Here is a 62,092-nt window from a genome sequence, read left to right on the forward strand (position 1 = left end):
ATATCCTTTCCAAATTTACTACATCTAGGCCGTCGAAAGGTTTCAATGAGACCCTCCCTCATCCTTCTGAATTCCAGTGAGTACAGACACAGAGTCATCAAATGTTCCTCGTCTGATAACCCTTTCATTCCTAGAATCATCCTTGTGAACCTCCTCTGGACCCTCTCCAATTCCAACACATCTCTTCTAAGATGAGGAGCCCAAAACTGTTCACAATACTCAAGATAAGGCCTTACCAGTGCTTTATAAAGCCTCAGCATCACATCCTTGCTCTTGTATTCCAGACCTGTTGAAATAAATGCTAACATGGCATTTGCCTTCCTCACCACCGACTCAACCTGCAAGTTAACCTTTAAGGTGTTCTGCACAAGGATTCCCAAGTCCCTTTATATCTCAGAGTTTGGATTTTCTCCCCATTTAGAAAGTAGTCTGCACATTTATTTCTATTACCAAAGTACATGACCATGCATTTCCCAACATTGCATTTCATTTGCCACTTTGTGCCCACTCTTCTAATCTAATAAGTCCTTCTGAATCCTACCTGTTTCCTCAACACTACCTGCCCCTCCACCAATCTTCGTATCATCTGCAATCTTGGCAACAAAGCCATCTATTCCATCATCTAAATCATTTATATACAGCATAAAAAGAAGCAGTCCCCTGTGGAATACCACTAGTCACTGGCAGCTAATCAGATAAGGATCCTTTTAGATAGATAGATAGATAGATACTGTATTCATCCCCATGGGGAAATTCAACTTTTTTTCCAATGTCCCATACACTTGTTGTAGCAAAACTAATTACATACAATACTTAACTCAGTAAAAAAATATGATATGCATCTAAATCACTATCTCAAAAAGCATTAATAATAGCTTTTACAAAGTTCTTAAGTCCTCTTGCTTCCCTCTTGCTGCCTCCTACCAATCAGCCAATGCTCAACAATGTTAGTAACTTTCCTGTCATACCATGGGCTCTGTGTGGCACCTTGTCAAAGGCCTTCTGAAAGTCCAAATAAACAACATCCACTTCATCCCCTTTATCTATATTACTTGTAATCTCAACATTTGTTCCTCTCCATGGTGATGCCTGACCTGTTGAGTTCCTCCAGCATTTTGTGAATGTAATCTCTGCCTGTGCATGGAACTCAGAAACCAAAATGATACTGATCTACCTCCTATAACCTTGTCAAAATTGATACTAGTTTGCATGTAAAATTGTTACTGGGCAGAGAGAGAGGGTGGCAGTTCTAAACTCCGTTCAGTCTTCATGTAGTACATTCAGATTGGGACAAACTCATGGTTAGTGAAGCTGGCAGATGCATTGAGGTCCTAATCTTGTGACTTTTCAATAGAGCACAAGGAAGAAGCAATTGATGTGACACTAGTACTGGGGAACTTTAAATTTCTTGGTGTTAACATTTCAGAGCACATGTCCCAGGCCTAGCACATAAGTGCAAGTACAAAGAAAGCACAGCAGCTCCTCTACTTCCTTAGGAGTTTGAGGAGATTCGGCATGGCATCTAAAACTTCGATGAACCTCTCTAGAATGAGTAGTGGAGAGTATATTGACTGGCTGTATCACAGCCTGGTATGGAAACTCCAATGCCCTTTAATGGAAATCCTTCAAAAAGTAGTGGATCTGGCCCAGCCCATCATGGGTAAAGCCCTTCCAACCATTGAGCACACCTACATGAAACTCTGCCCCAGTAAAGCAGTGTCCATCATCAAGGACCCCCACCACCCAGGACATGTTCTCTTCCTACTGCTGCCATCAGGAAGGTGGTACAAGACCCTTGTGACTTGCACCACCAGTTTCAGGAACAGTTACTACCCCTCAACCATTAGGATCTTGAACCAAAGGGGTAACTTCACTTGCTCCATTATAGAAATGTTCTCACAACCAATGAACTCACTTTCAAGGACTCCTCATCTCATGTTCTCAATATTCATTGCTTATTTATTTATTATTATTGTTTCTTCTTTTTGTATTTGCACAGTTTGTTGTCCTCAGCACTCTGGTTGAATGCCCCAGTTGGACGATCTTTCATTGTTTCTGTTATAGTTACTATTCTATAGATTTGTTTTGCCCACACAAAAATTATCTCACGGTTGTAAATGTTGACATATATGTACTTCGATAATAAAATTTACTTTTGAACTTTGAAACCAAAGTTTGATGTGGTGATAGAAGATAATGCTGAGCTATTGGAAGATGGAAAGGAAGCAAAGGAGGATCAGAAAATAGTTACACTGCCTAAGGGTAGGAACAAGGCAGTCATGATATTTGTTGGAAACTACTGTAACCCTCAGGCTCACCCAACTCGTGTTCATCTAGGGAAAGAGCCTTCAGCCCCACCAAGCTGGGGAATCGCATTTGTGTGGATGCTGTGTAATATACCCCCAGTTACAAACCCACAACATAAAATATCAGACAGTACACCATATGCAATTAAATGATTGAACTTTATGAATCTTAATTTGAATATAGGGTTAGTAATGAAAATAAAAAAGCGCCCAAGTCAACTCAAAGTCACATTGGAGTTCACTCAGTAGTCATTCTTCCATCATCAGTCTCCTCTGAGCGTCGCTGACCTTCGGACCCTCAGATCCCAGTCCACTTCGTCCGGTGGTCTATCAGCTCTCATCACACACGTCCTCCCTCTTCCTCTGTCCTCGACAAAAGACTGCGAAAACAACATCCTTCCAGATACACAAAACAAAACAACAATCTCCATTTGGCTAACATGTATACTACAGTCCTGTTATCTCCAGCCATAACCCAAACTTTGCTGCTGCAGAGAAACCATTACCTCAGCAGTGAACATTTCAGAGAAGCCATTACACTATCCTTTGGAAAAATACCTGAAGAAGAAACGTAAAGCTATATTCATTGGAAAGGATCAATTGGCTGTTGATGTCTGAATGGGACTAACAAGCGATTGGTCATGCAGACTTGGATACCAAACAACAACTTGTAGGTTCACTGGAGTTCAATAGGAACAAACTGTTGGGTACATAGTGGAAATGAGCAAAGGTTGCAGCAATCTTAAACCTGAGAGAGTGTCTAAAAAACAAGGTTTTGAAGATGTTACTGTGGCTTGGGTTTAAAGGAAAGGCAGGATAGGCTGGGGTATTTTTTTCCGGGAATGTTGGAAGCCAAGGGATGACCTTATAGAGGTTTATAAAATTATGAGGGGCATGATTAGGGTGACTAGCCAATTCCTTTCCTCCTCAGTAGTAGATTCAAAACTAAGCAACATCAATTTAAGATGGGGAGGGGCAGTTTTAAAAGGAACCTGAGGGGCAACTTTTACCTCACCAGGTGGTGGCAAAATGGAATGACTTGCTGGAAGAAGTCTACAGGTTAGTACAATAATGACATTTAAAAGGCGTTTAGACAGTTACATAGATAGGAAAAGTTAGAGAACAGTGAGCTAAATGAAAATGGGAGAAGTTTAGTTGGGCAGTGTAGTTGGCAGGGATGAGTTCAGGTGAAGGGCCTGTGTTTGTGCACTATAGCACTCTGACTCCATAACACGATTGTGGAAGCTAGTTCATTGGAAGTATTTAAGACAGAGGTAGATAAATCTTTGAAAGACTGAGGAATTGAGGATTATGTGAAATGAAGCAGAAGAATAGTTGAGGGCAGAGTAGATCAGCCATAAATGGTGAGGCAAACCTGAGGGGTCAGGTGACCTATTCTTGCTCCAGTTGTCTTGTGATCAAAGGAAGCAAATGGAGTTGGAGAGGAATATGCAACTACAGATGCCAGGCGGACAATCTCAGAAGAGCATTGATAATGAAAGGACCATGATTGCCCACACCATGCAACATGGCACATAATGACGATGAAGATGCTGGGACCTGGAAAATGCTGCCAGGGGAAGTTGTGGAAGTAGATACAACAGTAACGTTTACATCATTTTGATATACTGTAGGTCAGGCATGGAGGGTACAAATCAACTACAGGTAGATGTGTAATTTATGTTGGCATCATGGTCAACAAGGACAATGTGGACTGAACAACTTGTGTTGGTGTTGTACTGCTCTATGTTCAGCTTGAGGACCTGTCTTCAAAACTGGAAAAGTGAGAAAATGAGCGTTTGATGTTGCTGAGAATGGGCTAAATGACAAGAACAAAGGGAATGCTTGCAATGAGAGAATAATTTCTAAATGGTACAAAAAGATTCAAAACTAATTTGCTAAAAGGGATTAATGTAGATGAACAAAAAATAGGTCAGCATGCATGTGATCGGACAAAAGGCTCTTTCTGTCTGCACAACTCTTTGATTATGACTCTAATTAAAGTTGGTGTCATCTAAAGGAGGGAAATGAATACCTTTTCATCATAAACAAGAGAAAATCTGCCGATGCTGGAAATCAAAGCAACACACACAAAATGCTGGAGGAACTCAGCAAGTCTGGCAGCATCTATGGAAAAGTCAACAGTTGACATTTCAGGCCGAGACCCTTCGTCAGGACTGGCGAAGAACAATGAGAACTCAGAGTGAGAACTTACAGTCCTTTAACATCTTGGACTATTTTTACTGTGCCCATAGTCTTTTTTTTAATCAATTATGCTATTGTTTACACTGTTGTAACTATATGTTGTAATTATGTGGTTTTGTGCAGGTCTTATAGCTTTAGTTTTTGGTCTTGTTTTTGTCTGGTGGATTTGCAGCTCCTTTACGGGGAACGCACTAGCCGGTAGCGCGATATTAATACGCAGCTGCCTGTCCGGACTCTGGATTGGGGATTGCCAAACGTTACGTGGATTTCCTGGTGTAGTCTGTTTTGTCATATGCTGTTGTGATATCATTCTGGGGGAATGTTGTCTCATTTTTTAACTGCATTGCATTTGTGATTTCTAAATGACAATAAACTGAATCTGAATCTGAGAAGGTGGGAGGAGGAGAGGAGGAAGTAGAAGGTGGTAGGTGACAGGTGAAACTGGGAAGGGGGAGGGGTGAAGTAAAGAGCTGGGAAGTTGATTGGTGAAAGAGATGCAGGGCTGAAGAAGGGGGAATCTGATAGGAGAGGACAGAAGGCCATGGAAGAAAGAAAAGGGGGAGAAGCACCAAGGGAGGTGATGGGCAGGTAAGAAGATAATTTGAGAGCAGGAAATGGGAAAGGGGAATGGTGAAAGAGTTGGGCAGTTACTGGAAGTTCAAGAAATCGATGTTCATGCCTTCAGGTTGGAGGCTACCCATTTGGAATATAATGTATTGCTCCTCTAATCTGACTGTGGCCTCACCATGCAGTAGAGGAAGCCATGGACCAACATGTTGGAATGGGAATGGGAAGTAGAATTAAAATGGGTGGCCACCAGGAGATCCTACTTTTTCTGGTGGACAAAGCAAAGGTGCTCAATGAATCAGTCTCCCAATCTACGTCAGGTATCACACTGGGAGGTCCAGATACCGTAGATAACCCCTACAGATTTGCAGGTGAAGTGTCGCCTCCCCTGGAAGGATGGTTTGGGGCCTGAATGATAGTGAGGTAGGGGGTGTAGGGGCACTTGTTCCTCTTGCAAGAATAAGTATGGTGTGCCTCAGGGATCTGTACTGGGTCCAATGTTGTTTGTCATATACATTAATGATCTGGATGATGGGGTGGTAAATTGGATTAGTAAGTATACAGATGATACTAAGGTAGGTGGCGTTGTGGATAATGAAGTAGGTTTTCAAGCTTGCAGAGAGATTTAGGCCAGTTAGAAGAGTGGACTGAACAATGGCAGATGGAGTTTAATGCTGATAAGTGCTGATAATTCCTACATTTTGGCAGGAGTAATCCAAATAGGACATACATGGTAAATGGTAGGGCATTGAAGAATGCAGTAGAACAGAGTGATCTAGGAATAATGGTGCATGGTTCCCTGAAGGTAGAATCTCATGTGGATAGGGTGGTGAAGAAAGCTTTTATAAATCAGAGCATTGAGTATAGGAGTTGGGATGTAATGTTAAAATTGTACAAGGCATTGGTAAGGGCGAATTTGGAGTATTGTGTACAGTTCTGGTCACGGAATTATAGGAAAGATGTCAACAAGATAGAGAGAGTACAGAGAAGATTTACTAGAATGTTACCTGGGAGCACCTAAGTTACAGGGAAAGGTTGAACAAGTTAGGTCTTTATTCTTTGGAGCGTAGAAATTTGAGGGGGGACTTGATATTTAAAATTATGAGGGGGATAGATAGAGTTGAAAATAGGCTTTTTCCATTTTGAGAGTAGGGGAGATTCAAACAAGAGGACATGAGTTGAGTGTTAAAGGGCAAAAGTTTAGGGGTAACACGAGGGGGAACTTCTTTACTCAGAGAGTAGTAGCTGTGTGGAACGAGCTTCCAGTAGAAGTGGTAGAGGCAGGTTCAGTATTGTCATTTAAAGTAAAATCGGATAAGTATATGGACAGGAAAGGAATGGAGGGTTATGGGCTGAGTGCGGGCCAGTGGGACTAGGTGAGAGTAAGCGTTTGGCACGGACTAGAAGGGCCGAGATGGCCTGTTTCTGTGCTATAATTGTTATGTGGTTATAAGTACCAGGAGGGAAATCAGTGGGAAGGGATGGAATGGACAAGGGAGTTATGTAGGAAAGTGAAAACTGGGGGAAAAGGGAAAGATGTGCTTGGTGGTGGGAGTCTGTTGGAGATGGTGGAAGTTATGGGGAATTATTGCTGATCTATTTGAAGGAGTCTTAACAGAGGAAGATGAATATGATCAGACAAGAGAGAAAAAAATCATGCTGGACCTAAGATGTAGAACACACTAGTTACCTGAAAATAAAATAAAGGTACTGGTTATGTAAAATTGTTAAATTCAGTGTTAAGCATTGCAATGTGACAAAACTGAAGATGGATTGCTGCTTTAAACGGACTTGTATTAGGATGCTTTTATTTTACTTTGAGGAAGAGTGTTAGAGGCAGATGTAATAGTAGAAAAGGATGGACAGGTTACTGGATCCCTTTGATGATGGCTTTTAATTTGAAAATCGAAAGTTTGAGATCTGGAATAAAAACAAAATAGTGGAAAAGGTCTGCAAGTCAGCCTGCATCTGTGGAAAGAGGAACATTCAATCTTTCAGGTCTGGGGTACTTCATCTGAAATGAGAAAAGGGGAAACATGTTAGTGTCATGTGAGAGGTTGTCAAAAGCTGCTTCCGCTGTGTGGGTCATTGATTGGCCCATTCAAAGGATGCAGCAGCTCCTTTCCATTTGTTTCCTTTCATGCCACCGCACCGGTTTCCAGTTCTGGGTAGCACCGAGGCATAAGAATAGTATGCGCTCAAGACTTGGTCTCTTTTTATTTGTTTCCAGGGCTTCCTTCAAGCTGAATATGCGACCAGCACTGAAGGACCATTGGGAAAGAGCATTGCAGACCTAGACAGGCCCCCATGTTTGTTTAGTTAAGTATTTGTTTGTAGCGTGCTTAAATCTGCAATTTTGTAACCTGGTGAGAGTTAATGGATTGCCTGTTAAGTTTAAAGGGTTACTGAATGTTTAGTATTGTAGTTCTATGTAGTTTAGGATAGCTTAGATGAGCACTTGTTTAGCTAGATGCCTGGTTTAGTGTTTCACTGTTCATTTATAAATAAATAGTTAATGTAGGGGACGTCATGTGATGACGTAGGATCGAGACATGGAAATCCAGCTCTCCCGTAAAAAAACCAGTAAAATAATATTTAAGTGAAGAAAAGTTAGTAAATACTTTTTAAAAATTACTTATAAACTACTCAGGATTGTCTTAAGATATGTCTCCTAAACAGAAGCAGAAGAAAACTACTACTTTGAAGACAACACAAGTTGGAAAAGAAACAAGGCCGGCAGCCATGAAAGAGCCTTGGGCTCAAGTGCATTTTACCTCTGGCGATACAGAACAGGAAACTGCGGCAACATCAACCGTTTCCAAAAAAAAAGAGCAACAGGAATTGCGCATGCATGAAGGAAGGGGCATGCGCAAACACGAGCAACCCAAACTACAAATCCCAGCTATGATCGGAACTGAAAGTGAAAGTGAATATGAGGTGGAATCAGATTCTCTGGATAAATCAGACGAAGATGAAGAGACAAACAAAGAAGAGCCACAGGAAGAGGTTGGAGGTGGTATTGGAGACATAAAAAAATCTTTGGTGCAAATAATGCATGAATTAAAAGCATTAAAAGTAATAAAAAAGATATTAAAACATGAAGATTATGTTTGATAAAATGATGAAAAGACAGGACAAAATGGACAAGAAAATTAAAAACGGAAGAAATAACAGGAGACACCATTGATAGAGTGAATAAAATGGAAGATAATATTTCTGCTTGGACATCAGAAAGAAAATGGTTGTTGGAAAAAGTGGATGTACTTGAAAATTTTGACAGACGAAATAATATTAAGATTGTTGGACTTAAAGAAGGTATAGAGGGAGAGGATCCAATAATTTTTTTTCAAAAATGGATTCTGGAAATTTTGGAAATGGAAGAAGGAACCCAGTTAATTGAAATTGAAAGGGCTCACAGAGCCTTAAGATTAAGACCTCAAGTTGATCAAAACCCACAATCAATCTTGATAAAATGCTTAAGATATCAAGATAAAGAAAAGATCCTGAAGGCGGCTGCCCAATGTGCCAGAAAGAGAAATGAGCCATTGATGATAGAAGGGAAAACAGATTTTTTCTATCCTGATAAAAGTTATGACCTTTTGAAGAGAAAGAAGCAATTTAACCCAGCGAAAAAAGTTTTATGGGAAAAGGGTTATAAATTTATATTGCGCCACCCGGCAACCCTGATAATTTTTTTGGATGACGGAAAAAGAAGATCTTTTACTGATTATCGGGATGCGGAAGAATTTGCACAAGAACTCCCAAATATTCGCTAACCACAGTCAAAGATTTAAAAGTGAAATGGATTAAAGATGAAGACAGGGACAGTGAATGGAGTTGATGGATGTTTAAGGACAGAAGAATATTTAAATATATTCTTAACTATATGATACAGGGGGAGAAAGGTAAAAATTTGAGAAATATTAATCGAGAGTAGTGATATTATTTTTTCTTCTCTTATATATACTTTTTTATGTTACGGGGGAGCTGGGGGAACTTCGGATCGATTGCTACAGGATTCACATATGTAATCATGGCGATTGCCATGACCGGGTAATGTTGTGTTTTTTCTTTATTCACAACATTAGTAGGGGGGTATTTTGTTTTTTTTTCCTTTATAATCTATTTTTCTTTAATCTTTCTTTCTTTGCCTGGACAATCGGGGGGGGGGGGGGGGGGAGACACATAGCAACACGGAGAATTTTAAAAAGATTCCCCAAGGTACTACGAAAGTTGAAAAGTTAGGTATTGCTATAGACTGGAGTAACCCTGTTAAAAATAATGACTAATTTACTGAATTTTTGAAGTTTTAATGTTAATGGGCTTAATGGACTGGTGAAAAGAAAAAGAATTTTAACATATATTAAGAAAATGAAAATAGATATAGCTTTTAGCTGCATTCCATTTGAAAAAAATTACTTATAATTTAAGAGATAAATACGAAATATTTCTGAAAATTTGGCGCCCTTATTTACAAAAGATAGGATTAAATATATAGGTGCTCCGAAGATAAAAGTATTGGTTATTTGGGGAAAGAAATAAATATGTATACTAAAGCTATTATGAACTCCGTGGAGCATGTGGGGATCTTCCGATATCTAGGCACTCTTTCTTTCTTTCTTTTTTTTTCTCTTTTTTTCCTCTTTCTACAGGGATATGTTAGGGGAGGGGTTAAGGGGAGGGGGGAAGGGTTGATAATTTTTTTTTCTTTCTGTAACCGTTTGAAAATTCAATTAAAAAAAAGTTAATGTGCTTACTCGCAATCTGTGTCTTCTGTTTCATTTACTGGATCCTCGAATCTGTCTCCACATTACAGTGCGTGTAGGCAGCAGAGAAGATGAGGGAGAGAATGGGTGGAAGGAGAAAGGATTAAATAAGATGGCTGTTTAAAATCAGATTACGCTTCTTGGTCTGTGTAATATGTTGCTAATGTATAGTCCATAGGCTACTCTATACAAAATGAGGAAAAGGAGGACAACATACAGAAAATGCTGCAGGAACTGAGCAGGTCAGGCAGCATCTATGGAGAGGGATAAATAGATGTGGGCTGCTGGTGTAGTGGCATCAGCACCGGACTTTGAGGCCAGTAATCCTGGGTGTGAATCCGGCCGGCTCCTTGCACACTTTCTATTCCTGCTGGGTTGAGCGCTGAGCTAGCAACTTGGCCTTGTAAAAAACTGACAAATGCTAAGGAAATGGCAAAAAAATGCCGCCCGGTGCGTCACAAGGCATAAAAAGGAGCAACAATTTTGGGCTAAGACTCTTCATCAGGATTGGAGAATCATCAAGGATAGACAAAAATGAAGAATCCTGATACAAACCAAGAATTCTCCATAACTGGAGAATTCAATATAAAGTTCTGCAGATTCAACATGTCTTAATGAAAGAAATAATCTTCCTGCCCACTAGGAATCAAACAATAACACAGTACTTCACCTGAAATACTTTGGATTTAGTGTCTCCTATTCAACTCTCACAATATTATGATCTCTACATTGGGAAAACTAAACACAAATTGGGTTGACTGCTTAGCAGAACACTTTGTTTCCACTGGTCTCCCTAAGGAGCTGCGTGGAGAATGTTGAATCCACCAGTGCAGCACACAAAGCAACAGCCCGGCAACGTGCACACTGGGGAATTTAGATTCAGGTGAAACAAATGGCACCAGTGTTGCTGAATTTGTGCAGGTGGCAACCAAGCTGCAGGAATGAGAGGGGAAGAGAACACGTCTGAGGCCTTTAAAGCTATGGGGCCTGAGCACTGAAGAATGCCGCTGTTTAAATACTAGCCCAGAACTTACCCCCACAGTAAGGGCTTGAGCACTTGTATTTCCCAACACAGAAATCCTAAATCTCCTGAAGAAGGCTTAAAGCAGGATCCGGACCATCTGGAAAAATGGGCTGAGAGGTGGCAGATGGTATTTAATGTAGGCAAATGTGAGGCATTTTACACTTTGGGAGGACAAACCAGGGTGGGTCTTACATGGTGAAGAGTAGAACATTGAGGAATGTGTTAGTATAGAGGGATCTGGAAATGGAGATCCATAATTCCTTGAAAATGCTGTTACAGGTACAAAGGGTTGTGAAGAGAGCTTTTGGCACATTCATTTCATAAATCAAAATCTTGAGTACAGGAGTTGGGATGTTATGTTGATGTTCTCTAAGATGTTGGTGAACAAAGTAATTTGGAGCATTGTGTGCAGCGCAGATCACCTATCTACAAGAAAGGTATCAATTCGATTGGATGCCATGGCACAGCAGAGGTTAGCATGGCACTATTACAGCTTGGGCATTGGAGATCAGGATTCAGTTCTGATGTCACTTGTAAGGAGTCTGTATATCCTCCCCGTGGAATGCATGGGTTTTCTTTGGGTGATTCAGTATCCTCCCACAGTACAAAGACGTATCAGTCAGTACGTCATTGTAACTTGTCCCGTGATTAGGCTAGGGTTAAATTGGGGGTTGCTAGGTGGCACAGCTTGATGGGCCTATTCTGCACTGTATCTCAATCAATCAATCAATCAATCAATCAATCAATCAATCAATAAAACCTTATCTCTGGGGCCTTGCTCTTTAGCCTTTGCCTGTATGCAAGCAGGAGTGGGTCAGCTAAGTGATCAGATTTCCAGAAATCTAGGCATGGAAGGGTAGGCATTCCTTATCATAGTATAACAGTGTTCAGGTATGTTGGAACTCCTGGTGCTGCAGGTTGCATGCTAATGATAATTGGGCAGAGATTTCTTCAAACAAGCCTTATTGAAGTCCCCGACTATGATTCGAAATGAATGTTTTTTTATTGTTTGGTGACGGCAGCATTCAATATCTAGAGTGCCTGAATAACGTCAACTTTTGGTGGTATGTACAGTAAATTGTGGTCAGGATCATGGAGGAGGAATCTTTTGGTAAATTGAATGGTTGGCATTTAATCATTAAATGTTCCAAATTGGGGGAACAGAATGTGACAAGTAGCCATGTCCAAGCATCACAAAGAGTTTATCATGAAACACAAATCCCCACCTTCTGCCTTCTGCAAATCAGCAGTGCAGTCCATCCTGTGTATTGAGAAGCTTTCAGGACTTACCCATGTATATGGCATGTCCAGAGTGAGCCATCTCTCTGTGAAACACAGAACACAGCAATCGCTCATTTCCCTCTAATAAAGCAATCTTGCATTTATATCCTCAATTTTATTCTCCAGCAACTGTATGTTTGCTAACATGATGGTGGGTAGAGGGACTTCCATTGCTTGGCATTTCAGCCTGGCTTGGAGTCTTCCCCACATCCCTCTGTTCCTGCCTTGGTGTGTACCATTGTCTGCTTTAAAGTGCTGTAGCTACATGCTTGAGAATTAAGTCCATGGAGTCCTTCAAAAGATTGTGAAATCACTAGTTCATTAGAATGGTTCAGAATTACATTGAAGAGCCAATGATCTGCAATGCTAGAGAGCTGGAATACAGGCTTAAGCTATGCTGTTCTTTTTGACTGATATAAACATGATAAAACGATGGTCACCTCCTGGGTTGCGAAGTTGTTATATTCTAACGGTGAATCCAAAGAAGGCCGTGTAATTGTGAGAAGCGAAACTTAGATTCTATTGCTGCCACTGCAGATATGGTCTTATTGTCTTTAAGAAGATTGGATGTGGGTGAACCTAGTCCATCTCAGCTACAGACCAAAGACAAGTTAATGGAAAGAACTTATGGCTTTAAAAAGGACTGGCTCGCGGTTGTGCCAAGGCCAAAACCTGAATGGAAAGACTCAAAGATTAATTCAGTGTAAAGACTTGGGAGATGACAAAATTTTCTAGGCCTCAATAGGGATTAGGAAGTTCGTAAATGATTGTAAGTTTTCTTGAAGTCTTGAAAGTAGATTGTAAGGATTGAGGAAAGGAAAATGAGGGATAATAATTATAACAAACTTGAAGCAAAGGTAGTCGATTCTAAAGGAGAAAGAAATATGATCAAAACCAGCAGAATGAAGGCAGTGAGCTCCAGGAAGTGGATGTGACAGACATGATGACTGCAAAAAAGTGACAACTAAGTTTCTTCAATGACAACTTAAATAATTTCAGGCTTATTGTTGTCATGAACGTGGCATAAATGCTATGAAAAGTTACTGGGTTTTTTGCAGCAGCCCAGTACATTACAAGACAAGGACAAGCATGAATTCATAAACTTAAATAAATAATATGTGCAAAATAACACTTGTGCATGGTTGAGAGGAGGAAAATAATGATAATTACATGAATAAAACAAGAATATTCTAAGTAATATTTCACGGACAATCCAACAAAGGCAAAGTTATAAGGTGAATCCTAAATGCACAGTAAAGCGATTGCATTGGTATTGAAGTTAAATAGTGCTTTCCATCATATTCTAAATGGCCTCAAAATAATATGTTATTTCTGAGTATTTTGAACAATAAGCAGGGTTACAACTATATTGCCAATGTACGTGGGTGCACCAGAAAGTAGCTGATGTTTTCAAGAAGCCTGTGCAATTATTTTTTTCCCTTGGCATGTTAATGTACTTACATACCATACTTTAAGAAAAATGTGAAAACGAAAAATATGATTGCACCGTACAAAGCAGCACGATAAAATTCCTCAGCAATCCTGACTATTCTTATCAATATTCAGATAGCCACTCAGACTGAAGTATATTATAGTGTATATTTTATTAAAGTTTTAAAAAATATAAGATAAATTGTCAAATGCTGACTATTACAGTAGTCCTAATGCTGAACTCTGTACTCTGAGTCTAATTACCACTGACCTCAACAACCTCTCAAGTGTCCTTTCCAAGGTAAATTGGGTTAAGATCATTTCCCCTGTTTTCAACTCTTTCAAAGCCCCCATTTTAAATATAACTGGGATATCTTCCAGTCCATTTGTCTCACTCTAAGTCACTGTTCAGTCCTGGCCCTTGAGTTCAAACAGTGGAGACCAGTACTCACTGAAGTTCAGAATTTCCTGTCTAACCATTTGATTTTGTATTTTCCTTTTTTCCCCATTTTGACTGAGGTATTTAAATAATGAAAGGGTTCAGCAGGATAAATATTTGCCATCTGTGGTGGAAAAATTAGGAGAGTAATTGTGAGGCAGCTCATTCAATAAGGAATTAAACAGTGATTTCTTTACACAACTGCTGTGAACATGGAGATATTGCACCACCTTTGAGGGACAGATGGATTTTTGCAAGAGGGAGAATTGAAAAGATGAGATGAAATAAAATAAGAATTTTAAATAAAATAAAATTTGTGCATGGAAATAAATACCTGCTGTATCACAGTCTGTTTCTGCATTCTGAATTCCATCAATTTTTCTAAATATCTATCAGATCAATACCCACCAAATGCTGGAGGAACTCAGCAGGCCTGGCAGCATCTATGGAAGTGAACCAACAGTCGATGTTTCAGGTCGAGACCCTTCTTCAGGACTGGGGAGGAAGATGCCAGCGAAGAGAAGATTTAATCTTCTTCAGGGTGGGCACACCTCAAAGAGACTTCACAGTGGAGCAGCAAACAAGAGATTCTGCAGATGCTGGAAATCCTGAGCACCACACAACAAATGCTGGAGGAACTCAGCAGATCAGGCAGCATCTACGGAAAAGAATAAACAGTCAGCGTTTCAGGCTGAGACCCTTCATGAGGATTGGAAAGGAAGGGGGGAAGATGTCAGCAAAGAGAAGATTTAAACTTCTTCAGGATAGGAATGTATCTGCTCAATGCTGCTTTTCATTCTCTCATAACCTTTTATCTACTACCACCTACTATCACAAATTTGCTTTCACTTCCTCCTTAAGCAGTTCTCATCTCTTTCATAAGACATTGATGTTTGCTTCTGTGCAGAGCATTAAATGCACAAGAATTTGATTCTATTTTTACTCATTGAATTGGTTTCTGTTTCTTCCTTTGGGCTTCCCACCATTTTAAAATACTTACTTGCGATATGATGAACAGTATTACAGGAATATATACTAATTTTCATTAGAAGTTATTTTAAAGTCAGGCTATTGATCTATTTTTCAGAACCCATCATTAATATATAGAAAAGAATACAGTGGAGAATTGTGCTGCTTTTATCTGAAACAGACATATTCTGGTTCTTCACACGATGTACCTTAAAGGAATTTAAACAAAAGGACAACACATTTGTGTTACGTCAAGTTCACACAAAATTTCATGAGAGCAAATTATGTGAATGATTACGAAACATAGACCAAGGTTATTTATCATTTATTTATTTATTTATTGAGTAGAACAAGGCCTTCTGGCCCTTTGAGCCATGCCACCCAGCAATCCCCCAATTTAACCCTAGCCTAATCACGGGACAATTTACAATGACCAATTAATCTACTAACCATGACATCTTCAGTGGGAGGAAACTGAAGCACCCAGTGAAAACTCACACGGTCACATTGGGAATGTACAAACTCTATACAGGCTGTGACAGGAATTGAATCTGGGTCACCTGACTGTAAAGTGTTGTGCTAACTACTATGCTATTGTGGTATAGATCACTTAATATACTTTAACCATGTTAGTATTTTCACAAATTTGGTTTTGATGAAAGTAGCCAAATTTGAGCTTTTCCCTTTCGAGTTTTCAGTACCGCATCAGCATTTACTTCGTTAAGAGCTTTAAACGGATTGAAATAAATTTTCAATTCCCACCTCCCTCTGCTAAAACAAATGGGTAAATATGAATTTGGTAACTATCACCATTTCCAGACATCATTGTTTGGAGACTAGTCTCTTTCAATTCTAGATTTAGATTTGCAGCAATTAGGGGCCAAGCGTTACCTGTTTGCATAATGTTGGCAAGGACTTGTTGAGCCAAGGGGCCTGACAAGATGTATTGTATTATCCCATGACCCTACAGAGATTTTTTTTCCAGGATTTACATTATTCCAATTTAGTAGTAGACTGTTTTTTCTTTTAATCATTCCAGAACAATGAATGCAATTTTTACCACATAAAAAACAACTTTGTATCCAACAACATAATGGTCTCTTCAGAGAATCTTTAAACAATAGCCAAGAAAGTTAATGGTTGAATCAGAACTTGTATTCAATTTATGACATTTATATTTCAGACACTTTAAGCATACTTGCTCAAGTCCAGTCTACATGAAATAGACAAGGAAAAAAAGAGCAAATCGTAAAATGCAGAAGTCTGCTGATGCTGGAAATCCATAGTAACACACACACAAAAAGCTGGAGGAACTCAGCAAGTCAGGCAGCATCTATGGAAATGAATAAACAGTCAATGTTTTGGGCTAAGACCCTTCTTCAGGAATCAAAAGGACTGGATTGGCTAATCAATGAAGTGACCAAGTAATGTTAAGCAAAGAAAATTAAATAATTGGAGAAAAATATGCTTCAAGGATGCTACATGCTCAACAGTGCAACAAAATAATTGCATCTTTACTTACAAATTGTTCTAATATCTGTTGTTTTTCAGCATTGATTTTATTTTTAAGCAGAGATTGATAATGCCATTTAGAAGCAATGTGATATCATTAAATGAGTCACTCCATGTAATCTCAGTTTGATTCAATGCAGTATGCATTTTATGTCATCTGTTTCATCAGAGCTACAATTTCTTACTTGGCTACGGCTAATATTCTATTGCACTGTTAAACTCAGTGGTAGTCTACAATAACATGTTGAGCCAAGGCCCTTCTTTAGGACTTAATGGAGGGTCTTGGCCTGAGCATCAACTGTTTGTTCCTCTTCATAAATGCTGCCTGACTTGCTGAGTTTGTTCAGCATTTTGTGTCTGTTCAAGATTTCTGGTATCTGCAAAATCTCTTGTGTTTATGGCAGTATTCAATTATTAGTTTTCTTAATACAGCAATTTAAAATTTATAACAATGGTGATTTCAAATTTAAATTTAACATCTCATGTTAGAATTGAGAATCATATAACTGGAGGCATTGAAAAAGTGATCAAAAAAACTTGCAACTTTCATGAATCTTGGGATGTTCCAAGTTTAAACAACTTCAAAGTTCAAACTTCAAAGTCAATTTTATTATCAGAATACATATATGTCACCATATACGCACAACCCTGAGATTTATTTTCCTGTGGGCATACTCAGCGAATCTATAGAATAGTAAGTAAAACAAGATCAGTGAAAGATCAACCAGAGTGCAGAAACCAACCAACTGTGCAAATGCATATAAAAATAAATAGCAGTAAATAACGAGAACATGAAATAAGATTAAGAGTCCTTAAAGTGAGATAATTGTTTGTGGGAACATCTCAATGGGTGGGCAAGTGAATGTAGTTATCCTCTTTGTTCAGGAGTCTCATAGTTGTGGGGTTATAACTGTTCTTGAACCTGGTAGAGCAAGCACTGATGCTCTTATACCTGATGGCAGCAGTGAGGAAAGAGCATGGCCTGGCTGATGAGGATCTCTGATGATGGATGCTTCTTTCCTACAGCTGTATTTCATACAGATGTGATCAATGGTTGGGAGGGCTTTAACTGCGATGTACTGGGTCAAATCCACTACCTTTTGCAGGATTTTCATCAAGCAGGCTGTGATGCTGCCACTCAACACAATCTCCACTATACATCTATAAAGATTTGTCAAAGTTTTAGATGTCATGCTGAATCTCTGCAGACTCCTGAGGAAGCTGCTGTGCTTTCTTTGCAATTGCACTTATGTGCTGGGTCCAAGACAGATCCTCTGAAATAGCAACACCCAGGAATTTTAATTTGCTAACCCTCTCCACCTCTGATCCTCTGATGAGGACAGACTCGTGAACCTTCGATTTCACTCTCCTGATGTCTACCATCAGTTCTTTGGTCTTGCTGACATTAAGTGTGAAGTTGTTGTTATGACTCCACTCAGCCAAATTTTCAGTCTCCCTCCTGTATGCTGATCCATCACCACTTTTGATTCAGCCCACAATCATAATTTCTTAACCACTACAGAGGAGCTTGGTAAGATGATGAAGAAGATCCAGAAAGGCAGGATTTAAGAACACTTGGAGAGGCATAATATGATTAGGAATAGTTATCATGGGTTTGTCAAAGGCAGGTTGTGCCTTCGAGCCTGATTGAATTTTTTGAGGATGTGACTAAACACATTAATGAAAGTAAATCAGTAGATGTAGTGTATATGGATTTCAGCAAGGCATTTGATAAGGTACCCCATGCAAGGCTTATTGAGAAAGTAAGGAAGCATGGGATCCAAGGGGACATTGCTTTGTGGATCCAGAATTGGCATGCGCACAGAAGGCAAAGAATGGTTGCAGACGGGTCATATTCTGTATGGAGGTCAGTCACCAGTGGTGTGCCTCTGGGATCTATTCTGGGACCCCTTCTCTTTGTGGTTTTTATAAATGACTTGGATGTGGAACTGGAGGGATGGGTTAGTAAATTTGCTGATGACACAAAGGTTGGAGGTGTTGTGGATAGTGTGGAGGGCTGTCAGAGGTTACAACGGGACATTGATAGGATGCAAAACTGGGCTGAAAAGTGGCAGATGGAGTTCAATCCAGATAAGTGTGAGGTGGTTCATTTTGGTAGGTCAAATATGATGACAGAATATAGTACTAATGGTAAGACTCTTGGCAGTGTGGAGGATCAGAGGGATCTTGGGTTCCGAGTCCATAGGACACTCAAAGCTGCTGCACAGGTTGACTCTGTGGTTAAGAAAGCATACAGTGCATTGGCCTTCATCAATTGTGGGATTCAGTTTAGGAGCCAAGAGGTAATGTTGCAGCTATACCCAACTTGGAGTACTGTGCTCAGTTCTGGTCGCCTCACTATAGGAAGGATGTGGAAACCATAGAAAAGGTGCAGAGAAGATTTACAAGGATGTTGCCTGGATTGGGGAGCATGCCATATGAGAATAGGTTGAGTGAACTCGGCCTTTTTTTCCTTGGAGTGACGGAGGATGAGAGGTGACCTGATAGAGGTGTATAAGATGATGAGAGGCATTGATCGTGTGGATAGTCAGAGGCTTTTTCCCAGGACTGAAATGGCTAACACAAGAGGGCACAGTTTTAAGGTGCTTGGAAGTAGGTACAAAGGAGAGGTCAGGGATAGGTTTTTTACACAGAGGGTGGTGAGTGCGTGGACTGGACTGCTGCTGATGGTGGTGAAGGCGGATATGATAGGGTCTTTTAAGAGGCTCCTGGACAGGTTCATGGAACTCAGAAAAATAGAGGGCTATGAGTAACCCTAGGTAATTTCTAAGGTCCAGGACATGTTCGGCACAGCTTTGTGGGCCGAAGGGCCTGTATTGTTCTGTAGGTTTTCTATGTTTCTATGACTATGCTTTGATGTTATCAGCAAATTTGAATATGGTATTGGAGCTGTGCTTAGCCACACAGTCATAACTTAAAGCAGGGGGCTAAGCTCACAGCCTTGTGGTGCACTTGTGCAGATGGAGATTGTGGAGGAGATAGTGTTGTCAATCCAGACTGACTGAGGTCCACAAGTATGAAAATGGTCTAATACAGGAATATAATGTGGACAATTCATGGGAATGTTACAGCCTAATATAATAAAAGACATTTAATAAAGTGAAATGCTGAACACAGAACAGTACATGACCTTTGACCTACAATGTTGTGCTGACCTTTAATCCTATTCCAAGATCAATCTAACCCTTCCCTCCCACATTATCCTCCATTTCACTTTCATATCTTTGCCTACCTAAGAGTTTCTTAAAAGTCCCTCATCTGCCTCTACCTCCTACCTGCCAGCAGGTTCCATGCACCTACCACTTCCTGAGTTAAAATAACTAATTCTGACATCCTGCATACCTTCCTCAAATCACCTTAAAATGATGCTCTCTTTCTGTCCTGGACAAAAAAAAAGTCTCTGGCTGTCCATTCTATCTATGCCTGTTATCATCTTGTACACCTCTATCAAGTTGCCTCTCATCCCCTTCCCTCCAAAGAGCCCTTGCTCACACAGCCTAACCTCATAAGACAAGAGTAAAAACAGTTTAATTGGGATGACATTTACATCTCTTTGGATCTAAGTGCCCCTGAGGTGACTATTTTGTACGGATATCGAGTATTTTTGAAATATCAACTGACTATGTTGGTGACACAAAAGCAGAAAATGCTGGAAACATTCATCTGGTCAGGCAGCAACTATGAAAAGTCAACAGAGCTAATATTTCAAGATTGAAAACCCTTCAGAAACAGAATCGGGTTTAATATCACTGACATTTGTTGTGAAATTTGTTAACTTAGTGGCAACAGTGCAATGCAAAACATGATAATAGAAAGAAAAAGGAACAGTGAATTACAAGTCAAGTCAAATTTATTTATAAAGCACATTAAAAAATCAACCCATATTGACAAAAGTGCTGTACAAACCATAACAGGTAGCTGGAATCACAAATACAGGAAACACAGATATAAACAACAAATTACACTAGATGTGTGTGTATGTGTGTGTGTGCATATATATATATATATGTGTGTGTGTGTGTGTGTATATATATATATATATATATACACACATATACATAATAGTTAAAATAATTAACTAGTGCAAAAATAGGAAATTGAAAAAACATTAGTGAGGTAGTGTTCATGGGTTCATGCCCATTCAGGAATCAGATGGTAGAGGAGAAGAAGCTGTTCCTGAATTGCTGTGTGTATGTGTCTTAAGGCTTCTCCTTCCTGATGGAAGCAATGAGAAGAGGACATATCCTGTTTGGTGAAGATCTTTAATAATGGACATTATCTTTCTGGGGCACCGCTCTATGAAAAGACCTGGCTATTACGGAGGCTAGTGTCCATGATGGAGTTGGCTAATGTTACAACTCTCTGCAGTTTACTTCGATCCTGTGCAGTATCACCCCCTCCTCCCCATACCAGATGGTGATGCAGCCAGTTAGAATACTCTCCACAGCTCATCTGTAGAAAATTGTGAGGTTAGGAGAGGAACAGATAAAACAAAGGGATTATCTCTGATAGTGAGGTTAGGGTTGCCATGGGGACAAATTGCAGAGATCGTTTAGTTAATGGGGAAAGTTGGAGAGGAACATAATGGAACAATAGCTATGAGATGAGGGCAGTTAGAGAGTGAGAACACAAGCAAAGGAACATCTAATAGCTGCAAAATGCAGGGTGGATGCACATAACAAGCAAACAAAACTGCTTTAATGGAGTGATGGATGCTTAGTCAATATCCCAGACAGATGGTTTAGAGCAGAAGTGACCAGTTCTGATAGTTCCAAAGTAACTCCCAGTGAAAGTGAGTTACTTTAAGTTGAAAGTTTCCAGGGAAAGCTCAGTTCTTAGTTTTCATTTACTTTTGAATTAATTTCCATTTCCCTCTTGGGGAAACCCAGATTTGAACTTCTCTTACACTCCCTGGTAGGATTTCCTTGTTCACTCTCAGAATCCCACTGCTGTCTGTAAGGAGTTTATGCGTTCTCTCTGTGACTGTGTGGATTTCCTCTGGGTGCTCCAGTTTCCTACCACAGTCCAAAGATGTTCTAAGTTGGTCGGTTAATTGTTCATTGTAAATTGTCCCATGATTAGGCTAGGGTTAAATTGAGTTTTGCTGGATGGCGCAGGTTGAAGGGCCAGAAGGGTCTGTTTCATGCTGCATTTCAATTAAAAATAAACAAATGTATAAATGGATAAAGTTCCCCTACCCTCATTCCCACCAGCTTCTACACAAACAAGAGAAAATCTGCAGATGCTGGAAATTCGAGCAACACGCACAAAATGCTCGAGGAACTCAGAAGGCCATGCAGCATCTATGGAAAAATTACAGATGGGGTTTCAGGCCGAAACCCTTTGGCAGGACTCAGCATGGCACATAGAACCTGGTGGGAGAAGCAGTCAGTTGAATGTGAGTTCCTATTAGAATACCTAACAGAATGTGAGTACACAATTTTCACCAGTGTCAAAAGCGTCTTCCTCTCTCTTTCCATTTTGTAACTTGAAAGGATGACCCTTGGCCTGGAACTTGACTGCACTCTTTTCCATAGATGCTGCCTGAACTCCTCCAGCATTTTGTGTATGTTGCTTGGATTTCCAGCATCTGTAGATTTTCCCTTGTTTGTATTTCAAAACATATGTCAGTGATATTAAACCTTATTCTGATTCATTCTAACTCTGATATACAGTGGCATGCAAAAGTTGGGCACCCCTGGTCAAATTTCTGTTACTGTCAATAGCTAGCTAAGTGAGTAAAAGATGACCTGGTTTCCAAAAGGAATAAAGTTAAAGATGACACATTTCTTTAATATTTTCAGCAAGATTACTTTTTTATTTCCATCTTTTACAGTTTCAAAATAACAAAAAAGGAAAAGGGCCTGAAGGTAAGTTTGGGCACCCTGCATGGTTAGTGCTTAATAACTTCCCCTTTGGCAAGTATCACAGCTTGTAAATACTTTCTGTAAACACGAGGAAATCTGCAGATGCTGGAAATTCAAGCAACACACACACAAAATGCTGGTGAAATGCATTTTGTGTGAAATGCTTTCTGTACCCAACTAAGAGCCAACTGTAACTAATTGAATTAGCTAAGATAGACTGGCAAATGATACTTAAAGGGTTGACGGTGGATATGCAATGGCAAGCATTTGAAGATCATATGGATGAACTACAACAATTGTTCATCCCAGTTTGGCAAAAGAATAAACCAGGGAAGGTAGTGCACCAGTGGCTGACAAGGGAAGTTAGGGATAGTATCAAGTCCAAAGAAGAAACATATAAATTAGCAAAAAAAAGTGGCACACCTGAGGACTGGGAGAAATTCAGAGACCAGCAGAGGAGGACAGAGGGCTTAATTAGGAAAGGGAAAAAAGATTATGAGAGAAAGCTGGCAGGGAACATAAAAACTGACTGTAAAAGCTTTTATAGATATGTGAAAAGAAAAAGATTGGTCAAGACAAATGTAGGTCCCTTACGGTCAGAAACAGGTGAATTGATCATAGGGAACAAGGACATGGCAGACCAATTGAATAACTACTTTGGTTCTGTCTTCACTAAGGAGGACATAAATAATCTTCTGGAAATAGTAGGGGACCGAGGGTCTAGTGAGGTGGAGGAACTGAGGGAAATACATGTTAGTAGGGAAGTGGTGTTAGGTAAATTGAAGGGATTAAAGGCAGATAAATCCCCAGGGCCAGATGGTCTGCATCCCAGAGTGCTTAAGGAAGTAGCCCAAGAAATAGTGGATGCATTAGTGATAATTTTTCAAAACTCCTTAGATTCTGGATTAGTTCCTGAAGATTGGAGGGTGAATCTGAGGCCACAAACCAGGCACGCCCGGGATCCTCTTCAGTTTGCGTATAAGGAGAAGGTGGGAGTGGAGGATGCTATCACGTATTTGCTGCACAAATCCCTCTCTCACCTAGATGGGGTCAGTGGTGCTGTGAGGATTACATTCCTGGACTTCTCTAGTGCCTTTAACACCATCCAGCCCAAGATCTTAAGGCACAAACTAACGGAGATGGGAGTAGACTCTCACATGGTGGATTGGATAGTGGACTACTTGCCAGAGAGACCTCAGTATGTGCGGTTGGGAGACTGTAGGTCTGACACGGTGGTCAGCAGCACAGGAGCGCCGCAGGGGACCGTGCTCTCTCCGGTCCTGTTCACCCTGTACACATCAGACTTCCAATATAACTCGGAGTCCTGCCATGTGCAGAAGTTCGCTGACGATACGGCCATAGTGGGGTGTGTCAGGAATGGACAGGAGGAGGAGTATAGGAAACTGATACAGGACTTTGTGATATGGTGCAACTCAAACTACCTGCGTCTCAATATCACCAAGACCAAGGAGATGGTGGTGGACTTTAGTAGACCTAGGCCTCATATGGAGCCAGTGATCATTAATGGAGAATGTGTGGAGCAGGTTAAGACCTACAAGTATCTGGGAGTACAGTTAGACGAGAAGCTAGACTGGACTGCCAACACAGATGCCTTGTGCAGGAAGGCACAGAGTTGACTGTACTTCCTTAGAAGGTTGGCGTCATTCAATGTCTGTAGTGAGATGCTGAAGATGTTCTATAGGTCAGTTGTGGAGAGCGCCCTCTTCTTTGTGGTGGCGTGTTGGGGAGGCAGCATTAAGAAGAGGGACGCCTCACATCTTAATAAGCTGGTAAGGAAGGCGGGCTCTGTCGTGGGCAACGTACTGGAGAGTATAACATCGGTAGCTGAGCGAAGGGCGCTGAGTAGGCTACGGTCAATTATGGAAAACCCTGAACATCCTCTACATAGCACCATCCAGAGACAGAGAAGCAGTTTCAGCGACAGGTTGCTATCGATGCAATGCTCCTCTGACAGGATGAAGAGGTCAATACTCCCCAATGCCATTAGGCTTTACAATTCAACCACCAGGAGGAAGATATGTTAAAGTGCCGGGGTTGATTGTATTTAATGTATCTAAGTAAACTACTTAAGAACTTTTTAAAAGCTATTATTAATGCTTTTTGAGAGAGTGATTTAGATGCATATCATATTTTTACTGAGTTAAGTATTGTATGTAATTAGTTTTGCTAAAACAAGTGTATGGGACATTGGAAAAAAATGTTGAATTTCCCCATGGGGATGAATAAAGTATCTATCTATCTATCTATCTATCTATCTATCTAATGTAACCCCACTTTTTAAAAAAGGAGGGAGAGAGAAACCGGGGAATTATAGACCGGTTAGTCTGACATTGGTGGTGGGGAAAATGCTAGAGTCGGTTATCAAAGATGTGATAACAGCACATTTGGAAAGAGGTGAAATCATCGGACAAAGTCAGCATGGATTTGTGAAAGGAAAATCATGTCTGACGAATCTTATAGAATTTTTTGAAGATGTAACTAGTAGAGTGGATAGGGAAGAGCCAGTGGATGTGGTATATTTAGATTTTCAAAAGGCTTTTGACAAGGTCCCACACAGGAGATTAGTGTGCGAACTTGAAGCACATGGTATTGGGGATATGGTATTGATGTGGATAGAGAATTGGTTGGCAGACAGGAAGCAAAGAATGGAAGTAAATGGGACCTTTTCAGAATGGCAGGCAGTGACTAGTAGGGTACTGCAAGGCTCAGTGCTGGGACCCCAGTTGTCTACAATATATATTAATGATTTAGACGAGGGAATTAAATGCAGCATCTCCAAGTTTGCAGATGACACGAAGCTGGGCGGCGGTGTTAGCTGTGAGGAGGATGCTAAGTGGATGCAGAGTGACTTGGATAGGTTAGGTGAGTGGACAAATTCATGGCAGATGCAATTTAATGTGGATAAATGTGAGGTTATCCACTGGTTGCAAGAACAAGAAAACAGATTATTATCTGAACGGTGGCCGACTAGGAGAAGGGGAGATGCAACGAGACCTGGGTGTCATTGTACACCAGTCATTGAAGGTGAGCATGCAGGTACAGCAGGCGGTGAAAAAGGCAAATGGTATGTTGGCATTCATAGCAAAAGGATTTGAGTACAGGAGCAGGGAGGTTCTACTGCAGTTGTCCAAGGCCTTGGTGAGACCGCACCTAGAATATTGTGTGCAGTTTTGGTCCCCTAATCTGAGGAAAGACATTCTTGCCATAGAGGGAGTACAGAGAAGGTTCACCAGATTGATTCCTAGGATGGCAGGACTTTCATATGAAGACTGGATCAACTAGGCTTATACTCACTGGAATTTAGAAGATTGATGGGGGATCTTATTAAAACATATAAAATTCTAAAGGGATTGGACAGACTAGTTGCAGGAAGATTGTTTCCAGTGTTGGGGAAGTCCAGAACGAGGGGTCACAGTTTAAGGATAAAGGGGAAGCCTTTCAGGACTGAGATGAGGAAAAACTTCTTCACACAGAGAGTGGTGAATCTGTGGAATGCTCTGCCACAGGAAACAGTTGAGCCCGGTTCATTGGCTATATTTAAGAGGAAGTTAGATATGGCCCTTGTGGCTAAAGGGATCCAGAAGTATGGAGAGAAAGCAGGTACAGGGTTCAGCCATGATCATTCTGAATGGGGTGCAGGCTCGAAGGGCTGAATGGCTTACTCCTGCACCTATTTTCTATGTTTCTATGTAAGAGTCTTTCAATTCTTGTGTGTGGGATTTTCACCATTCTTCCTTGCAAAAGGCTTCTAGTTCTGTGAGATTCTTGGGCCATCCTGCATGCACTGCTCTTTTGAGGTCTATCCACAGATTTTCGACGATGTTTAGGTCGGGGGATTGTGAGGGCCATGGCAAAACCTTCAGCTTGCGCCTCTTGAGGTAGTCCATTGTGGATTTTGAGGTGTGTTTAGGATCATTATCCTGTTGTAGAAGCCATCCTCTTTTCATCTTCAGCTTTTTTTTTTACAGATGGTGTGATGTTTGCTTCCAGAATTTGCTGGTGTTTAAATGAATTCATTCTTCCCTCTACCAGTGAAATGTTCCCTGTGCCACGGGCTGGAACACAAGGTCAAAGCATGATCGATACACCCCCATGCTTAACAGTTGGAGAGGTGTTCTTTTCATGAAATTCTGCACCCTTTTCTCTCCAAACATACCTTTGCTCATTGCAGCCAAAAAGTTCTATTTTAACTTCATTCGTCCACAGGACTTGTTTCCAAAATTCATCAGGCTTGTTTAGGTGTTCCTTTGCAAACTTCTGACACTGAATTTTGTGGTGAGGATGCCAGAAAGGTTCTCTTATGATGATTCTTCTATGAAGGTTATATTTGTGTAGGTGTTGCTGCACAGTAGAACAGTGCACCACCACTCCAGAGTCTGCTAAATGTTCCTGAAGGTCTTTTGCAGTCAAACGGGGGCTTTGATTTACCTTTCTAGCAATCCTATGAGCAGTTCTCTCAGAAAGTCTTCTTGGTCTTCCAGACCTCAACTTGACCTCCACCGTTCCTGTTAACTGCCACTTCTTAATTTCATGATGAACTGATGAAGCAGCTACCTGAAAACACTTTGCTATCTTCTTATACCATTCTCTTGCTTTGTGGGCATCATTTATTTTAATTTTCAGAGTGCTAGGCAGCTGCTTAGAGGAGCCCTTGGCTGCTGGTTGTTGGGACAAGGTTTGAGGAGTCAGAGTATTCATAAAGCTTTGAAGTTTGCATCACCTGGCCTTTCCTAATGATGACTGTGAACAAGCCGTAGCCCTAACAAGCTAATTAAGGTCTGAGACATTGGTAAAAGTTATCTGAGAGCTCAAATCCCTTGGGGTGCCCAAACTTTTGCATGGTGCTCCTTTCCTTTTTTTCACTCTGAAATTGTACAAAACAAAAATAATACACAAATCTTGCTTAAAATGTTGAAAAGAATGTTTCATCTTTAACTTTATGACTTCTAGAGATCAGTTCATCTATTCACAGTAACAGAAATCTTGACCAGCGGTGCCCAAACTTTTGCATACCACTGTATGTCTGTAGTTGTGTGCACTGTAATAGTGATATCCATTATAGCGAGCTTGAGAAATGGCTCCTCATCATCCACCTCAGCACATTCTTCGGCTGTCCATTGACTTTTGATGATGACTGAGGCCTGGGCAAGGTTGTATGGAAGACCGGCAGTTGCCCATGCTGGGGGTCTCCCCTCTCCACGCCACCGATGTTGTCCAATGGAAGGGCATTAGGACCCATACAGCTTGGCACCAGTGTCGTCACAGAGCAATGTGTGGTTAAGTGCCTTGCTCAAGGACACAACACGTTGACACAGCTAAGGCTCGAACTAGTGACCTTCAGATCACTAGAATGACGCCTTATCCACTTGGCCACTTGCACATTACAACTTGATTAATTACAACACTCTTGATTAATGATACTGAGTTCTATAAATATAGAAAATGCAACTTCTGAATACCTCTCTCTCCTTTGTCACAGTCTAACCTTTTGTGTATTCATTTCATCCCCGCATTTTGCACCTTTTTAAATGTCTGTATTCTCACTCTTTAACTATGTTACTGCCACATTTCTTCCCCCATTATTTCTCCCTGTAACTGCCCACTACTTACTATCAATGACAGGAGACTTGTGTGAGAGAGATTTTAAAGCGGAAAAGCTGTTGCACTGGGACATTTCTGCTCTCTGGACCTCAGAAGTCTGGGTCCAACAGTTTGAGTAATTGTGTCAAATTCGGGTAATCCTTGTTTGCAGTTTATGACCAGGAACTCTTCTGTGCTTTGTCATGCCCTTCACCCTCCATGAAACGTTGCAGAACCCCCTCCTTGGCCATTTGATCACATTGTTCATCTCATTCTCCCAGTTCGCCAGAGCCGTCTTCACATGATAAAACTGCCATTCCCCTATCTCGTCAGGGTACAAGGCGCACCAGCTCCCCTCACCTGCTTTAGCCCACCTGTCGAAGCAGTGTATGTCATCAATCAGATAATCTCTATAAATTACATCTCGAGCATCCTATCCAATACATTTGCCTTGTTCTATGCCTCTATCTCTGCAAATTAAGACTAATTTGCTTTTTTTCAGTTTCAACATTGATGAAATGGCTTTTACAGTCCATGGACTCAGCCTGAATGTTTTTGGCATATTCTCTGTTTATTTCAGATTTCCCATTTTTGATTATCATTCACACTGGGTAGATGGAGCTCCCAGGACTGGACACCATTTATTCTAGCAGACTCAGGAGGAAAGCAATCAGCATAACCAGAGACACCACACACCCCGATCACTCCGTGTTTGACCCGCTGCCGTCCAGCAAAAGGTTCAGGACACTAAAATCCAGAACAAATAGACTGAGGAACAGCTTCTACCCCAGAGCTGTGGCCTCCATCACACCACTCCCACAGAACAATGACTGAAACTGTGAGCACACTCATGGACTCAAATACTTGTACTAACGGCACTTTGTGCATTACTGTGATATTCTGGTGCTGCTGCAACTTATTTTCTGCTACTTGTCTATTTAATACTGTTTTTCTATTACTGTCTTGTTTTTACCTACAACTTTATTTAATTGCCTGAGAGGAAGCCAAACAGAGTTTCATTGTATCTATGTATAATGACAATATAGATCATTCATTCATATGCTTTTTTTCCTTTTGAGGAGGGAAGCTTGACCATTGTCTCCAACCATTAGCATAACTGAAATACCACTGTAAAGAACCAAGCACCTCAATCTAGTGTGACATTGCAGCTTGGTGTTCAACTGATACCCCAGCTATTCTATTGTATTTCTTTGTTCTACGGTGAATGCCTGTAAAAATGAAACTCATGCTAGTATATGGTGACATAAAAGTACTCTGATAATAAAGTTACTTTGAACTTTGATTTACTCTTTCAGCTAAATATAAAAGATGCATAACCATATGCTCAAAAGAGCACGAGATTTATCTCTGGTGTTCTCATCAAGGGCAATCCCTCATTTAACATTGTTGAATCAAAGGCAGATTACTTTTGATGCTGGAATTCTGAAATGGTAGAAACTTCTGAAAGTCAGCAGATCGAACAGAATCTGTGGGGAGGTGATGTTTTAAGTTGCTGACTTTGCATTAATATATGGTAAAGTTATCTTTAAGTTCTCTGGAGATGGGCAGATTTGAGGCTGGTGCTGCCACCGGATGTGTGTGGGAGTACACAGAAGATCAAAAGCAGTGAGCTGGCTGCTGGCCGTGATCTTTGGGCACAGAGCTCAGAAAAAGTGACGCCAGAGACTTTTAACACCATAAATCAGTGAGTAGCTTTGTTTGGTCTCCCCCCTCACTGTGAATCTCTTTTTCCCTTATTAGGGAGAGAGAGAGAGAGCCTGTGGCATGTCGAATACTGGGTGAATGAGCAGTCTTTGGGGTACTGTAAGTCTGTGTCTTTATTGATGCTTTGCTGCACGTTCGAGTACTTGGTGGGGGTTGCCGATACTTTTTTGCTGGTGGGAGGTGTGTCATTGCTTTGCTGCTGCTTGTCTGTGGGAGGAGGCAGTTGGGGGGGCTTTGGTGTTCTAACATTTAACTGTCATTCATTCTTTGGGGCATTCATTTGTTTTCGTGGATGTTTGTGACGAAGAATTTTAGGATGTATATTGTATACATTTCTCTGACATTAGATTTTGAAACCTATTGAAGTCATGGACTTGAAACATTGACTGTTCCTTTCTCTACATTCCCTGTCCAGTCCAAGTGTTGCCACTGTTTCTTGTTTTGTTCTGGATAAATAGGTCATCTGCTCAAAATAGTATTACTCAGTGGGAGCTGAGTGACCTTTGGTTGCTACATCAAAAACACTTAATTGATTTGTGACATATATACCCCAAGAGGGTTATAAAAATCATTCCTCCTTCAAATACTTAAAGGTGAGCAAACCAAAATGTCCATCCTTTTGCTCTGGGCCTTGCCTGTCTTCCTGAAGTGAGATCATATTTCCTTTGCTGCTGACTGATCTGCTGTGTAATTATCAGTAATTTTTGTTTTATTGCCTGACTAATGTCCTCTGATTTAAAATTAGTTGAATTTTTTGAGTGTTTCTTCAGGGGGGTGAATTGTCATTTTAATTTGGCAATGTACCTTATAAGTGTTCAATATTAACACCCACAAGGAAAAATATGCCCAGCTGCCTTAATTTTCTCTGCCCCTCCAAAAAAAACTTGCTTCCACCGTTTAACAAGTTCTCTGGCAAACTTTTCAAAGCTTAACGGTTCATCCTGCACCCAGCTTTAGGCTACCTCCCGCTGCAATAAGGAAACAGCAAATAGCTTACGATATGCTTATTTTGCAATCTCATCAATGCAAAACTTTTCTTTTGCTTTTACGGAGCAGCCAAAATGCATATTTTGGGAGTGTTGGTGGAAGTACAAAAGGACATTGGGGGGTGGGGGGGAGACAACCAGCCTTCGGGTTGCAGTACCAGCAATACATTGAAGACAAGTCTACTTGACTTCTGGCAGGAGCACGATGTCTTTTATGCACCAGTCCGGGGTAAGTGTCTGAACAACCTACCTTGTTGGCCAAGTGACACTCATCATTGATTTCTCGCCGTCCCCTCAGGGCGCCTTGCCCCGCCCTTTCCCCCCTCTCCATCCAATCACAAAGTGCAACCGCCCCTCGGCGGACCATTAGCCCGATGGAGAAAGGACGATTGTACTTCTCCCATCAAGCTAGGGTGCAACCGAGATTATATAAAGAGCGGGTGGGACGGCGACGGCGGTGGAAGAGTCAAGAGCCGCTGGCTGCTGTGGAGTTGTCTCCGCCGCTTTCGGCCAGTGAGGGAGATATTGAGTAAATTAATTATATATATTTAAAAAAGAGAGAGAAAGTGAGGGGGCAGGGAGTGGCGGGCACCGTTGATAAGCAGAAAGGAGGAAGGAGAAAAATATATTTTAAAAAAAGTACCAAAGTGTAAGGGAAGGGGGAAAAAGAAACTAATTTATTTAATGAAGAAAACAGGGGCCTGTAAAATGGCCGGCGACAGCGGCACGACCGAGGTGGTCAGCCGGTATTTAAAGGACGCCGACGAGCCGGGCTCGACGCTCGGCGGCGGTTCGGTGGCGAAGGCCGGCGATGAGGAGGAGGAGGAGGAAGAAGAGGAGAAAAATCTCGGCGGGGAAGGAGGCGCCGCTGCCTCCTCGGCGGGCCACGGCTCCAAGGCCGCCTCGGCTTACGAAGTGATAAACGGGATCTTGTACCGTAAGAGGCTGGAGCGGGGGGCGACCAGCTACACCGAGGTGTTGGTGGGCGCCGCCGCCGAGCAGCGACGCGCTGTCATCGCCTCCTTCCACCAGCAGCCGGCGGCCGACCAGCGTCACTGCACCATGGAAGAGACGTACAAGAATGTTTCTGAGAACTATTGGTGGGAAGGTGGGTTTGTGGACTCTGCCTTAAAAGTTTCTCCCTTGATGAAGGTTGTGGGGCGGCTGACTTTGTAAACTGTTAGGTTTTAATTTTTCTAGATTTATCTCGCTTAAAAAACGTAAAACTATTCGCTTTCCTAGCTTAATGTGATGGAATGTATTTGGCTGCGAGGAGCTCAAGCTCTTCAGTGGAACATGAACTTGCAGCTCTCCTCACTGGAGTTGAAGTTGTCATGTGATTGCTCTATTGGCTTTAAGAGCCTTAAGACCCATCGGGTTTCTACCCAACTTTGGTAACTTGCTTACTGCGTTGACATTGTGTTTGTTGGTGTTGGGGATAAGTCCAGATATCTTCATTTCCTATGTTCCCATTTGCTCTTTTCTAGCTTCATTTCCAGCCAGGGACATGAGTAAATATGTAAATATTTAGTTTAATTGAACCAGCAAGATAATTTGTATTCCTGCCTGGTTGTTGGTGAAGAAATTGCAAGTGAATACTGGAGTAATTTCGTTAGAGGCTTCTCACCATATCAAAACTTGTATCTGAGGAATTGGTGTATATAGGCCTCGCCCGATTTGAGAACTTTGGGTTGGTTTTCGGGGAAGGTGGGGCGTGTTAGTCTGACTGGGGAGGGGGGGGGGGGCGTGAAAACGGCATTGCAATTGATGAAATTTGACGAGTTGTGATGAGCGATGCTCCTTTAGACACCGTCGCTTGGCATAGATGTTTGTTTGGTGATGCTATCCTTCTCCAGGTCAAATAACTAATTAGCTCCACTGGAGTTGGATTTTTATTATGTGTTTGACGTTCTTGAATCAACTGAACCAGTTCATAAAATTCTTGCATTTGAATCTGAATTCCAGCATTTCCATTCCTTAATGGAAATTTTGTTAATACTTTTTATGCAGCTGGTAACGTTGATGAAAAGCGTACTCACAAAATGTTTGAAAGTCCATTGTTAGAACACCTACTTCAGCATTTTTCTTCAATAATGACCTCTGAAGCTTGGCTAGCTCGTTGTGAGCCTCTAGTGGCAACAAGCAGTATTGCAGTTTAATAACAGGACTTTCTCAAACTGAACAATGTTGTTGGATCAGAATGCGTAGAAAATTGTTGAGGCTGTAATTTTTTAAAATCTCTTTAAGGAATTGAGAAATATACTTTGTAGTGGTAGGAAATAAAGTTTTGTCATGGCTTCAGCCATTTTCTATAACCACTGCAAAAGACACAATGCTGAAGGAACTCGGCAGGTCAGGCAGCATCTATGTAAGAAATACAGTTGATGTTTGGGCGGAGACCCTTCAGGAAGCTGTAAACACTTCTCTTTCCATTTAAAACAGCGTGCTGGACTGCAGTCTTAAATTCACTAATAAATTATAATTGAGTTTGTGGTGGTTGATGGGTTCTTGATTAGTAATGGCGTCAAAGGTTATGGGGAAAAGGCAGGAGAATGGGGTTGAGAGGAATAATAAAGCAGCCATGACCTAATATGGCAGACTCAATGGGCTGAATGGCCTTTCCTGCTCTTATGGCTGTGGTATTACCAAGCATCTATTGGTTCCAAAGAAAACAACACAGTGGGATTAAGGAAGGGAAATGATGTTAATTTCCAAATTTTATCATGTAGCACGACGTTTTGAATTTTTCAATGATTCAGTTTTCTTTGGTTGTCCGTTGAGGTGTCTCCTTGTACACAAATTCGGCTGCAACAGTTAACTTACAAAATATATTGCATAACATTAGGAAAAAAAAACTTGCAATCAAAGAGAGAGATGTTAATTAGCAACAGCATGAAGTTGGTGAATACAAGCATAACCAAATCCAGGTTTGGCTAGGTGAGCTGATGGCAAGTTTTATTAATTTGGGCAACTTAAGTGATTGAGGTCATATTACTAAATTCAAGTGAGAAAGTATAGATTGCCATTACACCATAAATTTTTTAGACACATGGTTTGGGTGAGAGGGTCAAAACCAAATATTGTTACATTTTCTGGTGAAGCAGATGGATGGTTGTGTGGGCTGTGAGAAGGATGCTGGGAGGTTCTGACTTTTCCCTTCCTGAAGTCCACAAACAGTTCCTTGATCTTGCTGATATTGATTGTGTTTGTGACACCACTTAACCAGCCAGCCTATCTCAATAGGTGACCTTTCTCCCCCTGGTCTCACCCCCAGCTGCATGTTTGGCAAGACCTACTCTGGTTTCCACTGGTCCTCCCAATTTTGCACCCTTTCCCATGTTTCCCCACCCCAACCCTCCTTCAACAATCCTCCTTCCCTACCCCTTCCTTGCTCCATCCACCCACTTCACACACAGGTCTTCACCAGTCATCCCCCTCATATTCTCTTCTTCGGTACTTAAACCTTAAGACCATTTACCCAAATCCAGTTCTGCTAGTGCTTTCTGTTCCTACTGATTTCCCAGGCAACTGTCTCCTACCTTTACACTCCCTACCTGCAGTTTGTTGCATTTGTTTTTATTTTTCCTCTGTCTGTCTCCATCTGCAATTCACCTGCCCCAGTCTTTCAACTTCACCCCTGCTAAACCTCCCCACCTGCCACCTGTCCTTTTGCACCCTTCCTCAATTTATTAATGACTTCAGAATCGTTTCTTGACACTGGTAATCTTGCCTCTCCACTGTCAGTCCCGATGCAGTGATTCAACCTGAAATATCAACAAGTTTCTTTCCTCTCACAGATGCTGCATAACCCCCAAAGTTCTTCCACCGGATTGCTGCATCTGTAGACTCTTGCATCTCCAAGACCTAATCTCATTTCCTTGGAAATAAATAATATGGTAACAATTGTGCACTTGATCCAAGACTGCCATTAATTTTTATAGATTAACGCTGTCATTTTTCATTGTTTTTAAGGGATGTTTCCAGACATCAGAGATTATGTACAAGGATGCAATCACTGTAAAGACAGGAAAGATAACCTTCTGGTAAGAGATCGAATGAAAGTAAATGCATTTAATTTGACCATCATGACAGTGGTTATTGATTAGTAGGAAATGCTATATTGCAGTGATCTTATAACATCAGTAAGTTCATGTGCTTATTAAATCATAATTTTAAAGTGTAATTTTGGGACAATTTCAATGTGCTAATTGTGGATCTTTAATTTGAGCTTTCATTCCATCTGTATCTTTTCCTTGTATTTTAAAATCCTTTTTCCATTTTGTTTGGATTTGTACCATAATTTCTGCTGTAAGTTACCATGCAATTCTAATAATTGCCATTTACATGGTGAAGCTGCTTCCTGAGAATGTTACTGAGCCACGTGAAATGTTGGTTCATAGCCATGGAGGTAGGTTTAATGAAAGCAGATGGAATAAAATCCCAAAACCTGAGATCCTGACAATGGAAACACTTTACCTTCTAGGCTGCATGTGTGTGCAGTTGTGCAGTAACTGAAATGCTCCTGTGCACATTGCATTTGATGCAACACCGCTGAAATTTTTAAAATTATGTAATATAATTTTGAAATTATACTAATAATTGTGAAATGCCCTGTAATTGGGTTAATGAATATAATCCATAAATTTTCTAAATAAACGTACCACAACTGTTAAGACATGTTAAAGCTTCAACATCTTCACATTGTCAGTGTTTCGAGTTACAACGGTTACAAATTGTAATAAGTCGGTAGCTCATTGGCATTCAGTGGTTTATTAACAATGCTTTCTGACAAGAAAAAGCTAACAAAACTTAAGATTTTCTTGTACTATATTTTGTGATGCCCTTCAATTAATAAAATTAAAAGTATGTGATTTTTCAGTTTTCATTCTACATATTCATAGTATGCTATTACAAAAATACTTTGTGCCGAGTAGTTTTCAGACCGCGTAAAAAAAAATTTCCTGCTCAGAGCAATGGTTGATCTTCGCAGCAGTTTTTTAAAGAAAAGCTAGAGGGAATGTTGAATGGAAGGCACAGGAGCCACAATCTTTTATTCACCAAACACAACAAATCGATGTACATTTTTAGTTATTACTTTCGCAACATTGCAGGTTTATCTAGCTTTTATATTTGCAATTGAATTGTTGTTATCCTAAGACTATATTACACATTATACTTAACGTTATTTTTTGTCATCCATTGGTATTCTGGAATATATCCAGTTTAATTCTGGTGGCTCTATTTGCATTCAGTTACCAATGGTTATGCTTGTTGAATGTTTGACAGCCCCAGTTTAGATCTGGCTCAGATTCAGAGTTGCCATTATTTCAATGGAGAAGAATGGCACCAGGGAGAGGGGTATATATTTGGTGATTTATATTCCTTTGAATTAATTGTTTCGCCTTACCTGGTAAATATTTTTAAATTCTATATTGAACCTTGGAGCATGATGGTCACAAATTCAAGTTCAAGTTTATTGTCATTCAATCATATACATGTATACAGCTAAACAAAACATTCTTTTGAGGACAAAGAGCAAAACACAGTACTTATAATCACACCCAGCACATATAATTATGATACAGCAAATAGTCACAAAATAATAGCATAATAGCATCGCCTGAATTACATCACACTGGTTATGGTCGTTTCAGGTTACACTGTGTTGACTGTCTAACTCACTTAGAGTATTGGTTAGCTGAAGGAAGATCAGATAGTTTGTGAATTAGCAATAGTGTTTGAGGCTTTTTTAAGAAGGTTGCTTACAAAGGGTGTATTGGTCAAAAGCACTAATGCATGCATCAGATTAAGGGGTATAAGCTGTAATGTAGGGACAGAATGTTACGGGAGCCGTTTATTACATAACTTTCTCAAAATGGAAAGAAATGTTATAAACATTTGATTCTCTTTTTGACAGATTTCGGAAGAAAAGTACATAACTCGTAAATTGACGACACACTGCACTAAAGTGCTTGAGAGATTGAACAGTCAACGATCTAAAGGACTTTTTTGTGATGTGACTTTGATAGTGGAGAAAACATCCTATCCAGCTCACCGTGCTGTTTTGGCTGCTGTTAGTGAATATTTCCAGGATCTGTTTTCAGAGAAAGGATCCACGTCTAATAAAGTTGTGGATTTGAAAGGTGAAAGAATTTTAAGCAATTCATGCTCACTGTATTTAGGTTGTTATTTCCAAGCGATTAGCCTTACTTGTTACATGTAAAGCAATGAAACATCATGAAATGTGTTGTTTGCATTGACAACCAACACTGTCCAAATATGTGCTGAAATTAGCTCACAAATGTTGCTATGCTTCCAGTGCCACCATATCATGACGATAACTTACTAATGCTTTCTAGTCTGTGTATCTTTGGAATGTGGGAGGAAATTAGAGTACCTAGAGGAAACCCATCTGGTGGCAGAGAACACATACAAACTCCTTACAGAGGGACAGAAATTGAACCCTGGCCACTGGTGCTATGAAAGCATTACTCTAACCAGTATGTTACCATGTTGCCCCTAATGTACTGTAAATTTCAAATGGGAGCTCAGTGATACTAATGAATTATAAATTTATGGGTTCAAATCTGCAGTAAAGAGTTGAACACATTCTGGGCTGACCTTTTGGTTTGGAACCAAGAATATATATTGCAGTGTCCACCCCTACATTCTTTTGGATGAGATGCTGAATTAAGTCTCCAGCTATCTAACAAATGATTACATTTTTTTAGGAAAAGAAGGGAACCCTTCCTTGTTTTTCCCTACATTTATCCTTCAGTTAATATTCAAAAGAAAATTGGTTAACCTATCATTCTCCAATTTTGCTTTTTGGACTATGAAGTGGGCTTTTTGGCTGTAGATTCAACCTATAAAATAGTGACCAGTGTTCAGAAAAATAATCAATTATTTGTCTATGAAGCATTAAGCAACAAAAAAAGTAAAATGCTGTATTGCTTCCATTATTGTGCAAGGGTTGCAAAATGCTTCAATATTTAAACTTGTAATTGCATTTGTGTAAAGATGGATATGCAGTAGAATAGTTATTGTTAGCATCTAGATTCAATTGATTCATCAACATTCAGAACCATATCTTAAGCTTTTTTTGTTCTGATAGTATCTTAAGTGACAAAAACATTTGACCTATTTTACGGGCCAGCTGTCAACTACAAATCCTTGCTATCAGATATTTAAACTCCAGCTAGCACAATTTAATATGTGGCAATTCATTTAAGAAATTTAATAGGGAATGTATGAGTCAACTGTTTTCAGAGATGAGTGAAAAGCGAAACTTGCTCTCCAAATGTAGTTTAGGTGAATGGCATGGGTGCATTTAAAAAAAAAGATAAGTAGACAGTGATAATGAGAGATGAATTGATTTACTGACATGAGTTAAAATTAATGAGGTATGTGTGGCAGTCAATGCCACACAGTCACTTAGTTTTGTGTAGCATTGGCTGTTGAGGACAACTGACCTCTTTTTGTACTGCAATTGCTACATAGTTTACTGTATATAACCCAATTTGTTCAATGATTTGGCTGAACTGTTAAGGGCCTTGTTGAGTTTGGAAAAAGGTGTTTAAGCATTGACAATTAAAAATTACACAAGTCAGTTTAAACACTCAACACAAAAATAAACAGCAGCAAATGCTGGAAGAATTTATTGGGGCATGCAGGTACAGAATTAATGTCTTAGCTTGAAGTCCCTTCATCACAGGTGTCAAAGGGCCTTCAATCTGTCTTTTTCCACAGAGCTGCCTGACGTTTCCAGCATTTGCTATAGTGACATTCCTGTTTGTCTTGTAAATCAGATCTACTAACCTGCATGGATTGTTAATATTAACCTACAATTTTTCTTTAATCTCACATTAACAAGGCATTTAGCATTCTTGATCATGATGGGGGAATTAATTTCCCTTTATCAATCTTTTTATTAGTTAAATAAAAAAGTACATATAAACGAGGAGAATTATCACAAATATCTATAAAAATAACAGGTAAAATAAAAGGAAAAATAACATTATCAAGTTCAAAGAAAGTATTAATCTAATAGTATATAATAGAGAAGGATAATTGATCCTTCTCTTATCCATAAAAAGGAAAAATAAGAGAAACTTTTATAATTGACATAAACAAAGAAAAAAACCCCAAAACACCAAAAAAGAAAAAAAGAACTGGGCAGCTCAAACTGAGAGTGAAAACCCAAAAAAAAACCCAAGGAAAAACTTTCTGATTAAATCCAAAACTTCAAAAAGGTAACTGGAAGGGCCATAAGTCAGAGCATATGAAAATATTGAATAAAAGGTCACCAAGTTTCCTCAAATTTAGAGGATGTATCAAATGTCCGACTTATTTTCTCTGAACTTAAACAGGACATAATGGAGGTAAGCCAATAAATAACAGTAGGTGGATTAGAATCCTTACATTTAAGCAAAATGGCTCTCCTAGCCAATAAAGTTGTAAAAGCTATCATCTGTTGAGCGGAAGCAGGAATAATCCCAAAAACTGCTGTAAGTAAATTTGGTTGTAGATCCAAATTCAGAACCTTTGACAAAGTTTTGAAGACTTCTGTCCAAATATTCTCTAACTTGATGCAAGACCAGAACATATGTGTTAAAGTAGCTACCTCAAAATTACATCTATCATAAATAGGAGTAATATTAGAAAAAATACGGGCTAATTTGTCCTTTGACTTATGCGCCCGATGCACTACCTTGAACTGTATCGAGGAGTGACGGGCACAAATAGAAGAGGTATTTACCAAATGAAAAAATTTATCCCATTTCATCTGAAAGTGACTTTCGAAACTCCAGTTCCCACACAGCTTTAATTTTGCCATTAGGTAACATACGCAAGTTCAATAACCGTTTATAAATATAACAGCTATCAGTCCTTTTTGAAATGGTTTGACCTGAAAAAGAGTATCAATAATATTAGATGAATAAGCCAAAGGAAAATCTAGCAGTAAATTACATAGAAAATTCCTAATTTGTAAATATCTAAAGAAGTGTACATTAGATAGGTCATATTTATCTGCTAACTGAATGAAAGACTTTAGACAATTACCCAAGAACAAATCTAAAGATTTGTTTAGATTCTAAAAATCTAACAAATTTCTTTGGTTTTCCAAATTGAAAAGGTCTGATTAAAAAAAATTGAAGGTTTAAAAAAATAATTAAGATGGATTTTACTAGAAAGAACAAAGTTATTAAAATCAAAGGATCTAAGAAATTGAAACCCAATTCTTAATGTATGTTTAATAATAGGATTACAATCTCGACTACCGATCTTAGAAAGCAAAAAATCAAGAGGAGCTCCCAATAAAGAGGCCAAAGAATACCCCTTCACCGAGTTTTTCTCCAAATCCACCCATAAGGGACAATCATGTATATCTGAAAAATGAATCCAAAAAGCGATATAACAGATGTTAATTGCTCAGTAGTAAAATCTAAAGTTTGGCAAAGACATACCACCATATTTTTTAAATTTCTGCAATAAAAGTTTACTCAATCTAGGATTTTTATTATTCCAAATAAAAGATAAAATTTTAGAGTCTGTCAAAAAACAGTTTAGGAACAAAAGAGGGGATTGCTTGGAATACATATAAAAACTTCAGTAATACTATCATTTTAATAGCATTAATACGGCCAATTAATGATAATGTCATAGGAGACCATTTAGAAATCACTTGCTGCATATACTCAATTAATGGAAGAAAGTTATATTTATACAGGTCGTTAAAATTTTTAGTACCGTAATTTTAATACTGAGATAAGTTATTTTTAGCAATACTAAGAGGAAATTGATCATATTGATCAAAATAGTTGTTAATAGGAAAAACTCACTTCTATGCAAATTTAATTTATATCCAGAAAAACTACTAAATTCAGAAAATATAGATAACAAAGCAGGAATCGATTTCATAGGATCTGAAATGTAAACTAACAAGTTATCGGCATACAACGAAACCTTATGCACTTTATCTCCTCTCTGAATACCCAAAACCCCATTGGTGTCCCGAAGAGCAATAGCGAGAAGTTATAAAGCTAAGTTAAATAGCAGTGGACTGAGAGGGCTACCCTGCTGGGTACCTCTTTATAATGTAAAATAAGAATTTTTTTAATTAGTAGTTATAAATGCCGCCAAAGGGGCTTGATAAATCAGTTTAATCCAAGAAATAAAGTATGGACCAAAATTAAATCTTTCTAAAACCTGAAATAAATAGGGCCATTCTACCCTATCAAAGGCTTTCTCTGCATCAAGAGAAACAACACATTCAAATTCTTCAGATGGAGAGGAATGAATGATATTCAGTAGTCTCTGAATATTAAAATATGAATATTCTTAATAAATCAGTTTGATCTTTAGAAATAACCTTAGGTAAAATGTTCTCAAGCCTGTTAGCCAAAATTTTAGAAGGAATTTTGGAATCAACATTTAATAAAGAAATTGGTCTGTAAGAGGTACATTCAAATAAATCTTTTCCTTTTTTAGGAATTAATGAAATTGATGCCTCGTAAAAAGTTTTCTGGAGGGTCCCTGAAGATATAGGTTCAGTGAAAATTTGGCATAGATGAGGTGTAAGAATACCTGTAAACGTCTTAAAAAATTCTGCTGTATCCTGGAGCTTAACCTGATTGAAAAGAAGATATAACTCTTACAATTTTCTCTCGATTAATGGGTGCATCAAAAGTATTCATATCTTGGGTAGAAATTTGGGGTAAATTCAATCTTTGCAGAAATTCATTCATAGCAGTAACATTGTCTGAAAAATCAGATTTATAAAGATTAGAATAAAAGTCCAAAAAAAGCTCATTAATTTCCTGACTGTCAGATGTTTCTGTTCTATCAGATCTTCGTATTTTCAAAATCTGCCTTCTAGTCATAGATGCTTTGAGTTGAGCAGCGGGAATTGATTTCCATTATCTTAATTTCAGTCATAGAATAATTGATTTATGACTAGGCTACTATTAAGTAACAATACACTTATCTTTCTGCTTTTATTAAAAAAATTTTGCTTTTTCATTTAATATTAGTAACATTCCCTTAGCTTTAGCCTTATGATTCAAATAGAGCACAGGGTGAAAATAAGTTTTGATAGAATGGTGTACCTTCTCACAAGAAAATATTAATTGTGATGTACAAAACTAGACAGAATAATTTTGCTTTTTGGCTCTACAGAAAGTTTGAGGTGAAATGTAAACGGAGGATTAAAAACTAAAAATTGGGGAAATTGCTCAATGACAGAAAATCAGTATCAGCAGGAAAGATAATTGAAGTATTCAGATACAAATTTGTTAGTGCTCATAAAATGTTCTGATGAATTCCCTTGTAACCATTACCCATCAAAAATTTCATGCTGTATGTAGATTTACATTTAAAAACTGAAAAGAATGGGAAAGATAGATTTTGCATCTTATTAAAGAAAAATAGAACTTTAGTTTTTTTAAAAGAAAACTAACTTAATTTAACAATTGCTTATAGAAAAAGACTTTGACAAATGGATCATTTGGAAATTCATCATTGGTGGATTGATCAATTCTACACTCAAATTACTTTTTTTTTCTTTCTAGGATTCAGCAGCAAGAGTTTTCTGCCACTTTTGGAATTTTCCTACACATCTTCACTATCTGTGAAACCGGATTATTTTGCTGAAATATGTGCTTTAGCCAGGCATCTAAGGATTTGGGAAGTGGTTGAAATGTGTGCAACACTGTGCAAGTTCCATGGAACTGGGAACAGCAAAGCACATAAAGAGGAATCCAGCAAAGAGGAGAAAAAAGAATTTTCTTCATATGAAGTTTGTATTGATCAATCTTTAATTGGACCTAGACAGCACGTGCCTGATATTTACTATTCGTTTGATCAGCTGGAAGATGATTCAGCACAACCGAAACTTGATCATTTTGGTAGAAGTCTGTTTTCTCCAGGATCACATTCAACAGTGATTCAAGGAGAAACAAAAGTGCCAGATTTTACTTTTAAGCTTCAAGAAATGCAGTCAGGATTTTCCAAAGACAAAGTGGTACCAGCACATTCTGAAACCTCTGTTGGTAACCTGGAGGTGGAGACAGTGGAAAATCCCAGTAGACGATTTAAATTATTAGGCTTTTCTGACAAAACTCCACCGAATACACAAACGGTTAAATCTTCATCACAGAAGTGTTCATCTACAAATAAAGTGACTAATATTCCTACCTCTTTAGAACTGAAATTTGCAGATAAGTCAAGAGATCTTTATAATCAAAGAAAATGCAACTTTGAGAAAACACCCACAAAGTCCAAATCACAGACAAGAGTGTCGAAGCATCTGGATTATAGCGTTGCAGGTCCTCAGGACAACTCTGGTTGTAAAGGAGTAAACACACTTCTCCGGTCACCAGTCAAACAAGTAGCCACCGAAGAAGAACTTTACTCTCCTAATGTGAATGAAAAATATAAACTACTTAGTGTTTTGGGGTTACAGAGGAAAACGTCTGTTACTGATGGTGAAGAACAGGCTAGCTGGAAACAAAAAAGGAGACTTCGACAACCTAAAGTTAGAAATTATTCCTTGCTTACTGGAAAGAAAAAAAGAAGAATAAATTGTGCAAAAAGCCAATTACAACCAGACCAGATGAAAGCAAAAGAACTTGCCAATTGCTTTGTTGTCATTGAAAAGATCCTACCACCAATACAGAAGCAAAATGGAGACAATCAGCAATTAAACAAAGCATTGTTTGCACTAGAGAAAACTGAACCTTTAAATTGTAAACTTAATTTCTCTCAGGGTTGTACTGGAAAGGAAGTTGTTTGTAGCCCAAGAAAAATACAGGTAAAGAACCCTAAAGCTGAAACAGAAGGCTGTTTACTTGAGAAGAAAATCCAGCAAAGAAAGAAATGTAGCAGTGGAAATTTTTCATTAACCAAAAAGTCACAATGCCAAACAAATTCCAGTATTTCTAAACCAGGCAAGAAGGATAATTTGTCAGTAATCTCTGTGGAGGAAATAGTGTCATCAAAAACTCCTCGTGGCCACAGTGGTATAGAAGGGGGTGCATTGACCAGGCAAACTAGAAGTTGTACCTCGTATACTATGCCGGTAAAATGTTCTTCCTCACTAGGAAGCACTGCTGCTAAGACATCTCCATGTTTGACACATCACGGTCAAAGTGGCAGAAGAACCAGACAGTTATACAAGGCCATAATAAACTGTAGAAAGTGTAAATTTAACAACTTGGACTCCATGCCAAGACGTTCTCAAAACGCTGCTCGGAAAAATATGTCACAAAGAACACTTCTGAAGAATAAACTACTGAAAAATAAGCTATCATCCGAAGAGCGTAATTTTCATGAAAATCGAAAGCTGGTTCGTGATGATATCCGTGTGGCAGTGCCATCAAAAAGAAAAGAAAAGCAAATTCTGAATGTGGATCTGTTTAACCAAGTGCCTGCAAAAGCAGAAAGTAATGTTGGAAAGCTTAAGGGAAAATACGATGGCAGAAGCTTAGTTCCAAATGTTTGCCAAAGTACTCCTGAAGAAGGGAAAGAAGAGAAGGCAGCAGTCCTACTGGATAGGAGAAAGCAGCGGATAAATTCATCACAATTGAGGTGTAAACAAGAGAAGATGAAACAAGAACAATTAAAAACTGTTTCCAAGAAGCCGGAAAAGCAGATCCTTATCAGGTCCAGTGAAACACAACAATTTAAAAGGAAAGTAGAAAGGACAGGGTGCCGATCTTTGGATGCTGAGAAACAGAGTTATTTGCATAGCATAAGAACTCCAGCGCTGGGTAAAAGGAAACGCATACCTACACAGAAGATTATTGAAGCTGGTCTTTCCTTAGGATTTCTTGTATCATCTCAAAAAACTGATAAAATTAAGTTACCTGTTCAAACCAAATGCAAACAGTTTGGTTTGTCTCCAAGTCACATAAGGAACAACCAAGCAGCTGAAACAAAGATGCATGTGAAGGCATATTCTAAAATAACCACTTCTAAAGAGCGAGCAGCCACTAGAAGACAGAATTGTAATACAACTCAGAGAAAGTTGAAACGCTCAGAAGTTTCAAAAAGGAGGAAAGAAAATGTGGCAGCAAAAGTAAAGAGAATGAAACCTGTTGTTTTGTATGGAAAGAAGCTATTAAATTTGAACATTAAAAATACACTGGGTAATAAATGGTCAAAACCTAATGCAAAAGCAAATATTATGAAGAAGGATACACAACTGTCTACCTCACAGAAGGCAGTAAAGTTGCAACAAATAGCAAGTGCTAGTTCAAGAATTACAAATTCCAAGAGCCTACCAAAGGTATGTACCCTTTCTTACTACTAAAGATAAGGTTACTAATCTTGAGCATTAGATTATGCGATTAAATCAATAGTGAAAGTTGAATAGTTTGTCATTTAATATCAGAATTGGGATCATAATTAACTCATAGTTCTCTTTGCAGAAGCAGAGAATATAAATGTGATGGAGTTGAGCTAAATCTTGAAAGTATCTTTTAAAAATGTTAAAGGTGACCTGATAGAGGTGTACAAGATAATGAGAGGCATTGATTGTGTGGATAGTCAGAGGCTTTTCCCCAGGGCTGAAATGGCTAGCACGAGGAAGCCTAGTTTTAAGGTACTTGGAAGCAGGTACAGAGGAGATGTCAGGTAAGTTTTTTTTATGCAGAGAGTGGTGAGTGCGTGGAATGGGCTGCCGGAGGCAGACCTGGAGGCAGAAACGATAGGGTCTTTTAAGAGACTCCTGGATGGCTACATGGAGCTTAGAAAAATAGAGGGCTATTAGTAAAGCCTAGGTATCCTGTATTGTGCTGTAGGTTTTCTATGTTTCTGTTTCAACACTGCATTCTTAGAGTTTTGGGGTCAGTACAGAAGTGTACTAAAAGATTACCAACTTGAACAACTTGAGGTTCATGGGGAGCCAAGAAAAAATAAAAATGAAGTTTAAAGGGAAATTCAGGAGTTATCCCAAACTCAGAAATGATTTGGATTCTATTAATTGTTTCCAATGGCTGAGTTGGTAGCTGGTTAAAAAACGTTTTCTAATTACATTGAATCACAATCAAAAGCAAAAAATTTTTTAAAGCGCTGGCTGATCTATAATGTCATATTTTGAATGAAAATGTAAAAGCAGATTCAGCAATGACCTTTAAAGGGAAAATAGGTAAAGATGTGATTGGAAGAAAATTGCATATCTTTCGGAAGGTGAATGAATTGCAGGCAGTCGCCGGGTTACGAACGAGTTCCGTTCTTGAGTCCATCTTTAAGTCGGATTTGTATGTAAGTGAGAACAAGTACATCCAGTATTATTTAGCGTCAGTTAGTCAAATGTTTGTCTTAGTATATAGTATATATTTTACCTTTCTATGCATATAAAACACTTAAGAAATGTATGTATTCCAATAATTAAACCACTGCATTGCTTAGTAATAATTGTAACTTTCATCGGGGCAGGGCTTTTCACATGTTCCATTATTCTCACTTTATCCTTTATCGTTTAAAATTGTTCTGATCGTTGACCGACTGTAGCCTAACACTTTTCCAATGACCAATGACGTTTCACCTTTTTCCAAACACTTTATTATTTCTATTTTATTTTCAATCGTGATCGTTTTCCGTCAACGGAACAAAAACACTGCATTCAGCGGGTCCCAAGCTCCGCCAGGTCCTAAAGTCCACTGCACTGAGACAGATTAAATAAGGGACTTGAGCATCCATATTTTTTGGTATCGCAGGGGGTCCCAGAACCAAACCCCCCCCCCCGCGGATAAGGAGGGCCGACTGTACACTGCTTCATGTATCAGAATGATTCACAGTAAACCAGAATTAACAGATTCTTATCAATTAAACAGCATCCAACACTACAGATTTCATTTTTTTCAAGGTAGCTACACACACGCACGTGCTGGAACAGAACACATCTTTCTTTCTAGAGAAATTAAGTATTTTAGGAAACTAGAACACTCATTTTCTCATCCATTTTGTTTCTTATTAAACCAAAATATCAATTGCTCTACATAGTCAAAGTTACTGAACAGCATTTCTCATTACTGATAAATGATATAACTGTAGCATCTTCACGTGTATGTCATGTCACAGGAACATTAATGGGCTTCAGAAATTTTAGCATTTAATATCAGTACATATCCAGTACACAAACCGAAATTTCCCCTCTTTACAGACATCCACGAAACAAAGAAACCCCAAAGAACATTAGAAACATCAAAGTTCTGTCTCCTCAGAAAAAACGACATAATGGACTTTTAACATCGTAAACCAGCGAGTTTTTTTTTGTTATGTCTCCCCGTTCACCAGTGAAAAACAAAGACACCTTTTTCTTCCTTATTAGGGAGAGAGAGAGAGACTGCGATATGTCGTATAAGTGTTTGTGGTAACTGCAAGTCTGTGTCTTTGCTGTTGCTTTGCTCACACTGAGTGCTAGGTGGTGGTACCGATGCTTGCTTTTTTTTTGCTGGTGGTAGGGGAGGGAGATTGTTGCTCACTGTCGCTTACGCACGGGAGGAAGGGGAGCTGGGGAGGGGACTTTACGTTTATCTGTTCATTCTTTGGGGCACTTCTCTGTTTTCGTGGATGTTTGCGAAGAAAAAGCATTTCAGGATGTATATTGTATACATTTCTCTGACATTAAATTGGACATTTGAACCTCCTCCCTTCGCACAAGCAGCAAAATGTATCGATACCCCCGTGCATCCCCACCGCACCAGCATAAAACACCTACCTCCACACCCCCTCCTCATAATACAAGCAACAGGAGCAAAGAATCCATTGATCCTTTTTGAATAAGCCATTTAATTCTCTCAGCCCACTGCAAATATGTTCCATAATTCAATCAGATCATGACAGAGCTGTACTTGTATACATTTGAGCTTTTATACTTGTCTAGATTCCCTCAAAGTGCTTGCTATTATAAACCCTTTCAAATTTTAATTGAATAAAATCAAATACTTAAATGCAATCAGAATGGAAGACAAGTATCTCATCTGCATCCCAGTGCGAATGCAAGTACACCTTACACAACTACAAGTTACTTAACACTGAAGTTTCCCCACAAAAATTAAGTTGGTATAACAGCTTTACTAGACCAATAATTTATTCTGTATTTAAATTTAACTTTCAATTTGTGGAAGATATAATGTGTTAAATATAAAAATCATAGGAATTACAAAATGGAAATCCACTATGGCCAATGTTTGAATACAGGTAGTCCCCGAGTTACGAACAACTTGTACTTACGAACCGAGGAAGGAGAACGCCTTCCGCCATTTTAAGTCATTGCCGTTGACACTATTGAGTGTGTAACTTTGCATTTGACTTAGATTTTTCTTAGCAAGATTCACCCTGACCCCCCCCCCCCCCCCCATTTTTCCCGTCGGCTGGTGGAGCAGTGAGATCAACGCCAGGCTCGAGAATGTTCCCGAGTTCAATCCAGTGCCAGACCACTCCCAAATGCGCCGGGTTGATGTCGAGCTCGCAACTAGACCTCGTAAAAAAAAAACACTACTGACTCCAGTTTACATTCCCACACGGAATATTGAGGAGGATCAAATGCCCAAACCCAGCACAGCCCCCACTTGTCCCATTTAACCTGGCTCAGTGCGGTGGGCATTAGGACCTGGGGAATTCAGGGTGGTGGTCCTTAGGACCCAGCGGACCTCGGGACCCACCTCCTGCAGTGTTTCTGTTCCGCTGACAGGAAGTGATCACGATTGAAAATAAAGTGGAAATAGTAAAGCGATCGGAAAGAGGTGAAACACCATCAGTTATTGGAAAAGCGTTAGGCTACAGTTGGTCAACAATCAGAACAATTTTAAAGGATAAAGTTAGATGAATGGACCATTTGAAAGGCCCTGCCCTGATGAAAGCTACAATTATTACTAAACAACTCAGTGGTTTAATTATTGAAATACATATGCTTCTTATGTATTTTATATGCATAGAAAAGAAAAATATACGCTATATACAAAGCCAAACATTTGACTGACGCTAAATAATACTGGATGTACCTGTTCCAACTTGCGTACAAATCCGACTTAAAGACTGCCTGTACTTTAAATCATCTCTAGATTACTTAGTACCTAATACAATGTAAATGCTATGTAAATAGTTGTTATACTGTATTGTTCAGGGAATAATGACAAGATAAAGTCTCTACATGCTGAGTGCTGGAAAGAGAATTTCCGGGCTTTCCTGATCCGCGGTTGGTTGAATCCGTGCATGCGGAACACGCGGATAAGGAGGGCCTGCTGTATATTTGATGCAGCCTGATGTCAGAATTCTGTTCCTTTCAGGTAAAAGTAAGGGTAATGTAAATGTATTGTGACAAACAAGTTTTACCTGAGTTGCCAACATGCAAGTAACCTACAACTAAGAATCGATCCTTCGAGTTGCAGTTCATTTGGATCAATATTTAACATTGAATATGCACTGGAAATAGTGTATGAACAGTTGAACTTCATTGCATTTTTCACCCGGGCATCACTTTGTGCACATATACATGTTACATGAATCTGCTCTTTGCATTTTGGAAAAAATTACAGCTTTGATATTTTTACAGGGCTGCAAGAGAATGTGATTAAAATCAAGTGTTTAAGTATAGGTGTTTAATATGATTTTAGTAATAACATAACAAGATGCTGTAACAAGTCAAGAAGTAAAACCTGTTTTATATGTGTGTTCCAAGGGTTCCAGAGAATGCTACTGAGACTACTTGGTAAAAATGGGTCCATAAGAGATAGGAATAGAATTAGGGCAATCAGTCCATTGAATCTGCTACAGCATTCCACCATGACTGATTTATTAACCCTCTCAACTCCGTCCTGCTGTCTTCCCATAGCCTTAGATGCCCTTACTAATCAAGAACTTCTACTTCAAATGATTTGACTTCCACAGCTATCTGTGGAAATGAATTCCACTGATTCACTGCTTTCTAGCTAAAGAAATGTCTCCTCATTTCTGTTCTGAAGGGATGTCCTCATTCTGAGGCTGTGCCCTGTAGTTTAAGACTTCCCCACTTCAGGAAACATCCTCTCTGCATCCACACTATCTAGGTCCTTCAATATTGAATTGATTTCAATGAGATTCCCTGCTAACTCTTCTGAACGCCAGTGAGTACAGGCTCAGAGTTACCAGAAGCTCCTTAGGTTAAATATGGGGAAGTAACAGGAAATAAGCAAAAAATAATACCCGTGTGTGTGTGTCCTTTGTTTGAGTTGCTGGTCACTTGGTGAAATGCTAAATTTGTAAGCACTTGTATAGTTTAAATGGCATGTGCTTTATTCATGATAAAAATAGGATCTTGCAATTACATGTATAACCGATTACAAATATATTTTCAGAATTTGCGGGGAGCTGCACAAATACTGAAGAAATTGCAGCCAAAACTTAAGGGATCATTAAAATTAACTCCAAGAAGCAAATACATAGCCGAAGAAAGCATGAAAAAGACCAAAGTTTCGAGAGCCCACACATGCCATGAATGCTGTGCGACGTTCACAAATTGTGACTCTCTGTTTATACACAGAATGAGCCACGTTAGGGGAAAGCGCTGGTTATGCCTCGTAAGTACTATTACTTGTCTGTCTGTACTTTTGTACAGTTGATATCTTTCAAGGGTAATGATCCAGAGTGGCAAAGAATTTATTCCAATGACTACTTTTTACATAAGATGATCTTAATAAAGTTTTAGTATGCTTAAAAGCATGGGCAGATTTGAGTTTGGTGTCATCTTTTACTCTCACTGGGCTATACTTAAGTATGTCAATAAAACCTGAGACTTGGGCCATGCCATTGTCATTATGGAAGCCTTGACTTTCCTCTACTGAATGATCTGGCTGTATCAGTCTGGTAGGGTAATTGTCTACATTTCATGATGGCTACTTCCACAATTCCTCAGTAAGTTCTGCAGAGACGCCTTTAACGTTCAAGATCACTAAAGAGAAAGTAAACTCAATGGAACTGTTAAAATTTCAACTTAAAAACAATAAACCCTGAAACGTCTTTGAAAAAGTAGTCTTTGGAAGCTTTATGGGAATGCATGTGACAGTTTACTTTGGGGAAAATAAGTCAAATTGAAGGAGGTAAAGATTGTAACCTTTTTGCTCATGCTAATATTGACAGCGTTAATGTTACACTAATTATGAAAATCCATTTAAAGACAACTGTCTTCTGACTTTTCTTTAGTACAAATATTTGTTTTGTCCATAGTTTCTGAATAGTAACCTGTGAAAAATATTTTTAGTTGTGTAATAAAGCCTTCTATGGCCAGAAGAAAGCTCAAGTTCACCTTCGCAGTCATAGTGAGAAGCTGTACAGGTGCAAAGTCTGTGTCACAGTATCAAAGAAAGAAAAGTCATTTCAGTACAAGTAAGTAATATTTATTACTGTCTCCTTAACTAAGCTATAGAATGCAGATTAAGCAAAAACTATTATCCCATAGACTGTTCCTATGTCATGCAAAGGGCTGATTGCAAGTTGTATGGGTATATAGGAGTTTTTTTCTCTACCTATATTAGACATCTACTATTGTGCTTCCAACATTATTTTTAAAAATGGTAGAATATTGTAAGCTTTTCACTTCAATAGTGAGGTAAAAGTTAGAACTTGTCATTGTTGACCTTGCCTTTCTATAAGAACACAGCAGCAAAAGTTATTCACATGACTCCACAAATCTGCCCCATTACTCAATATGGTTTACTCAGTCCTCCTTTTGTACCAAATCCCTGTAGCTCTCAATTCCCCAAACTTTAAGAAATTTACCTCCAGTTGAAATATTCAAAAATCTAGCCTCCACAACTCTCTTGGCATTTCTAGCTCCATCTCAAGTTCAAGTTTATTGTCATTCAACCAGACACATGTATAAAACTAAACAAAACATCATTCCTCTGGGTCAAGGTGCAAAACACAGTATATATGGTCACAATAATAGCACAAGTCACTTAGTGACATGACCTGAAGATTAACAGGCTGACATAAAGTGCAAGTTGCACCTACTAACCAGTGCATCTATGAACTGTGCGAAGAAACTGAAGCACCTGGAGAAAACCTATGCATTGCATGGGGTGGGCATACAGACTCTTTTCAGCTGACTTCAGAATTGAGCTCTGAACTTTGATGCCCCGCTTTATAATAGCATTGTGCTAACCTTTACGCTACTATGGTGCCCAGTTGCAAAGAATGTGGTTAATTTATCTGTACATTCAGTGAATGTGAGGCTGAATCACCGGTGATTTTAGAATCAAGAGGAAGGTTTATTGTCACTGACATAAGTTGTGAAATTTGTTTTGCGGTTGCAGTACATAACAAATTATAAGTTACAAAAAAAGTAAAATAATGCAAAAGAAAAGTAGTGTGATCATGATTATGCATTCACAGTCAATTCAGAAATCTGATGGTAGAGAGGAAGATGCTGTTCTTAAAATATTAAGTATGGGTCTTCTGGCTTCTGTGCCACCTCCCTGATGGTAGTAATGAGAAGAGGTTGTGTCCCAGGCAGTGAAGGTCCAAAATGATGGTCCCCTTTTTGAGGCACCGTGTTTTGGAGATGTCCTTTATGTCGGGGAGATCAGTGACCATGATACAGCTGGCTGAGTCTACAACCCTTTGCAACCACTTTCAATCCTGTGCATTGGAGCCTCCAAGCCAGATGATGCAACTGGTCAGAATAGATCTCTGGAAATTTGCTCGTGTCTGGTAGAGGGAAGAAGCTGTTCCTAAAACAAATTTCTGTTCTTTAGGCTCCTATACCTCCTCCCTGATGTTAGTAATGAGAAGAGGACATGACTCAGGAATGTCCATAAATAATTTATTATGTAAATACTTTGTTCTGGAAATTTATCTGTTCCATTTATAATGACTTGGAAGAACAAAATAGTGCCTTTTCACTTCCCAAGTATTACTGATAGTGCTGTTATTTTTTTTTAAATCTATTGATCTCAAGTTACTGAGTTTTAATAATTTGAAGTGTGAAGAATTTAACTTCTCCATAGAGATGGAAACATGCATAAAATGTTTTTGCAGTAGATCATTAATTCAAAATAAGCAAGGTGATCATGATTAATGCTCATATAATAGAATGTTATTGCTTTCTATCAATCTTGCCTTATTTACAGCTTTAATTTTTATAAATGTTTACTATAATTTAATGAGTTTATAAAATTGCTTTTTAGTGAAATCAGTAAGTCCAAAGTGGACTTATTTACTTAGTACAGCACAAAAGATGATCGTGCTGGTTCACAGTAAAGCAATCCTATTCTATTAACTTTGTTAGACTATTTTGAACTGTCTTCTAGAGTTATTTGTTAAATAGATGTTTCAATTATGCTGATACTTAGCACACAATGTATTCCCAAGACTGAGCGCTAAGGGAATTGGTGGTAAAAGGTGTTTTTTAAATGACATTGTTCATTACTATATCCCAGAAGGTTGGTGTGAACACTGCCCTTGCTGCGTACTGCTATCTGTGGACTTAACAGATTTTTTAACATTAAGTCTGCCCATGGCTTAGTCTACAAATACTGCCTGTGAGTATCAGCAGTGAGATGTTTTCAGGGCTGTATTGTGGCTAGCAGTGAGTGTGGGCCTCGACTTCATATATTGACAAACTGCCTGAATTCTATAATCTTTTTCTCACTTCCTGTTGGATGTAATGGAAGCTTGTCTCTCTCCTTGTCTAATGGGGCCAACTCTCCCACCTTTGAATACTTTCCACAGATGGGAACTCACAAAGTCACATAACAACCGCTGTATCTACTGTAGCATGTCCAAAACCAGCTTCTCCACAGTGAGCCTAGTATGTTTAATGTGAGATTCCCAGAGCAAAGGGGAAGACAGTTCAGGTGCATCTCTGCACAGCTCAAACAGATGTTTTTTTTTAAAGGTCTTTATTGTTTTGAAACGTGTTTAGATTGGTAGACAAACAAATCTGTGGTAGGCCAAGTAGTGCTAAGCAGAAACCATTGTAACTAGAAGTCTTTGCTGTCCGTAGATTTCACTAACACTTCTATTATTTTTTCCCATTTATTACAGGCGGTAAGAAATTGCAGAGTGGATGGGCCAAAGAACTGAAGTGGTTGCAAGCTAGAGAAAGAAATTGTTTTGATACATCTAAATATATGCTAATATCAAGACCAGAGGAATTATGCAGAAATGGGCCGATTTTTGCAGTGTTTATATTAGAACATTAAATAACAATTGGATGTCTTCCAACTTAATTCCCATGCTGTCTGTAAAGAGCTTGTATGTTCTCCCCATCAACCACATGGATTTCCTCCAGCTACTCCAGTTTCTGCCCACAGTCCAAAGACGTAGGTTAATTGGTCATTGCAAATTGTCCTGAGATTAGTCTAGTGTTAAATAGGTGGGTTGCAGGATGGTGTGGCTTGTTGAGCCGAAAGGGCTTGTTCTGCGCTATATCTCTAAATTAATATGATTAATTATTCTTCAATGAGTAAAAAGTGGAGCCCAATGCTATTCACATTTCATACCACTCAAAACATTCAAATTATTTGAAAAAATTGTCCAACCCTTTAATATTGTCAAAGTTGAGAGGTTCTTTGTTCCAGAAATTGAATTTTACCTGTTATTTTTCTATCCATGAGTGTAGATGCCTTCATGGAAGCCTTGTACTCTGGCTGAATAGCAGTTAATTTGGAATGGGTAAAACTGTGCCTTTAAGATTTATTGTCTGCATTAAAACAACAGTGGTTACTGAAGTCCCATAGTGGGTCCCAGGGGTTGAAGTCTGACATCCACGACCCCCTTGCTTAATGATATTGGACCATGGCATAAAAAAGATTGTGAACCCCTCTAAATAAACGCATGACTGTTTTCTATGCACTGGAGGTTGGTGACTAGTAACTTGATAGAGTAGGAATCGTATTTGGTGTTGATCTGTGGTTATAGTCAAGAATTTGATGTAACCATTACTGCTAGAATGAAGCAATTGTGCAAAACACTGTAATGTTCTGTAGATAACTGGATATAACTACTGTTGTAAATATTCAGAAAGATGTATGTGCAGTCTATTTAAAATGTGGTTATATAATTAACAGTCTACACAAACTAACTGGTGAAAATTTCATGCTTTATATTTATGAACTAATGATATAGCTATAGGTTTACTACTTTTTAAGATAAGTTTTTAATGTATCTTTAAACAGTTGCACATTTTATCTTGTAGAACACCAGTTTTTTTTAAAAAGGGAACTTTAAAAAAAATTTGCAAAAGGTGCTTACTGTAATCTTGCAGTTGAAAGGGCCATTTAGTGTTTAGGAAGCTTTTTCATTCTGCTAATATAACTGGTTTGGTTGTATACATCGAACTATCTTGGATGTATTTCCATCCCTGACAAGCATGCAACAATGCATGTGTGCTTGAGCACACTCTATACTGCTGCTCAGGTTTGTTTAGCTGAATGTATTTGAGAAGGTGAAAATTTGAATCTGTTTTATTTTTCAATTGTTTATGCCCATTAGAATTCTCTGTTTGAAATCTTTGCCAGTCTGAAGACTGAAATACTCCTCTCATCTCAACCTTGTCTTGATTTTAACATGTTGAAACTAACAAACTTGAACATTTATACTGAGGAATTAAAATTCAGGTTCTAAACACTCAGCATCAGTTCACTCACCTGTGGCCTCTTACAGTTAGTTAGATTCTGTTGAACTCTATACATGAACTATGAACTTTCTGAATTTTCCCAGGTATAGTTCTCTAATGAAATCCTTACATTTGTAGAGAAAGTCCTGTCAAGGTGGAAAAAAGAAAGGGGCCTTGCATAAATTGTATTTATAATCAAGTTATTAATACAAGAAGAATCACTGCTGAAGTTAAATCATTTATTTTCTAGCCTCCAATTTTCTTTCTGTTTTCACTTTATCAAGCTACAGGTGGACCTCTAAGGTGGCCTTTTAAAATGTGATTCAGAAGTCTAACATGTTATTAGTGGTAGTGCGATCACTTGAGTCAAGTATAATGCTCTACTGCTGGGCTGTCGGGTGGCTGTGGAGGCTGATCTGGAATCCAGATATTCTGGTGCAGTCTGAGCAAGAGTAAGTGGTTAATGATTGGGTCGGTGTAGCTGAACTAAGGAACTTTGCTGCACGAGTCCTTTTGTTTCAGGAGCTATATTAGAAATCCTGACAAATGAAACATCATTCAGCAAAAAGGTAGCTAATATTATTTTGAAAGGACAAATACCTGAAATGCTGAACAAAGTGACACATGCTTTTAGTGTTAAATATACCTCCAATTCATCATGGTTTTTCCTCTTACAGTCTCAGGTTAGTGTATTCTGTTGCAGGGCTTTGTATAATGGAACTGCTTACTTTAAAGTCACAATACGTGTAGAATAAAATCCAGTAGCTGGTGTTATGATGTGCTACTGTATAGTGGCTTGTTCCCATCAGGGGAGAAGAGAATCTATAAACTGTTTATATTGTTGAATTTGGTTCCCATTCCAAATATTTTAAACTTTTTAGGAATGTAAATTTTGTATGAACATTAACATCTGAATTTTTGTACATAAAGTTCTAAGGAGTTTTACAATGTTAAGATCTTTATAATATAGTTTTGAAAATCCCCAGGAAAGATTAATGAAATTGTTTTTATTTTACTATTTTGTAATTTAACTTTTGTTAGGTAGATTCAGAATAGATTTTTAAGTAACAAAATGTTGATCTATTAAGGTACTTGTTACTATATATGTTCTACAAATAATTGTTTTTCATCACCCTTTTTAATTAAAGTGATCCTATAAGTTCCTTTTCATATGGGACTTTTACTTATTTTAATCATAATTATACAATTATAGAATCTGTAAAGTATGATCAAGATGTTAATTTCATCACAAAAGTTTTATTTGCAATGTGAAGGTATCCACAGATTGCAGTTAAATATTTTCTCCATATAGCTTCTGTGGCTACCATTTTAATGATGAAAATTGCCATGAACTACAGAATATATTTTGATCTCTTTGAAAATTGTTTCCCAGAGGAAACCAGGTCTGTCTAATTCTTCACTTTGTTCCTTTCACTATTATACAGAACAATAAACACTTTCTTTCTGAAGTAATTTGTGTTACTAATTTTGTTGAGTAGCAAATTTCCCAGTCTTTCTTTCATTACTTCCCCATCAACTCATCCCAGCTGAAACTCCAAGCAAAATTTGGAAGTTTGAACTACCTCCAAACAGAAATGTTTGTTCAAAAGTTCACAAGTTTAAAATAACTTCCTTAAGGACTCCAGGTCCAGATTTTTTCAAGTTTTCTCCTGAAGCATTCCCCATGAGTGGGCATAGCCGCAAAGCAGCAAAGGTTTGAGATCAGAGTTTTTCTTCTAGGTGAGCTGCCAACCATGGCTGATGAGCCCCATCTGCCTAAAGCAACTGGTTTCAAGGCACCAGTAACCTGCTTTTACCCCTTTTCCTGTCAGTAGAAAATGTTCTGTCAGGCTTAGACGCTGGACTTGGTTGTCAGAGGCTATTTGAGAACCAAGACATTGGGAGCATTTAATAGTAGTGGGAGTTTATCCCCATTACCACCACCCCTGGTATCTTAAGGACCCAATAAGGAAAAACTATACATGTATAAAAACCAATGTGCAAAGGAAGGCAAACTGTGCTGCTGAATAAATAATAGAGAACTTGAGTTGTAGAGAACCTTTAAAGGTGAGTGTAGCTTGTAGGCTAATTTCAGAGTGATTGAAGTTAGCTATGTTGGTTCAGGCATCTGATGGTTGTATGGGTAATTATTTCTAAACCTGATGTGTGTATCTCCACCATGGTAAAAGGCTTCTGTATCTCCTGCCTGCTTGTGGTAGTGAGTAGCTCTGGGCCCCCAGGTCAATATTACAGATTGATAGTGCCTTCACAGTATTAAGGCAACAAAATGTCAAAACAACCCTTTGCCTTAGGATTATTATCAAAGTTTCTGACATTGAGAAACAAACTGAAAACTTAGAACCACTGAATGTTGAGTATTAATTTAACACTTTAAAACTAACTCAGTTTCTGCAATTCCTCTGTTTCAAATGTGAAAACACTCCTGCAAGAATGTTTGTACAGAAGATCCATTTTAACTGGTGGGGAAATCATAATATCTTCTGGATTCCATGGTTTACTCCATAGAGGGCTCAACAACGTAAGCTGGGGGTGGGTGAATACAATGAGCTCCTGTTCCCTTGAAAGTTGCTCACAGGTCCTAATGAACTAGAGACACTGGCATGCCTTCATGATTGCATCAATGTGTTGGGCCCAGATACATCTGAGATGTTGATGCCCAGGAGCTGCTCTCACTTTCCTGCTGACTCCTTGATGAGGACAGCTTTGTGTTCTGACTTCCCCCTCCTGAAGTTCATGTCAATTCTTTGTTGGGGAAACCACTAAACCAACCAATCTCTGTATCTCATCATCTCCTGAGATTCTGCCAATAACAGTGATGTCATTGGCAAATTTATAGATGGTGTTGAGCTGTACCCAGCCACAGTCATGTGTAGAGTGGAACAGGTGGCTAAGCACACACCTTTGAGGTGGCCTGTATTCATTGTCATGTATGAGATGTTACTACTGAACTGCACTGACTGGTAAGGAAATCAAGGATCCTGTTGTAAAAGTAGGTACAAAGGGCCAGTTTTTTTTTAGAAGGGATGGTGTTGAACACTAAGATATAATCAATAAACAGCAGCCTGATGCTGTTCTCTAGGTGCTCCAAAGCCAGTGAGATTATGTCCACTGTAGACCTGTTGTGAAAACACTAATATTTCCCTGCAACATCTAGGCCATCAGGCTAGCATCCAATGTTTGACTGTTTCATAGGTTTGTCAGCCTTTTATGCATTTCCTAAATTCTGAACAAACTAGACTTTTGCAAATATAAGATACTCAAAATGTATTTAGGAACGTTAACTCCACAACTAATAAGTCACGTGAAGCCATAGAAGCAGGTACGAGCAGTTGATGCATATCACATGTCCTGGTTATGTGATCACTGATGCCAGGCAACCTCTGAAGGATATTGATAATGGCTGGAATCACATGCTTGTAACGACACTGTCCAGAAGGCAGCAATGGTAAACTACTTATGTAGAAAAATTTGCCAAGAGCTATCATGGTCATAAGACACGGCACATAATGATGATGACCATGTACTGCTGTCACGGTGCTCTGGAGGGGGTGTTAAGGCTCGCAGATGGGTGCTGATCAAGTGGATTGTTCTGCCGCTGCTAGTAATGAACTTATTAAATATTGGAGATAATAGTCATCCAGGTAAGTGGAGGTTACTCCATTCACACTCCCATCTTGTGTCTCAAAGAATTTGGGAGGTCAGGAACTGAGTCACTTGTGAAACAATCCTGCTCTTGTAGCAGAGTACTTTTATGGTTGATTCAGTTGAGCACAATTACACAGAATCATAGTCCAGAACAGTATAGAGGGAGCACCAGACAGGCGGACCTATCTTTCTATTGAGACCATCTGAAGAGCTACACGAGTAGACAGCAGAAAAAGAACACTGCATTATTTCAAAATGGGTATTTATCATTTGTCACCTAACCTTGCATCTAAAAGCCAGTCTTGAAGAAGGGTCTTGGCCCAAACCATTGACTGTTTATTTCCCTCCAGAGAATGTAAGTAGAGACAGCATGTAGGGAGTTTATGAGGAGGAATAGGCAGATGATAGTGCAAAGAAGCATGCAGCCATATGGTTTGAGATGTGTCTATTTTAATACAATGAGTATCATAAGCAAGGCGGATGAACTTAAGAGTGTGGATCACTATGTAGAACTACGATGTTGTGGTCATTACAGAGACTTAGACATCTCGGGGGCAGGAATGGCTGCTGGGTGTGTGGGCTTTAGATGTTTCAAAAAGGAGAGGGAGGGAAGCAAAAGAGGTGGGGGAGTGGAACTGCTAATTGGGTAGTATCATGGCTGCAGAAAAGGAGGAAGTCATGGAGGTATTGTCTGCTGAGTCACTGTGGGTGGAAGTCAGAAACAGGAAGGGGGCAATATCTCTACTGTTTTTTATAGCCCCCCAATAGGAACAGAAATGTCGAGGAGCAGACAGGGAGGCAGATTCTGGAATGGTGCAATAATAATAGGTTTGTTGTGATGGATGATTTTAACTTTCCTAATGTTGACTGACATCTCCTTACCGCAAGGAGTTTAGATGGGGTGAAGTTTCTTAAGTGTTCAGGAAGGTTTCCTGACACATTACTCTATGTAGATAAGCCAATTAGAAGAGAAGCTGTACTTGATCTGGTATTGGGAAATGAACCTGGTCACATATCAGATCTCTCAGTGAGAGTGCGTTTTGGAGGTGTTGATCACAACCCTGTCTCCTTTTCCATAGCACTGGAGAGGGATTGAAGCAGACAATTTGAAAAAGCATTTAATTGGGGTAGGTGGAAATATGATGCTATTAGGCAGGAACTTGAGAACATAATTCGGGAACAGATTTTCTCAGGAAAATGCACAGCAGAAATGTGGCAAATGTTCAGGGAACATTTGTATGGCATTCTGCATAGGTATGTAGCTTTGAGGCAGGGAAAGGATGGTAACGTAAAAGAACCATGGTATACAAAGAAAATCTAGTAAAGAAGAAAAGAAAAGCTTACAAAAGGTTCAAGAAACTAGGTACTGTTAGAGCTGTAGAAAATTACATGAAATTAGGAGATCTAGAAGGGGCCATGAGAACACCTTGGTGAACAGGATGAAGGAAAACCCCAAGGCATTTTACAAGTATGTGAAGACCAAGAGGATGAGCCATGTGAGAATAGGACCAATCAGGAGTGAGAGTGGAAACCTGTGCATGGAGCCGAGGAGGTAGCGGAGGTACTTAACAGTATTTATTCAACAGGCAAAAAGACCTTGGCAATTATGGGGATGATTTACAGTGCAATGAAACACTTGAGTGTTTAGACATTAAGAAAGATGATGTGCTGGAGATCTTGAAAGGTATTAAGTTAGATAAGTCGCCGGAACCAGATGAGATATTCCCCAGGCTACTGTGGGAAGTGAAGGAGGAGATTGCTGAGTCTTGCAATGACCTTTGCATCATCAATAGGGACGGGAGAAATGCCACAGGATTGGAAGGTTGCAAACTTTGTTCCCTTGTTCAAGAAAGGGAGTAGAGATAACCCAGGAAATTATAGACCAGTGAATCTTACTTCAGTGTTGGTCCTGAGAGGCAGTATTTATGAGCATTTGGAGAGACATAATCTGATTAGGAATAGTCAGCATGGCTTTGTCAAGGACAGGTCATGCCTTACGAACCTGATTGAATTCTTTGAGGATGTAACACAACACATTGATGAAGGTAGAGTAGTGAATGTAGTGTGTATGAATTTCAGTAAGGCATTTGATAAGGTTCCCCATGTGAGGCTCATTCCGAAACTAAGGAGGTATGGGATTCAAGGAGACCTTGCTTTGTGGGTCCAAAGTTGGCTTTCCCACAGAAGGGAAAGGGTGGTTGTAGATGGTTCGTATTCTGCATGGAGGTTGGTGACCAGTGGTGTTAGGCAGGAATCTGTTCTGCAACTCTTCCTCTTTGTGATTTTTATAAATGACCTGGGTGAGGAAGTAGAAGTGTGGGTTAGTAAGTTCGCTGATGTCACAAAAGTTGGGGGTGTTGTGGATAGTCTGGAGGGCTGTCAAAGGTTACAGCATGACACCGATAGGATGCAAAACTGGGCTGATAAATGGTGGATGGAGTTCAACCCAAATAAATGTGAAGTGGTTAATTTTGGTAGGTCAAATTTGAAGACAGAAATAATATTAGTGGTAAGACTCTTGGCAGTGTGGAGGATCAGCGAGATCTTGGGATCTTTGTCCTCAGGACACTCAAAGCTGCCGTGCAGATTGTCAGTGTTGTTAAGAAGGTATTTGGTGTGTTGACCTTCAGTAATTGTGGAATTGAGTTCAAGAGCCACGAGGTAAAGTTACAGTTATTTAAGACCTTAGTTAGACCCCACTTGGAGTATTGTGTTCATTTCTGTTCCCCTCACTACAGGAATGGGTACTAGAGAGAGAGTGCAGAGGAGATTTGCAAGGTGTTGCCTGCATTGGAAAGTATGCCTCATGAGAATAGGTTGAGTGGCTTGGCCTTTTCTCCTTAGAGCAACGGAGGATGAGAGGTGACCTGATAGAGGTGTGTAAGATGATGAGAGGCATTGACCATGTGGATAGCCAGAGGCTTTTTCACAGGGCTGAACTGACTAACATGAGGGGATGTAGTTTTAAGGTACTTAGATGTAGCTAAAAGGGGGATGTCAGAGGTAAGTTTTTCACACAGAGTGGCAGGTGTGTGGAATGCACTGACAGCAATGGTGGTAGAGGCGAACACAATAGGGTCTTTTAGAGACCCTTAGATAGGCACATAGAGCTTAGAAAAATAGAT

The 62,092-nt window shown here is 39.3% G+C and overlaps 1 protein-coding gene across 1 annotated transcript; it reads left to right on the forward strand.

The window, feature by feature from the left end:
• Positions 1–31,156: 31,156 nt before the first annotated feature.
• On the forward strand, positions 31,157–56,770 carry LOC140727514 (uncharacterized). The gene is made up of 7 exons (XM_073044906.1): positions 31,157–31,808; positions 34,673–34,743; positions 36,618–36,843; positions 42,271–44,987; positions 50,041–50,262; positions 50,943–51,067; positions 53,729–56,770. The coding sequence occupies exons 1-7, from the start codon at positions 31,385–31,387 to the stop codon at positions 53,733–53,735; spliced, it is 3,792 nt and encodes a 1,263-aa protein (XP_072901007.1). The 5' UTR covers positions 31,157–31,384; the 3' UTR covers positions 53,736–56,770.
• Positions 56,771–62,092: the final 5,322 nt, after the last annotated feature.

Source organism: Hemitrygon akajei, chromosome 5 (assembly GCF_048418815.1).
Source record: "Hemitrygon akajei chromosome 5, sHemAka1.3, whole genome shotgun sequence".
Lineage (NCBI taxonomy): Eukaryota > Metazoa > Chordata > Chondrichthyes > Myliobatiformes > Dasyatidae > Hemitrygon > Hemitrygon akajei.

What these genes read in the sequence shown, in the direction of transcription:
- LOC140727514 (XM_073044906.1), top strand. Translation starts at nt 31,385, where the DNA reads ATGAAGAAAACAGGGGCCTGTAAAATGGCCGGCGACAGCGGCACGACC. An exon ending in TGAGAACTATTGGTGGGAAG is followed by an intron (nt 31,809 to 34,672) that starts GTGGGTTTGTGG and finishes ATTGTTTTTAAG; the next exon opens with GGATGTTTCCAGACATCAGA. An exon ending in ATTCCAAGAGCCTACCAAAG is followed by an intron (nt 44,988 to 50,040) that starts GTATGTACCCTT and finishes ATATATTTTCAG; the next exon opens with AATTTGCGGGGAGCTGCACA.